The sequence below is a fragment of the Acomys minous genome (assembly GCF_964271855.1).
Source record: "Acomys minous genome assembly, chromosome: 1".
Taxonomy (NCBI): domain Eukaryota; kingdom Metazoa; phylum Chordata; class Mammalia; order Rodentia; family Muridae; genus Acomys; species Acomys minous.
The window spans coordinates 57,939,005-58,009,284 of record NC_140483.1 but is presented as its reverse complement, the minus strand read 5'-3'; the positions used below and the strand labels follow the sequence as shown (position 1 = coordinate 58,009,284).

Here is a 70,280-nt window from a genome sequence, read left to right as displayed (position 1 = left end):
AGAGTGACTGGGGAGAGAGTGAGCCAGCACCTTGTCCCCTTCCATCTCACTTCCTTTTCTAGCTTTGGAAGGATAAGCTTTCTGAAACACCCCCCCCCACACACACACACAACTGGAAGAAAGGCCCTTGAGAGGGAAAGGCCCTGACTCCTGAGCTGAGGGAACACAAGTGCCAGTCCAGTGGCTCTGCAGGCTCCCAAGAGGGATGGCTCACAGCTTTTAGACAGCAGTAAATCTAAGTCATATTCCTCCCACCCAAACTCTACCCAACCACCAAGCCACAGATTCACCTTGAGAGAGACCTGGCAGATGAACACCTACACACATGTCCCCGGCCCCAAACCACAGACGGAGCTCAATCTTTCTACTGAGATTTCACACTTCATTCCTACCTAGGTGGGAAAGAAGACAAAATATGTGTAAGCCAGCCTGGTCTACAGAGAGAGTTCCAGGACAGACACGGTTACACACACTTACACACACACACACACACACACACACACACACAAAAACCCCTGTTCAAAAAAACAAAACTAAAATAAAAACAAAAAAGAAAAAGAAAGAGAAGAAATATGCCTAAGCAAAGACAATGGGGAAGGTAAGTGAGTAAAATTAGGCTGCATTCCTTGATTGTGACTCTCGGTTGCTAAAAATATTAAGTATTCTTTTTGTTTTATTTTTGTTTGTTTTGTTTTGTTTGAGACAGGGTCTCACAATGCAGCCTTGGCTGTCCTGGGACTCAGTATGTAGACCAGGCTGGCCTCAAATGAGCAGAAAGCCTCCTGCCTCCTGAATGCTGGGATTAAAGGTGTACACCACCAGCTCTGGCTTAGTATTCTGTTCTTCCGATAAGAGCTGAACATTTCATCAAATGTTTTAGAAAACACAAATATTTTAATTGAAATAAAACAACTTAAAATTCTTGAGTTTGGGAGCTGGGCGCGTGGTGGCGCACGCCTTTAATCCCAGCACTCAGGAAGTGAGGCAAGCAGATGGCTGTGAGTTTGAGGCCAGCCTGGTCTACAAAGTGAGTCCAGGACATCCAAGGCTACACAGAGAAACCCTGTCTTTAAAAAAATGGGCAAGGAGCATTTATTTCATATATATATACACATACATGCACACATACATACACACATGCAAACATGTATATGTATATCTACACACACATACACACACAGTGAGGGAGGGAGAAAGGGAGAGAGAGAGAGAGAGAGAGAGAGAGAGTTTGTTATCGATATGGGGTTTCTCTGTGTAGCATTGGATGTCTTTAGAACTCACTCTGTAGATCAGGCTGGCTTTGAACTCACAGAGATACCGCCTGCCTCTGCCTCTCAAGTGCTGGGATTAAAGGAGTGCGCCACCACCACCCAGCATTCCTTGGCCACTCTGCAGTATTGTAAATACAATACTAGCCCATGAGTACACCAAACCAAGGATTGGAACTTCAAAGGCCATCAAGAAAAGGGACAATACTACTGACAAACAACATGTCATCCAAGGACCACTGTCCTCTTCCTGTCCGAGGGGCGGATATAACAGGCATCCTTCTGACTTGGCTAAGCATATTGACAACTCAGTTCTTCCCTGTACTGCAAAGCCATGCCTATCTCAAGTTCACAACGACACAACCCTCAAGCCTTTAGGACAGTCAGACATGTTCACTTTTTCTGAAGACAGGGCATACTTGCTTTGGCAAACACACACATCAAACTTGGAAGCAAGCAAAGATTTAGCATTGCCCCATCCACCCTGCATGGGAATTCGTAAGATGTTCCATATTTTTTTACATTAATTTTCCTTTATTTTTATTTTATGTGTATAGGTGTTTCATGTGTGTATATGTTTTATGTACCACATGTATGTAGTGCCTGCAGAGGCCGGAGGAGGATACCAGATCACCTGGGACTAGAGTTATAGATGGGTGTGAGCCATAATAATAGGTGCTGCGAATCAAACTCTAGCCAGCGCTCCTAACCACAGAGCCATCTCTCCATCCCCTCAGATTTTTAATGTATAACCTACTTCAAAACAATTTAAAGCTAGACCAAAATATATATACTATTTTAATTTATTAATTTAAATAAAGACGTAAGACAAGATAGAGGAGTGCTTCCCTATTCTCAGGAATGTCACTCAGGGATGCTAGTTGTCCCATCAACACTGAGTGTGTGTTAGACATATCCGTATCGTGGCTATAGCAGACGGCTCACTCTAAAGCACGAGGCCCAGGGCAGGGGACCCTGCTGCCGCAGCGTAAGAGACGGATCCTATTCTATGTGTGTTGCCGGGCCTCGTTCTGGAAATGGTACCTCCATAGTGAGGAGGTCACCAACCCAGCTGAGACTTCAGAGTTCAGTGAGAACTGGACAAAAAAACTGAGAGAGCCTGGTAAGATGACGAAGCAGATGGGCATGTAAGACCTTCAGAAAACTGACCGTTATCACGCTGGGCCTTGTAAGTCGGAGGAGGGAAGAAGAAGGACAGCAAAGACCGTTTCGTGGACCCTGTCTTTTGTTGTGTTCCTCCTCTCTAACCCTTGTACAGAATCCCCCTGTTTTCTAGGCACCGTGGTGTATAAAGGCAGTCAGTGCCGACATAATTAACCTGTGGAAGTACACACGATGTTGCAGTGTGACAGGTGGAAAACAGGGGCAGTGAAGTGGAAAAAGCTGTGTAAATGTATAAAACGTTGTTAGTCATTAGGGAAATGCAAATTAAAACTACAGTGAGAGACTACTTTATATTCACCAGGTTGGCTGTTTTTTTTGTTTTTTTTTTTAAGTGGAAAATAACAAATGTTGGCAAGGATGTAGATAAGTTGGAAGCCTTGTGCATTCGCTGCTGGGAACGTGAAGTGGTGCGGCAGCTGTGCAGTCAGCTGTGGAAACGGTTGGTGTTTCCTCTCAAGTTAAATGGAGAATTACCATACTTGCCTGAGATTCCACTTGAAAGTACTCGGTCAAGAGGAATGAAAACAGCAGGTGTTCAAGCACCTTTTTTGGTCCGCCCAAAAATGACGTCACAGAAAATTTTAAATATAAAAATTGTAATGTATACAAGTTAAAATATGTACATGTCCATGCTCAGAGACTTTGTAATGTACATTGAGGAACAAAACCAATGTAAGAGAACCAGATAGATGTTCATGGGCCAGAGATAGCTGAGTGGGTAAAAGGCACTTACTGCCAAGCTTTACCACCAGAGGTAGACCTATATGGTGGATGAGAGAATTAGACCACAGTCATCGTCCGGCCTTTATATACACTGTGCAGCACATGTGCGCCACCCTCGTACATACACAGGAAACAAACTTTTTTTTTTCAACTCATGGAGCTGGAGGTATAGCTCAGTGATAGATAGAGTGCTTGCCTGACATGCATGGAGCCCTGGGTTTCATCCCCAGCAACGGGAGCAAGGGCTGGGGGCGGAGGGGGAGGTAAAGGAGGAGGGAGGGAAGGAATGAAGAATTATGTACGAGAGAAACCTTGTGATGTGTAAGTGGCCGTTTCACTCTACGTCGACACTCCCCCACATCCGTCCAGTAACACACTTACTGCTGTCCTTTGCAAATGCCACATCCTGCCTTGCTTGCCTACCTGTCATTTCGATCTTTTCTGCTTAATCAGAATGATTTTTCTCCCCTGCTTTCCAATTCTTCTAGGCAATCCCTTAGGAGTGAAAAGTGCTTGGTGATATGGAAATTCTGTGCTTAACTTTGAGAAAACGCCACGTGTTCGATACAGCCGCCAGGACCGTTTTACCTCCCCACCAGCCGTGTACATTGACAGGTGGTGCTATTTTCTGGCTTTTGTTCCTGCAGCACCACCTTTCTGAAACAATGTAGCAGATGCAAGGTGTTATCTCGTGGTTTTGATTTGCATTTCCCTAATGACTAACCCCTACCTATCTTGTGTTTAATCCACTGACTCCATTTTTCTACTCCTTAAACTGCAGCAAACATCTTCATAATTACTAAGAGCAGATGAATTTCCATATGAACCCACACCGTCAGGTTTTGTAAGAGTTCCACTGGGGACTTTGTGAGCCTGGCTGAGCCTTTCAGGCAAAGGCCAGGGTCTCTTGCTGAAAGGTGTTTCTATGAAAGTTCCCTGGAGAATCTAATATCGAGTCAGGACTGAGAGCCTCCAGGTTAGGGCTATTCAAATTAGTCAGACCATGAGTGTTATCTGGGGCACCTTATTAAAATAGGTTTTTCTGGCCTACCTTCTCAAAGTCTCATAAAAAAAAAAATTCCAAGAGGTGAGAAATCTGTGTTTTAGAACAAGTGCCCATGGGTGAGTCCTATGACCAGGCCAGCTGGTAAGCTAGAGATGGTTTAACACAGCAGGAAAAACAGAGGATAGTTTGACATGAGATAATAGGGTTTGCAGGATACCTTCTCCTACACCAGCTCTTACAAGATGAAGTTTCTAGTCTCTGGCTTGTGACCCACTGCAGGAATGAAGTCCCATTCACTCCCTACCAGCACCCTTACTCTGAGGCTGCCCATCCTTAACTCTTTGAAGTCTGCCAGGCTTAGAATTCAATATGAAACTCAGAAAATTCAATGTGACCCTTCCTGATGTTCTCCTGCTTGGTTTTGGTTCTTTTTTTTTTTTTTTTTTTTTTTTTTTTTTTTTTTTTTTGGTGAAATCAGAACAGTCCTACTCTGTGAGGGGGTTTTCCAAACACAATGTTACCACTAATCCAGGATCTCTGAGAAAAGCACTCAGTAGATTTGTGGCTAAGAAATATACAGGTGCTAACTCAAGGCCACCTACCTAGCATGTGGCTAAGCATGATTCAACCCATGCAATTTCTGAGCTGTGTCGCATTCTACCCTACACCCGCTGTTTTAGTGCCAGCACGGCCTCACTGGACCATTTTGCCTGCTGCTATTTGCCCAGCTATGCTCAATAAAATGTAAAAAATACCTTGAATACTTCTTCTTGAAGAAATCCCAGCAAGGGTGTCAAGGAAGGTTTGGGGACTGAGAGTTCAGTTAGAGAGAAGCCAACGCAAGGTGACACCTAGTTACCTAGTTCAGGAACAGATGGCCATACTTCCCCATACCACCCGCATCCCTACATCCTCTTGGAGCTGAATGGAGCCGGAAGGGGATATCACCTCAGCTCCAAGCGGGCAGGAAAAAAGTTGACCTCTGGGAGGGTGACAGTAGGGAGGGGTTACAGCAAGGGGGGGGGGGAGGGGTGGAAATGGGAGGGGGTGCCCACTGTCAGAAAAACAAAAGTCAGGAAAATTTCCAGCCACGCTGGGCTAGTCCCGTGACTATGGCACGCTGGTGAGAGACCCTGAATCTAGGGGACTCTGGAATTTTATGATGCTTCAAGACAGTGTCTGAAATTGGTCTTGAAGGCGCCCTTAGGGGCCAGCAGCCCTGAAGGAAGGCCAGGGACACTGGAGAGCCACAGGAAAGAAGGCTGAATGAACCGTGGATTAGAACAAATGCCTAGCAAGACTGAAGAAGGCTACCCCCAAGAAGCTTTCCCGGTAACTCTAGCTCCAGGGCATCTGATGTCTTCTTACACGTACATAATTTTAAGTAAAAATAACATTTTAATTTTAAAAAATCAGGCTTTTAACTAATTTATTAGTAGTAGTGTGTGGGCAGGTACACATGTAGGGATCAGAGGACAACTCTGTGCAATCAGTTCTCTCCTTCCGCCTTTTCAGGGGCTCTAGGGATTGACCTATGTCACTAGGCTTGTGCAGCAGGTCCCTTTACTCATGGAGCCATTTCACGGACACATCCCATAAGGCCAGATGAGGAGCATGTGAACTCCCTGAGCACTCAGAGGCTCTTGTCTCAGAGACCCACACTATCGTCCTGACACTCAGGACTGAGTCTTGCCTGACGTATCTGGCTGGCTTGCTACCTGCTGCTAATTCCTGTCTTTTCATCTGTGACCTTTGCGTCCCACAGCTGTGTTTCTCCCTTCATAGACGGTAGCTATTTCTGCTCTCGGTACGGAAGAGTTGAGATGTCTTCCTCTTCCCAAGGTTCCAGCTGGCTGGGCTGGAAGGAAGTGTGCTTCCCCCCAGGCTCTTTTGCTGTTCAGCTCTGGGAATTAGCACAACACAGGCCACACTAAATGGCCTGGTCTCCTCCTCTAACTCACCCCTCAGCCCTTCCTCATATCTATTGAGTGCTTACTGTGAGCCAGGTGCCAGCGATACATGAGTGGCCAAAGCATAGAGGTCACAAGCTTATCCCAGTAGTCCTAACACTTCAGGACATCCCCAAATAGGGTCTTCTGTACTTAAAGAAGTATTTGTGATACCCAAAGCTAATGAAGGATTCATATCCAAAATGTATGAACTCCTGAAAAGCCCAGTGGAAATTTAATAATACTTAACAACTATCTAAATGGTAAAGAAATGTATGGAAAAGGGCTCAACCTTGTTGGCTATCAGGGAAATACAAATTTAAGCCACAGTGAAATACCACTATACCTCCACCAGAGTGGCTACATTTTTTTTGTTGTTCCATTCATTTGTTTGTTTGTTTGTTTGAGGCAGGATTTCATCATGGTAGCCTTGGCAGGCCTGGTAGTCAATATGTAGACCAAGATGGACTTAAACCCATAGAGATCAATCTGTCTCTGCTTGCCTCATGGGTGCTGGGATTGAATGGCTACACCTTTAATCTTTTCCCATTGACAGCACCAGTGTTAATAAGGTTATAAAGCAATAAAGCATTCCTAGCAAGAATACAAATTAGTAAAAAAAAAAAAAAAACACATTAGGAAATTATTTAGTAGCATTTACTAAAGCTAAACACTTGCCTGCTCTATGATCCGGTCCTGTTACATTGTATAAATGTAGGTGGGGCGTGGTGATAGCACATGCTTTTAATCCCAGCGTTTAAGAGGCAGAGGCAGGCAGCTCTCTGGGAGTGTGAGGTAGCCTGGTCTACAGAGTCAAGTTTAGGACAGTTAGGGCTACACAGAGGGACCCCATTTCCAAAACAAACAAACAAACAAACAAACAAGATGCCATAGCAGACTCATATAATAACGGCATCTGGAAACAAATATATCAACAGAAACAACTTGTGTTATGCCCGCTTAGTGACATTACACTGCAATGGAGGCAAATTAACTAATGCTATTATGTGTATGCATGAGTGAGAGAAACTAGGCACAGAATCATACCTCCTGAGTGTTTCTGTTATATAAAGTCCAAACTGAAAGACAAAAAATAACAGTGTTAACAGATGTTACCTTAGGAAAGAGAGGTGAGACGGTGACCAAGGGTATAAAAGTAACTTTTATTTGCATGTTTTAAATGGTGTCTCAGAGGCTTATTACCTCCATCTTCTAACCTAGGCCTAGTCTTGGAAGCTTCTAGCCTCTGTACAATTTAATCTAGGCCTAGAATGTTTTCAGCCTCTGAAACTTCCTGCTGAATAAGTTCACCCTTTCTAGTTCTTTCTGAACTCTCTCTGGCTGGTTCAACTCAGCTGTTCTGGTACAAACTCCTCTCCAAGCTGACTGATTCAAACTGGCGTGCTCCTGGCTTCTGACTGAACTGCTCTGCTTGGCCTCATACTAACTCTGGTAACATGTTCTAATCTTCTGGCTCGTTCACCTGTTTCTAGCTCATACTCTCTTCAACCTCTCTGTAACACCCTCCTAGTAAAACTGCCTCTGAATTCCACAAACTGAACTGCCACGAACTCAACCCCACTGCACTGCCTCTCAACTCACTGACTCAATGAAACTGCCTCAACAGCACTGACTAGAATTCAGAGGTCTGCATTGCCTCTGTCTCCTGAGTGCTTGACCACCACACCTGGACCTAAGCTTTTCTTTACCTGAAACTTGCTCTATACCAGGCTGACCTTGAATTTACGAGATCTGCTTGCCTCTCCTGGGATTAAAGGCAGGTCTGTATTCCAGCTAGATCACACAGACCTAGAAGGTCTTTGAACATGGTCTCTTGGCAGAGCAGCCATGTTCTAAATTAAAATTCTTCTATACAAGGGGGCTTCTGGGGTGGCAGTAATGACTTTTGGTAGTGGCTACATGGGGTCTGTTCACTATGTCATAATTTATTGGTCTATATGCTAGGTTTTATGCACTTCCCCATATATTTTGTTTACTTCAATTGAAAAGAAAAACTTTTCAAGTAGATAAAGGGGGGGAGGGGAGTAATAGAGAGAGAGAAACGATTTTGTTTGTAAGTTGATCTTTTCGAGACAGTCTCGACTGTACAGTCCTGACTATCCTGGCACTCTCTTTCTTTGTAGACTAAGATGGTCTCATTTTTTAAGAGATTCTCCTGCCTCTCTCTCCCAAGGGCTAAGATTACCAACACTCAGGCAGGCACATCAGTCAGTCTTAATTTCCCTCCCAGTCTATATTCACTGGATACAAAGCTGGTCTTTCTGGAGGACAGTCTAGGAATAACTTCTGCATCCAAGCAAACTGTGACATTTGGGGTTCTACTACAGAGACGGTTGCTTTGCTTGATCCTTAGAATATGTAGGTCTTTGATGTCCCAGCAGCTGAGCTGAACCAGGTGGTCCTGGATTGGCAGGTGGGGAGGGGCAGGTTTTTGTGGATATATTTGTCCTCACTGTCCACAAGAATGCTGCTGTGCATGTGTACCAAAAGCTCGGTAGCCAGCACGCGCTCTCTCTCCTCTCCTAGATACATCCTATCCTTAGGCAAAGGTCTGGAGATAGGCTCAATTGCCCCCAAGCGCCTTTCTAGGGAGGGAAGAGACAGGAAGGAACCACTCATTGGTCACAAGTTCCACAGACAAAAAAGGGAAAGCCTGGGTGGGAGGTCCTTTGTAGGGAGGTCATATCCCCTGCACAAAAACAACCCAAAGGGAACTTGTTCTGAGATTGGGTTGATGAGGTAGAGACATCCCACGGAGGAAGTGGCAAAAGTTGAGGATGAAAACACTCTCCTCTTTGATCCCACAAGGTACGTCAGGGAAAGTTGGACTTCATTTAGCCCGGGATGGAGACATCTCTCCCATGGGGCCACGAATGGGTCAAAGGAAACCCGCTCCCCTCCGCCCTCACCTCAGCAGCGGCCTGTGTAGCCCCAGCTGTCTAACAAATTTTCCTTCCAGCATGCCCATCCCCACCCCTTTCAAGGCTGGAACTTTATTAAAGCAGATTAGGGTTCGGCCAGTCGCCCAGAGGAACAAGGAACCTGGAGGGAGATGACGAGCCTGAGGGAAAGGAACTGTGCCCAAGAAGAAGGTAGGGACTGGGAGCGAGGAAGGAACAGGCGATGGCTGCCAGGGCCCTCACGATCGCCAGCTGGCTGGCTCACAGGGGTGGTTTCGGGTCTTGTGGAACGCTAGAGGCTCACGAGAGATAGCCAAGATGCAGGGGTACATGCGTACCCGGAGCGCTCCCCTTGGCGAGGTCAGGGGAACTCAAGCACGCCACTCGCCTGCGCGCTCGAGCACCTCGAGCCCACGCCACCCTCCGACTCTAAGTTCCTGTCACTCTGCGGCGTTTTTTCCCCCTACCCCGCCCCCAGCACACGAAGCGCCGGGGAAGTGGGTGGGGTCTGGGCGGGGCCTGCCCATCTCCCTGCCCTGATTGGCTGATGCAGTTGTCCGTCCTGAATCTACTTTTTTGATGAGGGGGGTGCAGTGCCACCCGCTCTGCCCCAGATCACGTTTGCCACCCACAGCCAACCACTCTTGTCCAAGTCCGCGGGCAAGAGGCGATTGGGGACGAGCGAGCTCGGCACCCCAGGCCCCGTCCGGTCCCCGCCGGCCCGAGGCGGAATATCCTGCCCAACAGGCCACCTCCCCATCGTGGAATCGGAGCGGCGGCCTCGCAGGAAGGCAGAAGCGAAATGTAGCGAGCCGGGTGTCGCGGTTGGACGCTCGCCTTGGCTGGGGGTGTAGCGGGGCACACGCGGGGGCTCGAGAAGGACGGCTGAGGGGGAAGAGTGATGAAAAGAGGGGGTAACCCTGCACCCCCGATACCGCGGGCCCCTGCTGCCACACTCCAGGCGTCCTTCCTCCCCAGAGAGGCGCAGGTCAGTTTTGTTGGGTCTGGGGGTAGGTGGGAGAGGACCGGAACTCCTGCACTCAGTGCTTTTGCGGAGTCTGGGTTGCATGGATTCGGAGGAAGCCTTCCAGTTACTCCTCCTCCCAGCTCCTCTAGTTGGGGATACCCAAACAGGTCTTTTCTGTCCATCCCCCGCCTGAAAAGGAGATGGGCGTTCTAGGGCCTGCGGCCCATCGGTAGTGGCCCTTCTGGAGATGTAGTTGAGAGACTGGCCTGCCCCCTTGCTAGCCCCCTTCCAGGTCAAAGTAGCCTGCCAGCAAGACGGGGTGGTGGTGGTAGGGGTGTCAGGTTTTAGCGAGCAAACTCAGAAACTTTGCTGGCATGGGGGCGGTGGACTCAGTGTTTCCTCTCGAGAGTGCTGGCTGGTGAGGATCCTTGAAAACAAGGGTGCTGTGTTAAGGTGGCTTGGCTGGCGACCTAGTTGACGGAGGACTCATACCTTGGGCCCTAGAGTTTGATTCAGCCTTAACCAAACTGGAGTTGACTAATTGTGAGTGTTTGGAATACTAACAGGCTCTTTCGTCATACCTGTAAAACCCCCTGGATTTTTTTTTTTAAACTATTGAAAGCCATGCTCGTGAAACGCAACAAGTTGGAATAGATTCTTGGCGGGGGGGGGGGGGGGGGGGGAGGGGGGGAGGGGGGAGGCTTTAAGCAAAGAAAAGTGGGGGACAGGGGAGACAGAGACATGGTTTTAGAGTAAATGCATATTTAGCTTGTGACACTTGGATTTGCCCGGCTTTGTTTGTCTTTCCTCCTTCTCCATCTTTTACCGATATTTTCGTTTTTAACGATTGCACTATGTCCAGCTGTCGGTAGGTATGCAGGAGAGAATCAGTAGTTTCACCCTCTGTCTCTTCAACGTAGTTACCTGCCATGTCCTATCTGACAAGCCCACAGGGTCAAGCAGAGACAGCGAGAAAGGAGCATAGGGTCAGTCTCTGTGGTTTCTGTAACACTGTTGACTTTCAAGGACAAGAGTAGGTAGTAGGCCTCTGTCTCATTCTTGGCCTTGATCTGGCTAGCTTGCCCTGCCCCACTGCCTGGGGAGTTCTGGCATTTTTCCTCAGGGGGGGGGGGCGGCTAGGGCAATTAGAGGTCTAAGGATGCTTCTCTCAGTCATCAGTCTCCCTGTTTGCTCTGCCTTGCTGTCTCGTGTAGAGAGTTTGTGTCTGAATGCGTAACTCACAGCTAAGGAAGTACGCTTAAGTAATACTGAGTTCTTACCAAGATTCAGGAAGACAGCTCCTGAGCCTGTCCCTGCCCAACCCAGGTTGCTTAGAAGGCAGTGCCGAGGTCTCCTACACCGCATCTTCCTGCAGAGTGGTGGTTTGCTGGCTTGGAGGATGCTGAGATTAGAGCCTACTGGGCCTCCACGTGAAGTGGGGCAAAGCAGTGTAATTTTAGTGGGAAAAGAACCTCTGTGACAGACTGCTGCATGCTCTGGAGATTGTCCCAGTAGCAACTGGTTTTGGCTATGTACCAACTGTCTCTTCTCTCTCTCTCTTTTTTCCCCCTTCCTCCCACACAAGGTGTTCCACACAGATTCTTGTGACTTTAAGGACCAGGCAACTGAGAAAGTACAGGATCTTCTCAAGAAGGGAAGAGATCTCTGGGAGAAAGGGGAGAGACAGCAGAGACTGTCCTGGGACCAACTGAACCCAAAGGGGCTGTGTGAGAAGCTGAAGGCACCCAGCAGCAGTGAGAAGAAGCCCCAGCCTCAGACTGAGGTTGCGTTCTCAACAGTCTGAACTCATTCAGCTTTTCGCAAGAGAGAGCTTGCAGCATCAGGCACTCCAGACTCAGGTTGAGCCCTTCTCTTCTGTGTGCCCCTGCTCGGAGGAGCTGGCCACTGAGAACCAAAGATTCTCCCCCAGCGGTGGCAGTGTAGCCGGTGCTGCTGCCAGGGGGGCAGGCACCCACACCCCTAGTGGCAGCTGCTGCATCTGGTGAGGACTTTGTTTCCTTCCAGCTCCTGGCTGCATTGCTTGATGGGGCTGCCTTTTGGTAGATCAATTTTTACACTGCCCGGTAGGAGTGGAGAGCCGTGGGAAGAGGTCCTGCGGCACTCAAGCCTGGGTTCACCCCAAGACTAAGTTCTTTCTCGAGTTGAAGTCGGAGAGAGAAAGAAAAATAAATAGATTCTCCCCTCCTCTCCTCCCTGCCTGTCATGTCCTCTAAGCCAGAGCCAAAGGACATCCACCAGCCAAACGGTACTGGCCTTACTCCCCAACCCTGCTCTTCGGATGGCCCTGGGCGAGAGCCCCTGGCTGGGACCTCAGAGTTCCTGGGGCCTGATGGGGCTGGGGTAGAGGTGGTAGTGATTGAGTCTCGAGCCAACGCCAAGGGAGTCCGGGAGGAGGACGCGCTGCTGGAGAACGGGAGCCAGAGCAACGAAAGCGACGACGTCAGCACAGACCGCGGCCCTGCACCACCCTCCCCGCTCAAGGAGACCTCCTTTTCCATTGGACTGCAAGTGCTGTTCCCCTTCCTCCTGGCAGGCTTCGGGACCGTGGCGGCTGGCATGGTGTTGGACATTGTGCAGGTAAGACCTGAGGAGGGTGGCTTCTGCCTGCAAGCCCTCGTTACCTTGGCCTTCTGGGGAACTGACTCGTGGAACTTCCTCTCCACCTCTGTCAGAAGCAGCAGCTGCTTCCTGGAATACCATTTACCTTTGGATCACGTCCTGGGGTTCATCCTTGTCTCTGTTACTTCCTGCAGAAGCCTCAGAGAAACCAAGTAGCCTCAGGGAGATGGTCAGGGCAGTATTGTCTAACAGTAACAGGTGGAACTCCAGAACTCAGGCCGAAAGGAGGAAGAGAGGGACAGGGCTGTTGCTCGCCATGCCTCCTCAGGGCTGTTCTTCAGTCCAGCTCAGTAGGAGACATCTAGATGGGTCTCCGCTTTTTGCCTATTTTTCTTTTACTGGAGGTTTCAAGCATGCCCATGATAGAAAGTTCCTTTTCAAGCCTCTCCTCCGTTCCCCTGCTGGGCAGGAATTTACTCAGCTGTCAGGAGGGTCTCAGATCCAGTGAGAAAGCTCTTAAGGCGTTTTGTATTGCTCATCTTTGTGCATCCTTGGCACAGTCTCCCTGGCGAGTGAGGATGGTGTAGGAAGGTGGTATAAGATCTGAGAAAGCTCCAAGTGCTGTAGATAAGAACAGAATGTAGCTGGATCTGGGCAGACCTGTCTCTCTTTGCTCCTTGTCTGTCATGAAGCTGGCTGCTTCATGAGGGTACTGGGTAGAAAGAACACTAAGAGTTGATACGACCTGGGAGCTAAGAGCCAGGGCACGGACGGATGCTGTGTTTAGCACATGCTGTGCATTGTGAGTCAGGACTTACCAAAAGCCTCCAGGTTGAAGAAAGAAAGTCTTGTTTTCAGGTAAACTTGGTGAGTTTAGTCAAGCTCAGTGAGGCACACAGAGCTTTCCACCAGTGCTGAGTTAATCAAGATATACCTGCTAAATGTGCCTGCTAAATGCTGGCTCTGTCCCAGGTACTCCAAAGTACAGGGGCAGAAGGAGATTGGCGCCCCGTCCTTGGGGATCACTTCTATCTGGCCCCAGGGTTCACTTACTGTGGCATCTCCCAAAAGAAGCTCAACAGCACCTCCCCTTGTGCCCAGCTGACTCGGCAAGCCATGCACACAGAGACTGCTGTAGGGGTCCCCAGGCCCGTCCCAGGTGACTGAAGGTGGTTGGTTGTAGGTGTTGCCTATAATGCCCTTGTAGACTCTTGAGTCTTATAGGAGAAGCCTGCAGCTTTGAAAGCTAATGAGAATGCTACTTACAGCTTGCAAAAGTGCCTGGTGCTGCCTGCCCTCTCCTCAAACCTGTTATTGTCAGCTCGCTTCCTACACGGAGGTCAGGAAGGCAATCCAGAGCTTGGGACTCCTCCCATGCTAGTTACCTCTCTTCCTGGGCCTGAGAGTGGGGAGGAGGGAAAAGGGGCGAAGACATGGGACCGGTTTTGTAGTCTGCCTCACTTCTCCTTTCTGAGGTTCTAGATTAGTGCCTCTAAAGAGCTGCAGAATATTGTTCAGTGGTACATGCTTGCATAGCATGCGCGAAGCCCCAGTTTCCATCTCTCGCACTACAAGATGAAAACAAGGGGGCTGCAGAACCAGCGTCCCGTGGTAAAGTGGGAGACAGTGAGCTTAGTTTCTGATAATGGCGATGATGGCGGCGGAGGCGGGGGCGACCTAATTGGAGGGCTCTCCTGTAAGCTGAGGAAGTAGGGAAAAGGCATTGATCTCTATTTTGTGTAGATGGGAAGATGTGGCATAGAAATGCCACTGGTCAGCCGGGTGCTGGTGGCGCACGCCTTTAATCCCAGCCGTCGGGAGGCAGAGGCAGGCGGATCACTGTGAGTTCGAGGCCAAGCTGGTTTACATAGTGAGCTCTAGGACAGCCAGGGCTGTTACACAGAGAAACCTTGTCTCAAAAAACGAGAGAGAGAGAGAGAGAGAGAGAGAGAGAGAGAGAGAGAGAGAGAGAGAGAGAAATGCCATTGGTAATCTCCCCCAGAGCTGTCTGTAACCCCTGTGACCTTCATTATGGCCAGGATTTGCAGACTGGCTTAAGACTGTGAGGAGCTTGCTGTTTTTGTCTTGTCTTGAAGAACAGGACAGACTGGGAACCAAAACAATTGGCATTGGCTTTTACAGTGACAAAGAGCCAAAGTGAGATGAGGATCCAGCCCCTGCCCTGGGACACATGTCAGGGCTCCGGAGGGCCTGAGGCCCATGGGCCTGAGGCCTTGAGAGATTTAGGTAGCAGGGGACCTGCAGCTGCCCAGCACCCAGCACCCAGCACCGAGGTCTGGCATCTCCCTCAGTGTGGCATCTTGGGCTCATAGCAGAGCTAGGGTTCAGTCGATGTAGATGACAATGACTGGCTTGTCCTTGTGCCCCTCCCCCCCACCCCCCACCTCCCCACCACAGCTGGGCTAAAGCAGGGCCCACAGATGGCTACGGCAAGATGACAGGACTGGCTGAGTATGGGAGGACAGGAGCAGGGAAGCGATGGGGACGATAGAGGCTCTTGGATGCAGGAGTCACACCTGTGTTCTCCCCCTCGCAGGATAAACAACAGCCTGCAGTGAGAGAGTCTAGAAGTGCCTAAGACAGGGCCATCTGCTGGTTGTTCAAGGCCCCTGTGGTTCAGAGCAGCAGGCGGCTATGCCTTCCCCAGGGTTCCCACTGCAGCTAAGACAGGGCTTCTCCGAGAAGACCCACTTCTGTCTCTCCTCTGACCTCTTGCTTCTCTTCCTGCGCACAGTAGCCGCCGCAGTGAAGTAAGGAGCAGAGGTGTTTTCCAGATTAGAAAGGGAGCAACCTGTAGTGTGTTCTAACTTGCCCAAGGCAGCCCATATTTGCGAGGGAAGTAGATAAGAGAGACTGGTGTTGGCTTCAGAAAGAGACTGCTTAGGGGCCTCAAACTGCCCAGGCTTTGTGGCCCCTCCCCAAGTTCTGAGCTCCTGCAGAGCATCGTATCCACTTTCTTCTGTCAGCCTTTGTGAGGAATAGAGGGGCGGGGGCAGCAGGTGGTATGTGACCTCCACAGGACCTCTCAACTAGATTAGAACAAGAGGGCTCTCCAGTCAGTGTTTTAATGCACCCCCCTTGCTTATTAAAGTATCCAAAGAAAGTAGACCCCCCCACCCCCCCACACCCCCCACCCACACACACCTTCAAAGATGAAAGTGCATGTTAGCATGGCCTTGGGGAAGTGGTACGAAAGGGAACACATCTCTTTCCCAGAGGCTGCTGGAGCCCCTGGGCAGGACACTCAGATCCTGTCTCCCTTGACCACCCATCTCTGCCTCGTATGTGTGTGTGTGTGTGTGTGTGTGTGTGTGTGTGTGTGTACGCGCACGCACGCACGCACGCATGCGCGCCGTTTCTTCTCCTCATGCTTCTTCGTACAGCCCAGTCCATGCAGGTATTGCCCTGAGGCCCCTCTGCTTGGAAACCTCCAGGATGCCTGTGGGACAAGCCTCTATCAGATGGAAAGTATAATCCAGCCCGCCACAAGGTTACCTGAAAAGTCCTTGGGCAGCTTGGTGCCTAGCGCTAGGATGGGAGGCGGGTAGAGGGGACCGAGTTAATATCTGGATTCCATCTCTTCCTCCCCCGACTTGACTTCTTGCTAATATGCTTCCGGAACAGGAGGCTCTGCCAGCTGAGGTGGCAGGTGGAAGAGCAGGTTGGATGGCCAAGAAAGGAAGTCACAGCAAGATCTCCGAGCTCTGAGGCTTAGGGTGGTTGCTCTGGGTCCCGGTCAGTTTTGAGTGTAGAGGCAGCTGTCTTGTCACATTCCTTACTTTCAGAATATTAGGAACCATGGAAAGAGAGCAAAGGGAAAGGGGGCTAAGATTCTGAGCTGGGCATGGTGGCGCATGCCTTTAATCCCAGCACTCAGGAGGCAGAGGCAGGCGGATCTCTGTGAGTTCGAGGCCAGCCTGGTCTACAGATCGAGTCCAGGACAGCCAAGGCTACACAGAAAGACCCTGTCTTGGAGAAGAAAAAAAAGAAGAAGAAGAAGAAGAAGAAGAAAAAGATTCTGAGAAGCAATAAAATCGTAGATGTTTCCTTCTATCCCCAAGCCAAGCCAAGTTTCCTAGACCCTGCTTCATCTCCCATGGTACAGGAAGGTGTGGGTGGTGGCTTTCCTGGTGGCTTAGCTGACTGGCTTGACTTCAGGGGCGGACATTCCAAGCCAGTCTCATCTATACTGCTCCATCCTCAGGACCACCCTGCTTTCTGGCTGTCTCTGCTTGCCAGAGTCTGATATACACACACAGGCCACAGGTTCCCTGCCTGAGCAGCATCTTTGAGAGGGGTTTGTGGGTAGGAAAAAATAGATGTGGGGATTGGCTCTTCTGTCCCAAGTACCTGCATAGGGCTCTGGTGGGCCAAAAGGTCAGGTAGTGGGAGGGAGTCCCAGGCTGTACATTCTGTGAGTGGGGAAGACTCCTTCTGCATAGGGCTGCTATTGGCTCTGGTCCTTTAACCTTGCCCACCTGTCCCATCTCATCCCTCCCAAACCCTACAACTCCTAGGTCCCCCTTTATTTAAAAGCAGAGGGCATGTATGTATTAGAAGGAGAAAATTAGGGGTGTTTATGGTGGCAGCTAGGGGAGCATAACTAACCTTTATACATTCTTTCCTCCAGGCTCTTCCTGCTGTGTAGCCCAGGCTAGACTCCAACTTACAACTTGCCACATCATCCCAGATGGTGGTATACTTACAAGCATGTCCCACCATGCCCAGCTGAGTTTTTTTTTTTTCCTTGACAATAAAGACGTGCTATACACTCCTTACAAACAGTTCAGAAAATACCCCTTGCATATACTTCGAGTGCTCCCTTTGGTCTTGTTTCTCTACTGGCATATGCCCATTGCCTTCAACTCCCTAGAGAGCTGAGCTTTCAGACAGCTAGCAGCTTAGGCAGAGTATGGGGCTGGCTGTTCTGCGAGAGCTCCAAAAGCCTGCAGTCAGCACACTTGCCAAGGGAGGGGACGGATTCTTCCCTCTGAAGCCCGAGAGGGGTAAGTCTGATTGGGCCTCAGCTAAAGGGAGCTGGATCCCCATGGGTGTATATCCCAGCCTTGTCCAAGAGTAACAGTCACAGGGCTCATGAGGTACCTCACGGGGGTGGGAGTCGGGGTGGGGGTGGGGGCGCTGCCTGGGACGGGAGAAGATACTCACCTTCCCCAGTGTTTGAAAGGGGATGGCTGAAAGGCCAGAGCTGCTGTGGAAGTGGGAGTGCCCCTTCCTCCACAGGAGTCTTCAGAGTGTCCAAGTCCTTTAGGAGACACTGAAAGGAATCCTAGGCGCAGGAGCTCACACAAGGGTTTGCTCAAGCCATGGGTCCTGCTCACTCCACACACACCCCAAGATCACAGACAAGAAAGCAAGGTCCCTATAGGGCCACCCAGTGCTCTAGCCTCGGCTGCCCGGCCCAGCCCCCTCTGATGGCCTTGCGCATCTTCTCCTCAGTTAGATAGATTCTCTCTTTGTACCTCTAACCATCCTCAGCCTCCCAATCCTCCTGCCTCAGCCTCTGAATGCTAGGATTACAGACACAGCACCTGGCTTGTTTGTAGGTTAGTTTGTCTTTAATGTTGCAGAAAAATCGTATAACACGAAACTACACTGTAAACCACCATGACGTGTGCAGCGTGTGTTCTCAGGTCCACTGTGCATCCATATGATGCTGATTGCTTTCTCTCTAGGCCCTGAGCCCTTAGTGACCACAACTCTCTCTCTCTCTCTCTCTCTCTCTCTCTCTCTCTCTCTCTCTCTCTCTCTCTCTTCCTGTGAGTGTGGTGACCACTTCAGAGCTCATACAAATGGCATCATACAATATTTGCCTTGTTGTGCCTGGCTTGGTTGGTATACGCCCTTGAGATTCTTCCATGTGGTAGCGTGGGTCGGGATTTCCTTTTCAAGGCAGAGACACGTTTCAGTATTGATGTACCATACTTTACTCGTCCACTCGGCTCTTGATGGACATTGGGTTGGTTCCACCTCTCGGCTGGCGTGAGTAAATGAAGCTATGAACTGGAATGAACAGATGTGTCTTTCAGTGTTGGATAAATACTTAGGATTCAGGGATAAGTGATCAGGAGAAGTACTAGGGTTGCTAAATCATACCATTTACTTAATCACTCATTCATTTCCTCTGTGTGTGTGTGTGTGTGTGTGTGTGTGTGATGGATTGTGTACATGTTATGTGGTTATATGCATATACATGGAGGCCAGCATTTTTCTGCTGCTCTCCGCCTTATTTTCTTCTTTCCTTTCTTTCTTTTAGTATTATTTTTTGTGTATGGCTGTTTGACCTGCATCACGTCTGTGTATCACATGCATGCCTGGTGCCCGGGAAGGCCAGAAAGGGTTTCAAATCTCTTGGGATTGTAGACAGTTGTGAGCCACCATGTGGGCATTGGGAATACAACCCAGGTCCTTTGCAAGAGTAGTTAATGTTCTTAACCACTGTGCCATCTCTCCAGACCTGTCTCTACCTTGATTGATTGATTGATTGATTGATTGATTGACTGATTGACTTTGAGATAGAGTCTGTCATTGAACCTGGAGTTCCCTGGTTGGCTAAGCTGATGGCTCATTGATCCGCAAGACCCAGCAAACCTTAACTCTAGGGTTACAGACATGTACCGCTGTGCCTGGTGTGTTATGTGTGTGCTAGGGAGCCAGACTCAGGCACTCAGTCTTATGCAACATGCGCTTTACTGACAGAGCCATCTCCCCAGCTTATTTGTGTGTTTGGTTGCTTTGCTTTGCTTTGCTTTGCTTTTTTTTTTTCAAGTCAGGGTTTCTCTGTATAGTCCCGGCTGCCCTAGAACGTGTTCTGTAGACCAGGCTGGCCTCAAAATCAGAGATCCCCTGCCTCTGTCTCTCAAGCACTAGGATTAAAGGCATGTGCCACCACCACCACCTGGTTTGTTTATTTATTTATTTTTAAGACAGAGTCTTACTACGCAGATAGCTGGCCTTGAGCTTTCAGCAATGCCTACACTTCCCAAGTGCTAGCGATACAAGCAGATCCACCACATGCAGTTTATTTTTAGTGTGAGGCACTGTCATACTGTTCTTCATAGTAGCTACATCTTATAGTCCCACCAGTAATACAAAAGTGTTCTGATCTCCAGGTCTCTTGCCAATACTTGGTGTTTTCTGTTTGTCCTCTTAGCCATCCTCACAGGCATGGGGTGACATCTCACTGTGGTTTTGATTTGCAGCCTTGTTCTTTAGCAGTAGAGTTAGAGGGGCTGGGGTTGCCTTATGAGCTAGCTAGCTCTCTGGTCTGGCCCCTGAGCAGAGCACTTGAGCAGGAGCCCAGCTGGCCATCGTGAGGAACATGAGGAACGTACTGGGGAAACAGCATGAGAGCCCTCCCTGGATCTCCTCTAGGGGACTCCCAGCTCTCAGCCCAGGGACTCACAGCTCACAGCCCAGGGACTCACAGCTCACAGCCTGCCCATTACAGCTCCTTGTCCCCATCTTAGCCAGCCTGTATACATCCTGCTGCTGCCTGCCCCTCCTCCCTTTACCAACCTGTAGGCTTCCCATGCCCTTTAGGGCCAGGAGGGGAGGCAGAATCCTGATCTCTGCAAGAAATCCTCCATTTTCCTTGCAACTAAGGGGACTTTCAGTGGCCAACCTGGATTCCTCAGTTTTCTCATGCGCAAGGTGACTAAATGAGAAAAATATGTTAGCATATGTCAGCCAAAAAAGGTTGGTGGGAGAGCCAGGAGGACTGGCTGACCCAGGACTAGAACCCATGTCTTCAGGCCCAGCCTCTCTCTCAACAGGGGTATATTTGCTTCTGTTAGCTAAGAGATGGGACTGGAGAGAGCAATCAAAAACTCCCTTGCAGACCAGCCTAGGAGAAGCTCCATCTAAATTCAGAGCCTGCTCAGGGAAGTCACTGTGGCCAAGACCCAAAGCCCTTGGAAATAGAAACCAAACAAACGCTCTAATCACCCGAGCCCCAGCCCTGTGGAGCCTAGCTCTCCACAGCTGAGACAACACCTCCCAAGGCTGAGGCCATGGAGAAACTGGAGGAAGGCAAGGGATCTGCAGAGTGCTCTGTGAGAGGACATTAGCAAGGAGTTCTGGGGCATAAACCAGCTTGGGGGTGGTTCCACTGTGGGGTCCCCACAAAAGCACGTAGAAAGGATAGTCAGGCCTGGACTGTTCTGGGATGAGGGCTCTTTGGAATTCTTGGGCTTGTTCTACTTCCGGGATTCTTGGGGGTTGGGGTGGGGGGACAAGGTGCCTCATGTGCTTGCTCCTGCTGGTCCTGTTTGCCCGTCCTGTCCCCTGACCCCCACATTCTATTCAGCTTCAATGCCAGTCCTTTGAGGTACTGAAATTCTTGGACTCCGTGTTCATCTTATAGCACTGGGAGGTCTTCCAGAAGGTGACAGAGGTCTTCATCCTGGTGCCTGCACTGCTGGGGCTCAAAGGGAACTTGGAAATGACCCTGGCGTCGAGGCTGTCCACTGCAGTGAGTGTCCTAGCTATGGGGAGTAGGGGAGGGGGCCGGGGAGAAGAGAATGGGCAATTACGGGCAACACAGAGACTAGTAGGTATCTACACAACTGCCTAGGCCTGGGGAGGAAAGGGAAGCCGTGGAGGGAGATCCCAGACCGGGTGTCCTGTCCCTGCGCAGAGGCTCCCTGCCCAGAACAGTTCCCAGGCTCGGACTCTGGATGTCCCAGCCGTCCCTGGATGCCTGCCCCACCTCCTGCTTTGCAACCTGCCTCGTGACTGTTTGTGCAGCTTTGACAGGCAGGCATCATGCTGGTCCCTCCAGCCACACAGGTGGGGGCCTCCTCTGATCTCTAGCCCTACTCTGCAGCTGGGCAGGAGCAGAGCCAGGCCATCCCCACACCCCCATCAAACCATCCCGTTTCCCCATGGCAGCTCGTTCTTCAAGAGAATAGGCATTTCCACCTCCCACAACCCTTCATATCGGACACAGCCATCCATGGACTGAGCCCAATAGAAGGCCGTGGCTGCAAGGCAAGAGGTGGTAAAACTCAGGGCCAGGCATGTTCCTCTATGGCCAAGTCTGGAGAAGATGCTGTAGAGGGCAGCCAGCCTAACCCACCCCAACTTGCTCTTCCTTTCTCCTGGCTGGTGCCACCCACTCCTTTCCAAGTACTGGCAGCCTCAGCCCTGGCCAGCAGCTGACCTTGCCTTCCCTAAGAGAACAAGCTGCCTCAGAGCCAGGACAGAGTCATGCAGATCCATGCAGGAATGTGCTGCCTGCCAGGACACAAGACAGAATGGAGCCTGCCTCAGCTGCCCTCACATCCTGGGATGCACCTGCCTTGGCTGCTTTCACGCCCTAATCCCAGAGTTTTTTCTTTTAAGTTTTTCTAGACAGGGTTTCTCTGTGTAGCCTTGGCTGTCCTGGACTCGCTTTGTAGACCAGGCTGGCCTCGAGCTCACAGCGGTCCACCTGCGTCTGCCTCCCGAGTGCTGGGATTAAAGGTGTGCGCCACCACGCCTGGCTTAGTCCCAGAGTCTTAAGCTACATGCATTGCTTTTTGACCCAGTGTAACAGACAGAGCCCCATGCTCTGTGCAGCCTCCTCCAGCCCCTCACCCTCCCTCTTCCAGGCCAACATTGGACAAATGGACACACCTAAGGAGCTCTGGAGGATGATCACAGGGAATATGGCCCTTATCCAGGTAAGAAAACATGGACCAGAGACCATAGGCTAAGCATCTCCTTAGTCAGGAATCCCTGAAAGGCTTAGGTCAGCCCAGCTGGCTCCTAAGTGACTCTCCAGTGTCCTGCAAAGTAGGCTAGGAGGTGACTAGTTACTCAGGAAAATGGCCAAGATAGGGAGAGCCCCAGCAGCTTCCATGTCACATGTCTAAGCTCTAGGTGGTTCTGGGGGTTCTGAGCCTCCACTGATCTTCCTTTGCAGTGGACTCACATTGGCGAGTATTAGAGTATCCTCTGCCACTGTTGTCCCATCTCCCCAGGAGGCCACACAGATCGAATGTCTTCACCATTGAGTCCCAGGTCTTGACTCTGACTGATCTCTGTGCTGTTGACTCTCACCCCATCTCCAGAGAAACATCCAGCCAGCCAATAACATGTCCTACATCTTTGCAGAGTTCACTACCCTGTACTTGGGTCAGGACTAAAACTAAATAAAGGCATCCATCTAGCCTGCAAGGACTGTAGAGTGTGCTCCTGCCTGCTTGCTAAGGGCTAGGGTGTTTCGGCAACCTCAGCTAACTAGGCTGTCCACAATACCACACCACTCCCCAGGTCCAGGCCACGGTGGTGGGCTTCCTGGCATCCATCGCAGCTGTCGTCTTTGGCTGGATCCCTGACGGCCACTTCAGTATCCCACATGCCTTCCTGCTGTGCGCCAGCAGTGTGGCCACGGCCTTCATTGCTTCCTTGGTGCTGGGTAAGGAAGGGGTGAGGACGCTTCTACCAGGGTGTTAACTCTGCCCTCCACCTCCATGTTCTTTTATTTATTGATGGCCCCCGCTTTTTTCTTCCCTCTCACCCTACCCGGCCCGCCTCCCCTTCCTCACCAGGTATGATCATGATTGGAGTCATCATTGGGTCTCGAAAAATTGGCATCAATCCAGACAATGTGGCCACGCCCATCGCTGCTAGCCTGGGCGACCTCATCACCTTGGCACTCCTCTCAGGCATCAGCTGGGGACTCTACCTGGAATTGAGTAAGGCTAAGGCCACCGAGAGTGGCTTGGGTGGACTCTGAGGTGGGGCTGGGAGAGTATTTTGCAAGCTTGTGAAGAGTTTTCCTCTATTGTTAACTGTACGGACAGTTTGTCCCAGCTCCCGATCTTCGGCAGGCCAGGCTAGGTAGACGCCGATCTCAGCTCCTGCAGGCAGGCAGCAGAAAGGAGAGTGTCCCGACTCACACCTGCTTGATCCTAGCAGTTTCAATTCTCTTGGAGGGATGAGATGTGGAAAGGGGAAAGGGAAAAATGGAAGACTAGAATCTGCTTGCAAACTGGAGGAAGAGAATGGGGGGGCGGGGCGTTTCTGGGATCAGACCAAGAGACACAGTTAGCGTTTCTGCCTCAGCTGGGCATGGTGGAGCACACGCAGGAGGTGACAGCGGGAAGATAGTGAGTATAAGGGCAACTTGGGCTCCATAACAAAACCTTGCCTCAAAATGAGAACAGTGTAGGAGCTGAGTAGCCTTCTGCTTCATTCTCCCTCTACAAAATGGACAAAGGTGGCCTCACTACCTCCCGAGTGCAGTGACGATGCCACGCTTCCCGGAACTCAGGGTAGAAGTGCTGTGGCTGAGTTGGTCCCTTGGGACTTCTGTGGGCTGAACTGGGGGAACCCAGGGACTAGAGCCGTGGTGTTTATCTCCCTCTGGTCTCCTCCCTCTCAGAGCACTGGCGGTACATCTACCCGCTGGTGTGCGCCTTCTTCGTGGCCCTGCTGCCTGTCTGGGTGGTGCTGGCCCGAAGAAGCCCAGCCACAAAGGAGGTGTTGTATTCCGGCTGGGAGCCTGTCATCATCGCCATGGCCATTAGCAGGTAGGCTGGGAGCCTGAGGAACTGCCCCTGTCCCACCCCCTCCTCCCCATAGACCCCCATCCGAAACCCTAGAGGGGGAAGCAGTGGAACACATGCTGGAAATACCTCAGTAGTGTCAGTCATGTGTCCTACTGCCAGGGACAGGAGCCGTCTGTGTTAGGTTTCATTCCAAAGCAGAATACATTGACCTTGGGAACTAAAAAGCCACTGTATTCAGGGACACAGGCGGTATCATCCGGACCCTGGGACTCTCTGTTGTTCTGCAGTCTCTGTGGGGGTCAGCAGTCCAGGTTTTCACTCTTCTGACACCTCCCAATTCCAGAAAGAGGAGAGAGAGAGGGGGGCGGGAGGCTACCCCAACCCCCAACAGTTGCACAAAGACCCAGTATGGAGTGTCATTGCTTCCTGTTCGATTGGTCACAGTTCTGCCCTTTGAATCGGTCACTTGGTCTTAGGAGTGATGCTGTCTGGTTGGATGGTCTGGGCCTAGCCACAATGGAAGCAGTGTTCCCTGGACCACAGTGACTGGGTTTGAGAGAGCTGGTTCCCTCAGCGACGAACCAATTAACACAGAGAAAACTCAGTGCTGAGCAGCCAGGTGACCAGGGTCCTCACAGGAAGGTGGCTCTGCTCATACTTTGTGTACCAGAGTCGCTCTTGCCAAGTCAGGAGATGATAAGCAACAACTGCTGCATGCAAGGGACTGAAAGGAGAGACTCCTGGAAGCCACTCTGGTGTCCTTGTTCCCAAGGTTGGATAGGCCTATGCCTCTCATTCCAGAGACTAGAGCAGAAGCCTTCAGTGGTCATAATGTTGTTTGTCTTCATGTCTCCATAGTGTGGGAGGCCTCATCTTGGACAAGACTGTCTCGGACCCCAACTTTGCAGGAATGGCTGTCTTCACACCTGTGATTAATGGTGAGGCCTTAACATCAGCTGCCAGGGGGAGGGGACAGAAGGGGACATGGGGCTTGGCTTCTGTGTCAGTCAGGGTTCCAGCAGGCTAGGGAGTCTAGCTTAGAGAAGACAAGACTTAATAAAGATAGAGGTGGGGTAAAAGAACCAACAGGGTATCACGAGGCACCGGGAAATAGCAACAGGAAAGCCTCTAGCCCTGAAGGGCCAAGGGAACCCGGAAGTCGTCTTGTGAGAGGCCCATTAGAATTCCACCCTGGCCCCTACAAGAGTGGGTTCCTGCCAACAAGCAGAAAAGGATCCAGAAAAAAAAAAAAAAAACACTAGACTCCTTTCCCACTACCTGCTGGTGCCTCTCAGTGCACAAGCCCAGATAGAAGCATCCAGCAAGGGAGGCTGGTGTGAGGCCTACAGTTCACCTCTCAGGGCTTGGGACAAAGCCATACAGGGACGAGGTTCTGCGCTTGAAGGAAAGGCAAGCAGTATCCAGCAGTTAACTAGAGTAGAAGTCAAACTTACTACTGGAAACAGGTTGTTGCGTGAGTACGTGAGCACTGAGTCCCTGGGTCAGCGCCAGGAGAGGCTAAGGCAAGGAAGACCCTGGACCCTGCTGTGTAGTAGGCAGGTGGCCGTTGTTGCCCAGGTGCAGCAGGTAGGCTGTATCCCCTGCCAACGCTCTGAGAGCTGCGTCAAGGGCACCTGTAACTGTCATATCTACACGTCAGGGAAGCTGAAAGCCCACAAGGTTCCTCAGAAGCAGTGAAGCATTTGTCTTCCTCCACCGTGTTTTGTTCTCTTGGCACCAGAGGGCAGGGCGATGTCTTCGCAGACTCCAGTGAAGGTGGAAGACAGGACCCCTACAGAGGCAGGACAGAGAACAAGGTGTTTGCCTCCCAGTCCCTGCTACTCCGAGTCTGAGTCCTGTGTGTGCCTCTGCAGGTGTTGGGGGCAATCTGGTGGCTGTGCAGGCCAGCCGCATCTCCACCTTCCTCCACATGAACGGCATGCCAGGGGAGAACTCTGAGCCAGCCCCTCGCCGCTGCCCCAGTCCATGCACCACCTTCTTCAGCCCTGGTAACCACAGCATCTCAACCTCCCAGGTCTATTCCTGCCTTGGAGGGAGGGGCAGGGCAGCCAGGAACCCTACTAGGGAGGCAGCAGGGGGTGGGGGTGGGGCGCCAGGCTCAAGGTTCTTTTCTGCTGGGCCCCTGCCTGCTATTCTGAAGCGTGAGTCCCAGATGAGCCCTTCCTCCCCACCCCCACCCCAAAACACCCTGGAGAGAGAACTGTTTGCTGACTTAGAATATGGCACTGACCGTCCAGTGACCTCCCGGGGCCAATGCTTCCCTTCCCGTCTTTCCTCTCTCCTCTTCCAGACGTGAATTCACGCTCAGCCCGGGTCCTCTTCCTCCTTGTGGTCCCAGGACACCTGGTGTTCCTCTACACCATCAGCTGTATGCAGGGCGGGCACACCACGCTCACTCTCATCTTCATCATCTTCTACATGACAGCTGCACTGCTCCAGGTAGGGCCTAGCAAAAGCAGGGGAGAGCCCAGGGCCCCAGATGGAATAAGAGGCCCAGGTTTGAACCCATGGTCTCTTGCCACTTCTCTCTCTGGCCAGGAGCAGGGAGAATGTTGCTACCATGCTGTGTGACTTTAGCCTAGCATCCCTTCTCATCCTCGGTGGTACACTCTCAAAGCAAGAGCAATCGACCACCGGCAGGGATTTTTGTTTTTGTTTTTGCTTTGTTTTTCAAGATGGGGGTGGGGGGTAGGGGGACCGTTCTCTGTGTAGCCTTGGCTGTCCTGGAGTCGCTTTGTAGACCAGGCTGGTCTCACAGAACTCACAGAGATCCACCCGCCTCTGCCTCCCAAGTGTTGGGATTACAGGCGTGTGTCACCATGCCCACCTACACTGGCGGGGTTTTCGGGTAGGCGCTTACAGGATGGACTTAACCCACCTATTCCCTGCCCTCTGCTGGCCGTGCCACTTGACTCTGTTTTGCATTCTTGGCTTCACTTAAATAAAGGGCTCCACAGGCAGAGCAAGCATCGAAACCCCTGTCCAAGACAAATCCATCTTTAAGAGTCATCCAGGCTTGCCATGATGCTGTGGCGCGTTCTCGCTGTGGCATTACTAGATTTGATTTAGCCGTTCTCCCATTGATCGAGGCTATCCCTGGAAACCTCCAACTCAGTCTCTAGGAAAGCAGTGTGTTAAGGAATCTTGGATAGAGCGGGGTTGAGAGCCAGCCATATGCTGTTTCCCAGCACTAGCTCCCCAGTTCACCGCTCTCCCTTGCAAATGTGGTTGTGTGCGACCCCTGATGGCGAAGGACACAGACGTGCCAAGTGTCTACTGTGGACCTTTCCGCTCATCCCTTGGCCTGGGTTGGAAGGCCAAACCTTCACGCCATCGCCAACCACATGGGTCATGACCCTGTGGCCAGCTGTAGCTCCTGTGGCCGCTTTTAGCTGTGCTTCCTTCTCTAAGTCTGTAGAGAAGCAAAGTGTTACCAGTTGCTCCCTGTAAAGTTCTGCCAGGTCCCTTTGCCACCTGTCCCAGTATGTGTCATTGTGCTGCTCAGGAGGCTAAGACGTGAAGACAGCTGCTTCCATTTCCATCCTAGAGTGTATCCCAAAGCCCCCTCTCCCCACCACCACACTCTCTTCCAGCCATCAGAAAGGCTGTGAAGTTACAGGGAGGCTGGACCACACCCAGGGCCAGGGCTACAGGAGTACAAGGTAGCTGTACTCAGAGCAGGGGGAATGTGAAAAGTTCTAGAAGAGTAATCCCTGGCTTCCGTACAGACAGGCCACTTTGCCCCGAGTCCCTTAAGGCAGAATTTTCATACCACAGTCTATATGAAGTACAGTCAAGGATGACTGCCGCCAGATGCCTGTGTCAGAGCCTAACCATTAAAAAGCATCTCCTTCTCATGTAGACATGGTCATCTGGGGACCCCTAAATCAGCTGCCGGTGCTCCAGATGAAGTGCAGCCCCAGTTGCAGAGTGCATGTAATTCTTACTAAAATGCAAATTCCTGTTTAGAAGGCCCAGTGTTCGGACTGGGGGTGTACATTTGTGACACGCTCCCCACTGTAGCCGATACTACTGGTCCTGGGTCCATAACCAGATTCTGACCTTAGTTGTTCTCAGCCATCTATAGTAATAGAAGGTAAGCAAGGGTGCAGATAAATCAAAGTACAGCATAACCCAAAATGTGTTCGAAACTGCTGCGCATTATAACCGACTTTATATTTAGCTGATTTGTCCACAGACCTATTTTACAGGTGAATGTTAGAATAGACTTACATTCTTTGAGCCCACAATCCCATGATGGAAAGGATGAAGAGAAAGCAGTTTGGATGGCCAGCTGCTACCCAGATGAGAGAGGAGAAAGAGCCTTGCAAGAGAAACCGGCTCTCACTGTTAGCCCCTACCAGGCTCCTGGATAGGCCAACGTGGCAGGAATGGTCTGACCCAGTTAGAGGCAAGGGCAGAATTCCTGTAAGGGGAGAGTTTAGTTTAGAAAACCCCTGGCTAAGGGCAAGCTGTTGTGACAAAAAAAAAAAAAAAAAAAAAAGTTGTGACTGGCCAAGCCTCAGGAGGCACTGAACGGGTCCAATCGTGGCCTCTGGCTCCCCCTGCAGAAAGAGGAAGGCCACAGGCAGAACCTGTCTGTCTCTCCAGGTGCTGATTCTCCTGTACATCGCAGACTGGATGGTGCACTGGATGTGGGGTCGGGGCCTGGACCCAGACAACTTCTCCATCCCATACTTGACTGCTCTGGGGGACCTGCTTGGCACTGGGCTCCTGGCACTCAGCTTCCATGTCCTCTGGCTCATTGGGGACAGAGACACAGATGTTGGGGACTAGCATAGCCACTCAGCCTTTTCCCCACCCCTCTGCACTTTCTATTTGGATATTTTTCTCCTTTTGTTTTCTTATGCGACCCAACACTACACTCCCACATCTTTCTGAGATTTCACTTTGATACCAAATTCTCATTATTTTCAATGGGAATTTTTATACATTGAACCAAGTTTGGGTAGCAAGAATTCGGGAAGGACAGACAGGCTGAAATTAGCAGTAAAAGTAATCACCAAGTGCAATTCCATGGGGAGGGGGGTGCCTCCAGGGGAGGTAGATTGGGACCATGGCATTCTGTCTGGCATCTGGGGGCCTTTGCATTAGCTTTAGCAGCCTTAGCCTTGGTCCTAATGAGACACTGTATAAGTGGGCTCTGAGTTGTTTCTGGTTTGGTTAAACAGAGGGAGGAGGGATAACTAACACTCCCACACACGCACATACTTTTCTAGAAATGGACCAACGTCAAGGCACTGGGCAGGAGAAAGTTGCTTCAGCCTCTGGTAATCACAGCCCCGCTCTAGGCCGGTAATTCCATCTGTGCACACGTGCCTTGCCCAACCGCCTGGTTGCCTTCCAGCCGAGCGAGTAGTGGCCTGGGGCTCTAAACAGATCCATGTCATCCATAGGTCTCCAAATGTCCACATCCCCGCCCCCGCCCCCCAAGTCTAGGGAACCTAGTGTCTGTTCCAGCCTCCTCACTAATTGTCTCCAAGCATCCCCTTTCCTCACAGTGTGCCAGATAGGCTTCCAAGATTGGGGACAGGACAAGGAAATGTGGCAAGTGACCTAGCGATTGATGCAACCTGGCGGTGTTCTCACTGCCATTTCTCATGAGAACATAACCACGTGGTCTGCCTTGGCCTCTGTCACTTCCTAAAAGCGCCCACTCTATCATACCAGAGGTCAGTTGGCCTTTCTCTTGCCTCCTGCTCACGGACATTCGCCATCCATTCACTCATTCAGCAAATCTCAGCCTTGCCCAGATGAGCCTTTTCCACGGCGTGGCCTGCAATAATTCTTCATTGAGCAATAGTTCTGGGGTGCCTCCTGTGTTAGGTACAGTGCCAGGCATTGACTCCAGTGCTAAGGAAGTCACAGCTCTAACCTCACCTCATCCCCTAGGTAACAGAGGCCATGTGTCCCTTTCCATCTGCCAGCAAACGTCCCTCATTGTAGGTATCTGTGCCTACTTCAAGGCCATAAGTCTGCAGTGATTGTCAGCCCCTGCTCCAGCAGGTTTGTGTCCTAAAATGTTCTCCCCCACCTCGTCTCCACACATCCCGTTATACACTCAGAAGGGGGTTAGAGTTAGCAAGGTGGGTACCAATTGCCTGCTTCAGCATCGGCCTTGTACATCATTAGAAGAGGGAAAATGGAGCCCCTTCCCCACACATAGCCCAACACAGCTCAACAACTGGCATGCAGGGCTTTTTCTAGTCTGTTTGTCAAGAGCCCATAAACTCCTCCCCTGTGTACCCCTAAAGGACCGGCCTCCAAGGAGAGGACTAGCAGTGCCCTGTGTCTACCGATACTGTGCCTAGCCCTTACAGGGTCTGTTTTCTCACCCTCGTTTCTTCCCACATCACCTGAAATCATAGAACCTTAGAATTGGAAGGATCCATAGAGGTTTATCTAGCTGGAGTTGTGTCAAGCAGATTAATAACCAATCTGGGCTTGTTTCTGCTCTTCCCTCTGGCCTAACTCCACCTCAAAACACAGACTCTTGTACCGGCACCATCCCATGGGACTGTGGCCCCAGGTCCCCAGCCTCTTACCCTATCCTGATCTCTGGAGTTGGACCAGGTTGTCTGGAGACTGGAGCATCCCTCTTCCGTTGCCTAGAAAATGGAAAGGTAGGCACAGCCAGCCTCAGCGTGTGTGAGCAGAGGCGGACTGGAGTGAGAGGGAGGCTGACTTCACTAGAAGATTTCATTTCTTCCCTCCTGGTTGTACCTATCGCATGTACTCTTTGGCCTGACTGGAAGAAACAAAATTGGTTTACTTTCATATCCTTCAAAAGTTACAGAACTGTGTCTTAAGAGAATTATTTATAGTTGCTATAACTGAATTGACAAAATGTCGACTTAACTGATAAATTATATTTGGTAAAATAAAATGGAAGTTTATTTCAGCTGTTGGTATTCCTGTTGTGGTACATCGAAAAGCAACCTCAACCATTTTTCTGGACTCCCGCCTCAGAAGTGGGAAGGCGCCAACCTGTGACAAGCAAGGAACCACCTTAGAGAGAATGTGTGATAGAAAACACACAGCTACTGAGAAATGAGCAGGGACATCCTGTAGAGCCCTGTGGTCAGGGGCATTAGATTAGACTGTGCTCGCTCCCTCTCCCAATGCATTAACTCGCCCCCTTTTGTGCCAACAGCACCAGCATCTATGGGTTAGAATTCCTTCCTTGTAGATGCTTATACTTGAGTTGAATCAAAGTAGAAATGTTTTTTACCTTGAGTGTGTACCATGTACCATTTACTGTGCTCGGCCCTGTAAACCCCTGCAAAGGAATCAAACTTGGATTTCTGTGACCTTCCACACTGATCCTCTCTCAGCTTCCATTTCCTAACCCGAGTTCCACCTCGTTTATAGGACAGATGTGAGATGAGACTTTGGTGATGAAATACACACAGAGAAAGCACTGCCTTCTCTTCCTGGTACATGCTAAACCCAAAAGCACTATGAGATATTTATTCTAAGCGGATGTGTTAATCAACCTTCCATTGCTGTAGCAAAACACCTGAAATAATCGGCCCAGGGGAAGGAGACATGGCTCAGAGATAAACGCTGCTTTGCTGCTCTTATGGAGGACCGCAGACAGTTTGGTTCCCAGCACCCAGCTCCCAACCCGATACCCTCTTCTAGTCTCCACAGCCACCTGCACACACAAGGCAGGTGTACATGTATACAAGCGCGCGCACACACACACACACACACAGAGAGAGAGAGAGAGAGAGAGAGAGAGAGAGAGAGAGAGAGATAATTTTGGTTTTAAGGGGTGATTTCAGTACCTGGTTAATAGGCTCCATTGTTGTAGCCTGCGGTATAGATGTTGGCAAGGAACTTGTGATAGAGCCGACTGCACCTCATAACAGCCAATAAACAGACAAGGGAATTGGGGTTCCACAGCCTCCTCCAAGTCATACCCTCAATTTAGATAAACCGACTCCTATAGGCTTAGATTTTTCAAAACCTGCTTCATTTAAGGTTCTTAAATGTTTCCACCTTCCTTCTAACCCACCAACCAGACGTAGGGGAGAAAGAAGGTTAATGGGAGAAGGGGGTCGTGGGCCCCTTTGAGAAGTTTGGAAGTAGTTCCTTGGGGTGATTCCTCTCTGCACTGTCAGGATACCAACAGTCCAGTCCAATAGCAAACAGCAACACGAATCAGTAGCAGTGGCGCAATCCCACCAAGACAGCGAGGCTCTGCCAATCATCACCGAGTCAGCAGAAATGGTCAGAATCAGCCAGAATACCACAAGAAATTTTCTGGCATGCTTCTCTCTGCAAAGTGAAGCCCAGCAAAGCGTTGCCTGGCGTAGCAATGCAAAAGTGTTGTCTCACTCTCTGTGGGGTTCTATTTATATTTTTCCTAAATATCACACACCTTCTCACAAGACAGCTTCCAGAAAAGCATCACATGACACAACTGAGTTTTTAAAGAAACCAGAAACTTCTGGTTACTTCTGACTGTTAAGTTTCCAGTACTCTCTGGTAGTGCCCAGCTGCGGACCAAGTCCCTGACATATAGGCCTTTAAGGGAGATTCCCTATCTCAACTATAGCAGTGCGAGCAGTGCAGAAGGGTGATGAGCCGTGTCCAGACCCACACAGTTAGCTGAGAAAGGCCTCGTCAAGCCATGGGGTTAGGGGAAGCCAGCCTTTGGCGGAGGAAGGGATGTCGAGGTAGGTCATAGTCTACAGGGAGAAGGGGAAAGGGAAAGCCATTCTACAGAGGGATAAGGAGTTAAAAAAAAAAAAATCAGTCTGATAACTTGGGTAACCAAAAACAATTCCAAAAGGCCTAGAAGCTGACCTCGCAACCTGGGAGACACATACTGTACTGATCTCAGGAACCAACCTCCAACTGCCCTGGATTCAAAGACTAACTCTGCAAAGTACCCATGTTAGTAACGCTGGTAAGAGTTAACAAGAAGATGGTAATTGCTTGTGAATGATTTGTGTAGTGTTTTACCATACAGCATGTTGTGCCATCCAGTATAGTGTTAAATTAGTAACGATATTTACAATGTTAATATCTCTAGTTGCTATGAGTAGATATTATTACTGTTTTATAAGTGAGAAACAGAATCAGAGAGGTTAAATGTCTGGCCCAACTACATGTTCTCAAGCCAAGTCTGTCGCAGTCCAGTGCTTCCTACTATGCCTGGAGATAGAAGAAGCGGCTGGCCAAGGCCCCCCCTTTATAAGGAACATAAGACATTGCTGAAATGATTAAGATGTGCATGTGGGTGTGGGGGGGTTACAAGCTAGCTCAATTTTTCTCACAACACATTAAGTGCAAAATATTAGTTAACTATTAATTTACTAACCCCAAATAGCTTTTTTTTTTTTTTTTTGAGACAGGGTTTCTCTGTGTAGCCTTGGCTGTCCTGGACTCGCTTTATAGACCAGGCTGGCCTGGAACTCACAGTGATCGACTGCCTATGCTTCCCTGAGTGCTGGGATTAAAGGGATGTGCCACCGTGCCCAGCTCCGAATAATCTTCTTAACACAGTGTCTTTCAGGCCAGGAGTGATGACACATCCCTGTAATCCCAACCCTCATGAAGCAGAGGCTAGAGTTTTACCTCAAGTTGAAAGCCAGCCTGGTCTACATAGTGAGTTCCATCCATGGCCACATAGTGAGAAATCATCAAAGCCAGCCAAATGAAATACATACACACACACACACACACACACACACACACACACACACACACACACATACACATTGGGGTGTGGAGGGGCTTGGGAGGGAGGGAGAGAGATTCGAACATACACAGCTATTTTTAATAGTTGGCCCTGGTCCAGGCGTGTTAGAAGCTAATTTCTGAGACTGGGAAGTACTGAGTAACAATTCTTACCACACAATGCTGTGTGCTGTGGGGTCAGGCCTGGTGTAGTTGTTCCCCACAGATTCGTGGAAGAGACAGAATTTCCCAATGGATACTTTAAAAACACACCAGCCAGGCACAGCCCATCTCTGATGGTATTTTTGTAACATAATTGCAGATAGCACTTCCAATCCTGGGTGCAGTCCAGCTGTCATAGGCTGTCAGGTGACCGCTGGCCTTCTAAAGTCAGTCCTGATGTTGGTCATCTCCTTCAGCTAAAACTCGGTGCTTTGGGTGCACTGTGCTACATTTTGTGTGATCTAAACATAAAACGTTTTCATTTCACTCCTCAGGAAATGTCTGACTTAGCAGATAAAAGGAAAAAAAAAGGGACTATAAAGATAGCAAAAATCGCAGAAGAGTAAGGACAGTTTGACCAACAAGAACAAAACTTTAAACACAATTTGAAAGAATTATATTCATGTGTAGTGACATGAGTATAATTCTCACAGTCCAGCCATTGGCGTCATTCTTTAAAAGTTGTAAGTCCAGGGCAGGGATGTGCTCAGTTGTTCGAGTGCTTATCTAACGTGCACAGAACCCGTAGTGTGTCCATTTGTGCCTCTGTGTTCTGTACTTCTCCTGGGCTTAGCATCTGGGTAATGGCAGCCAGAATTCTCTGGATGAATTGGGCTTACCCAAAGCTCTACTCCAAACTAGACCATGACTACCAGGCTGCCTTCTCCTGTCAGGCCAGATTATTCTTTATTTTTTGGAAGGTGGGGGGTGGTTGAGACAGGGTTTCTCTGTGTAGCCTTGGCTATCCTGGACTCACTTTGTAGACCAGGCTGGCCTCAAACTCAGAGATCCACCTGCCTCTGCCTCCCAAGTGCTGGAATTAAAGACGTGCGCCACAACACCCGGCTTCGGATTATTCTTTTAACTTCAGTAAGTCAGGGCCCTCTTGCCCACTTTCAGAATGAGGAAACTCTTAGAGCCCGTGGAAGATACTTTTCCCTGGGAAGTCTCCCTAACCCACATGCACAACTTAATGGGTGTTTAGATCTACATGCCTCTGCCTCCCAAGTGCTGGGATTAAAGTGTGTGAGCCACCACGCCAGATCACAACTTAATGTTTTAAAATAAAATAATTAGAGGTAGATAGATAAAGACTTGGGCCCCAAGTTTTTAATCATAATTAGTTTACTAGCCCCCAAATTAGAAAGCAGTGCCTCTTCGTGGGCCTTTTGGGCAGATGGAAAATTCCGTAAACAGAAGCTGTCACTATTATGATGGCATAACATGCGTTGAATTGATTGAATTTTTAGAAGCAAAGTGAAAAGAAGAAATACCCAGAACAGAGAAGAGGGCAGAACTAGACAGGAGGGCAGCCAAAGTGGAGGCCCATGCCCTACATACAGAGAGGAGGCCCAGCCAGCTACACAGAGACTCTTACTGGTTAAATGCATCATGGCCTTGAGCCCAGCCTCATCTCCCATTGCAGAAGTCATTTCATACAGGGAGTTTGACTCAGTCCCGCAAAGCCACAGAGGGATGTACCTCTACCCTTATAGTTGTCAGTGGGCAATGACCAGGACAGGCATATTAGCCTAATAGGCACAATCATTGCCTAGAAACAAGCTTCCTGGGCAAGCAGCTGATCAGGAGGGACCTGGGAAACCTAACAGAGAAGTGGGTTTTATTTAGTACTGCAGAGTTCAAGGGTGGCAGTCAGTGTTGCTTAGTTGCACAAGCCGGCAATAGAGATACCTAAGAGAAGGCTAGATGTTCCTGGAAGACTGATCCTTCTTCCACATGGAGCCCTAACTTGTGTGCCCAGGATTCCCACAGAGGGTCTTTTCTTGGCACCCATGCTGAACAACTTCCCATTAGAGCAACACATTAGATATGTTTATAACCCATATAGCCCCTGGGTATTTCCAAACTCTTGGGAAGAGTGATCTCAGTGCACAACTGTGGATGGCCCACAGGACCAATAATCTCTTCCTCCTCTCTTCTCAGCAAAGGAGGTCAAGGAAAGGACATCAGAAACTAGAACAGATCCCTTTAACAGATGCCACCTTCCCAAAGCCTTGCTGTCAGCCACTCGGTTTGGTTTTTTTGTTTTTGTTGTTTTTTTTTTTTTTTCCACACTCGGTTTTTAACCCTCAATTATTTTGCAGCTTCTGCTCCCTTCTTTCTCTGTTTTTCCCCCTCGAGTCCTTATTTGAAATAAGAGGGAGGATATTTAAGGAATGAGGCAATCTGGCAACAAGTGTGGTGTAAACAAACAAACAAACAAAAAGCAGGGCTGGAGAGATGGCTCAGTGGTTAAGAGCGCTGGCTGCACTTCCAGAGGTCCTGAGTTCAATCCCCAGCAACCACATGGTGGCTCATAACCATCTATAATGAGATCTGATGCCCTCTTCTGGTATGCAGGCAGAGCACTGTATACATACATACATAATAAATAAATAAATAAATACATCTTTAAAAAAAAAACATTTTCAATGATTGCCTCATCTACACCGAGGCTCAAAACTTGCCTTAGATTTGGGCACAAATTGGCAGAGGAGTAGTCGAGGTTAGCCCTTAAGCTCCCCAGCCCCTCTCTCAGGGGGATACCTAGGTAGTTTTGTTGTGGAAGCTCAGGCTGGTGGCTTAGCTGGGCCACAGGCATTTCACCAAGCTGCCCTCTCACCCCAAAACAATTGCTGAAACACCAGGATTGGGACTGGGGGTGTTGTTCAGTCACCAGAATGCTTGGGAAACCCTGGGTTTGATCTTCAGTACTATAAATAACAACGAAAACATGATCAGGAGAGCCTAGGCTTTATGCCTGCAGAAGGCCCACAGCCTTCTCGGGGTCTGCTGGGCCATTTGTTGGGTCGCTTTATAAGTTCCAAAGCATTTTTCCACTCTGTTTCTAGGACAGTGGTGGATCTCCAAAGTCTGGATATTTGAAATCAAACTCCTCAGCTCTTAGGCAATTGCCTGGCACAAGGTCATTTCTTTGGCAAGTGTTGGTTGAGTGCATACTGTAGGCATCACCAATAGTTGCCTGGCAGTAACAACATACCAGAATGCTTACCACATCCTCTGAGGAAGGCATTTGCCAAAAATGTTTTTCTGGTTTTATTAATCTTGAGGAAACAATCAATCTAGAGTGTGAGACTTTTCTATTAAGACAACTGGACTAGACTGGTTTGGTTTTGGAGACAGAATTTGGCCTTGTAGCCTGGGCTTCTGGCTTACTCTCTGGAAAGAAACACAATGTTTTTTAAAAAAAGAAGGAAAGCTGGGCATGGTGGTGCTTGCTTTTGCATCCAGCAGAAGGCAGAGGCAGACAAGTTTGAGGTCAGCCTATGTTGTGATCTCCAGGCCAGCCAAAGCTACCGCAGTGAGACCTTGTCTCAAGCTAGGGGAGTTGGGGAGGTTGTTACAATCTGTGAAGAGACAGAAACAGTGTATGTCTCTACTAGTCGGGTTCCTGTGCTGTGATAAAATTTGTGACATAAGCAATTTAAAAGAGGAGAGACTTCATTTGGCTCACTGCAGGTGGAGGTACAGAGCAGCTTCCTGGAGGCCAGGAAGCCGAGGAAGAATGCGTATGAGCAGACATTCTTACCCCTTTGTTCTACCCAGGCCCCCACCTGGGGGATGATAATGTGCATCACACGCATCATGCCTCACGTGCATCGTGGCTCTCTTCTCTTAGTTCTCTCTGAAAATGCCCTCAAAGACACACTGGGCTTTATAAATTGTCTAGGTATGTCCTAGGCATGTGATAGGCATGCCCAACAGAATTCCAATACCAGAGCTTAGGAAGTAGAGAAACCAGTTTATTTTGTTTTATTGATTATAATTTTTTATTTATTTCTTATGCAGGAAACCTTGAATTTAATCCCTAGTACTGCAAATAAACAAAACAACATGACCAGGAGAACTATATGACTACAGAAGACCCATAGCCTCTCCCTTCTCTGGGTCTGTCCTTTTCCTCTAGGTTGTTGGACCAATTGTTGGGTTGCCTTATATGTTAATATATATATATATATATATATATATATATATATATAATTATATATGTATAATTATTTATTTTATATAAATAGTTTCAGCCAGCCTGGGCTGTTACATGAGAACTCGCCTCAAAAATACAAACACAACACCTTAGTTATCTGTACAGCAAATAATTACAAATTGTCATATAATTAAGTGACCAAAAGTCAAGCAGAATGGCAAGAACAGAGAAGGCAATTAACTGGGCCAGTGAGATGGCTCAGTGAGTAAAGATGTTCACAACTCAAGCCTGTTGACCTGAATTTGATCCCCCACACTCACGTGGGAGGAGAAGACAACTGACTCCCCAGGGTTGACCTCTGACCACCATACGTCATGACAACACACTTACCTACATACACATGCATGTACACGTACATTAAATAATTCATTTATTAACTAAAACATAAACTAACCATCAAAATACCTTTGCTGTCCCATGCAGTAGTTGCTACCCAAAGGTATTTAAAAGGTGGGGGGGGGGGGACTAGAGAGATGGCTTAGAGATTAAGAGCACTGTCTGCTCTTCCAGAGATCCCAAGTTCAATTCCCAGCAGCCACATGGTGGTTCACAACCATCTATAATGTGATCTGGTGAGTAGTCACACATGCAGGCAGAACATTGTATATGTAATAAATAAATAAACCTTTAAAATAAACAAAAAGTAGGTGGGGGCTGGAGTGACAGCTCAGTAGTTAAGAGCACTGGCTGCTTTTTCAGTGGACCCAAGTTCAACTCCCAGTACCCACGTGGCAGCTCATGGTTGGCTGTGGCCCCAGTTCCGGGGAAACCATCCCTCTCCTGATCTCTATAGGCACTGCACTAATACAAATAAAATGAAAATAAACCTTTAAAAAAAGTGGCTAAGTAATTGATGGACTGTGTTTTTTTTTCTATTTCAATTAATTTAAGTGTAAATAGCAACACATAGCTACTCAGTCCTGTATTGAGCTCAACATAATCTTAGATTATAAGAAATTTAATGGCGCATGCCTATAATCCCAGCACTCGGGAGGCAGAAGCAGGCAGATCTCTGTGAGTTTGAGGCCAGCATGGTCTACAAATCGAGTCCAGGACAGCCAAGGCTAACACAGAGAAACCCTGTCTCAAAAAACAAAACAAAACAAAAAAGAAAGAAACCTAAAAGAGTTAAGATGTGGTTCACAGAATGCTTGCCTAAAGTGTATGAGGTTCTGGATTCTATTTCTGGAAAAAAAAATAAGAAACAGAGGCAGAGACACAGGGGGGACAAACACTGACCACAGAAAATAACCAAGTGCCATGCCTGAACCTGCACCGAAATTTGAATGTTAGAAGTGAGGAGAGTGAGAAAAAGCATTTGGAGACCTAGAAAGATGGAGAAATCCATACTATAAAGTGACACTATCAAATTGCAACTAATTTTCTTCAGTGTGGTGGTCTTGATTCTGTAGGAAGTTTCAGGGTACAGTCTATTTTAGCAGAGAAGGTATAGTGCCAGAAGCTAGTAACTGTGTCCACAGTCAGGAAACAGGGAGCAATAAGGCAGGTGGGCAACTTGTTCCCTCCTTTTTATTTAGCCTGGAACCCCAGCCCATAGAATGTTGTCACCCACATGTAATGTGGGTCTTCCTACTTAGTTTAATCTAATCTGGAAACTCCTTCAAGACAGGCCTATACGTCTGTTCCTGCCATGGGGCGTGGGGTGTCGTGGCAGGCAGGGACACGAACTTGGAGAGGCCAGAAGGAAAATTCAGTTCAGCCCAATTTAATTGGTGCTGGGTCAAACTTCTGGAGAGTCTGACATCAGACGGCCGCATATTGCCAGCATCTTTAAGCACGGTGCAACTTAAAAAGGCCTCCAGGCCGTAATCATTACAATTCCTGGTACACAGCGGTGCCTACGGTGTGACTACACAGGAACTCCCTTACGAAGTACATGTGACTGTGAAGATGGGTTCTGTAGCTTAAAAGCCTAGGGTCTGGTATGGTCTCTGACTGAGATAGCAGAGAGGTCGGCAGGCTATAAAGTACATGTGACACCTCCCGTAAGGATGGGTTCTGACTGAGAGCTAAAGATGAAGGTCTCTGGAGGGAGCATCTGGGATAAACTTTCTCGGGGAATTCCGTGAGGTCTAGTTAGCTCTACACATAGCAAAGGTTACCAGCTCATTAAGAGTAGCCACTCCCAGCTTTCTGGGTGGAAAACGGGGTATTCATTTCCTCCATTGAGGAGACACTCCTTGCTATTAACATTCCTGGCTTCTCTAGTGTTTATCCGTGAGCGTGAGGACCTCTTGCGCTCTCCACGTTCCCATGGTGATTCTAAATTCCATAAGCTGACAATCAAGGTTAGCCATCATCCCTGGGAAACCCAATGAAAGAGCAAAGTGGTGCAAATTGTATTCTTCTGCAGGCTCAAAAATATTCTCAGTATAAACAATGAAAATCAAAAAGGGAGGAATGCACACATCCATCAAAAGAGTGACAGTGGCTGGGTAGCCCTTGTCTTTAATTCCAGAGGCAGGCGGATCTCTGTGAGTTCGAGGCCAGCCTGCTCTACAAAGAGAGTTCCAGAACCAGGACAGCCAGGGCTATTACACAGAGAAACTCTGTCTTTAAAAAAAAAAAAAAAAAAAAAGAATAACAGTGGCCATGCAAAGGTGACCACTGTCCCTGGCTTCCAAACTCTCTTCGAAAACTGTACGAGTAATGTGGATTTCCAGAATCTAAATGCATTCCCCTGTCTCATATTTATAACTCTACCAGAGAAACTATAATGCCAAAGCCTCAAAACCCCCAAAGACCACCAGGAATCATCTGGATGCAAATCACACAGGGTGGGTTTTTTTTTAAAGATTTATTTATTTATTATTATGTATACAATGCTCTGCACAAGAGGGCATCAGATCACATCATAGATGGTTGCGAGCCACCATGTGGTTGCTGGGAACTGAACTCAGGACCTCTGGAAGAGCAGTCAGTGCTCTTAACCGCTGAGCCATCTCTCCAGTCCCAGGGTGTTGTTTATTTCAAGCTCAGAGCCTTGACAGTCAGCCCCATCCTGAGGAGGGAAGATGGCGGCCTCTAGTGCTAGAGGAACAGGGCTTTTAAAGGAAAAAAAACTGCAGGGGCGTGGGGGTTCCAAGCCTTGGTGTCACACGATAGGTTATAGAGGGGTATGGAAAAGTTGCCCTTTACGCTGATTGGCTGGGGGACCAGGGCTAAGCGAGGGGACCAAGGCCAGACAGCAGGGGGGAGTTTTTTCATTTGTTCTGGTCACTGTGACCTATAGGTTTGATTGGTTGGCCCTGAGTGCAAGCTCCTCGGAACAGTTACTAGCTGTATGTTTATGGCTCTGCCTGGACCAGGGAGTCCTGTTGGGGGGGTGGGGGGTTGAGGGGTGAGTTCTCAGGCCCTGAACAGAAAATGGCATTGGTTTGGTCTCTACAAAACTACAATAAAATGGCAATTTAGTAAAAAAAAAAAAAAAAAAAAAGGGAAGACACCTATCTCCATCAATGGAGTAAGATCATGTCTCCTCCTCCCTTTGCATTACAGGCTTTGGTTTTCTTGAGACACAGTGCCTCAAACTCACTATCTAGCTCAAGTTGACCTTGACTTTGAATTTCTCACCTTTTCTAAAAAGACTTTTTTTTTTTAATGTTCATGAGTGCTTTGTCTGCACGTGTGCCGCTGATGTGTGTCTAGTGCCAGTGGGGGGGTCAGAAGAGGGTGTCAGTGTGTAGAGCCTTACCACCCTGAAAACACCGATCTGATTAGAAGAGGCCATCGGGATCCCCAGAACCAGAGTTACAGATGGTTGGGAGCTTCTGAGTTGCCATGTGGGTGCCGGGAACTGAACCCGAGCCCCTCTGCAAATACAAAAGGGGCTTACGCTCTTAACCACTGAGCCATTTCTCCAGCCCTGAATTTTTTGACTTCTGGTTCTCCTGCCATTGCTTCCTAGAGGGCCGAGTGCTGAGATTACAGGCCTGGGCTGGCAAGCCTGGCCCTTGATTTTTCCTCTGGCAGAAATTCTGTGACTTTCTGGGTGGGGGGGACAGCAAACGTGTACATCTTCCTCTTAAGTCTTGACTCCTCCCCCGACCTCTCTGACTTAAGAATCTACAGCTAGTTCTTCTCCCAGATGCCCTGGGGCCAAACACAAACTTTTGAAGCCCTCCTTTACTTTGCCGCACGCTGGTTACTTGTAAGTCAAACAATTATAAACTGTCACATAATTTCAAAAGTATATTCTAGAACACTTTATTATTTTTAGGCGTACGGTGTTTGACCTACATGCGTGTGCACCAGTGATATTTTAGAGAAGTTTTGCAGGATGAATTAAAGAGAAGATAAACAAACTACGGCACAACAGGCCCTCAGATCATGGAGAGCAGGGAACAGGTCACTGGAGTGCTCCAGTGTGGGTGAGACAGTCTGCTCTCCCACCCTCGGCTCTGTGTAAATTCTGCTAGCCAGCTGTGTCACTGGAGTTTCCCTGTCTGGGAGCTCAGTTTATAGAAAGGCTGATCAACAAAAATTAAAGCATAGAAATTTACATAGACAAGAGAGTAAAGGCTGAGAAAAAAAAGAAAAAAGAAAGAAAGAAAGCACGATGCTGCATTTATTTTAGACAGAGGGCAGTGCACATTTGGGAAGGGACAATAACATGAATGAGTACCTAGGCAAATGTTTTATATTCTCTAGAGGTGTTTTATGAAGGAGGGGACAGGAGCTAGGAGAAAGGAAATTATTTCAAAGAGTGTTTATTGAGGCTCACTACCTCCCTAGTAACCAGTCTCCGGTGACCAAGGCTATTCTCCAGCATTGGCTTATGAAGGGCAGTCCTCCAAGATGGCTATTTTGACATGTGCATACAGAAAAGGCTGGGCCACATGGTGCTTCCAGCAGTCACAGCCTCTTCAAGTCACTCCAGCTTGAAAGGATCACCGTATCAATTTTGTCATGCCTTGAGATGGTTGCTTGACTTTTTTTCTGTCGCTGTGGTAGAACACTCTGCCCAAAAGCAACTCAGGGGAGGGAAGGGCTTATTTCATTTCACACTCGGGGCAGGGACCTGAGAGCAGGGACATGTACTGTTCCACTCACCATTACCAGGGAAGCAAGTACCACAGAAGGTATGGAGGAGCACAGCTCTATGGCTCACCCAAGCTGATGCTTAGCTCACCTTACATCCAGAACCGAACACCCAGGAGCTGCGTGCTTCCCGCGCTGGATCCTTCTATACCAGTTAGCAAGACAATCCTCTACGGATAAGGACAAGACCACAGACCAATCTGATCTAGATACATTCTCACTGCTTTCTTCTCAGATGACTGTAGGCTGTGCCAAGTTGACAAAGCTATCTAGAAGGGTGGTACGTTTTTTTTTATCCCCTTTAACCTGACTTACCCCCACCCCCACCCCTGGCCTTAAACTCCCTAAAGATGACCTTAAACTTTTTTGTTTATTTGCTTTTTGAGTCATGATTTCTCTATGTAGCCTTGGCTATCCTGGGCTTGCTTTGTAGACCAGGGTGGCCTCAAACTCACAGTGATCCACCTGCCTCTGCCTCCCAAGCACTGGGATCACAAGCGTGTGCCACCGTGCCAGGCCCAGTGACCTTAAACTTTTAATCCTCCTGTCTCTACCTCCTAAATGCTGGTATAAAAGGCATGTACCGCCACAGCTAGTTTATGGTGGCAGGGCATTAAACCCATGGCCTAATGACTGCTAGGCAAGCTATTTACCAAGTGAGCCACATGCCCAGATATTATTATAATATTTTCATATATAGATGTATATTATGATTATAGACCTGACCCTTTCCTGATAGAACCTGTTGAGCAAGCACCTGGGGATTCCCGGCAATATCCCATCCTATGCTAAGGAGATCCTAGCCTTCAGCAAATGGCCTTTAACCATACCTGGAAGTTCTTCCCCCACCCATAGGATAATTAAGTACTGTGCTCTCCTTTTGATAGGACACACACACACACACACACACCACCACCACCACCACCACCACCACCACCACCACCACCACCATCACCACCACCTCCTCCTCCCATCCCCGGACATGGAAGCCAGGCTGCCCTCTGGACCACTGAACAACACTCTCCCTGGCACCATTAACTGCCAACTCCTCGGGGAGTGGAAGGGCTCCCTGCTCCATGATGGATGCTGATGAGCCCAGTCTTAGCAGGCCCTGCGCTGAGGCTCACGGCTGCTGTTCGCGAGTTCGTGAGTATGACAGCTGGAAGACAGAATTGCACAACACCCCACCTACGTCTTCCTTTGGTTTTCACATTCCTTCTACCACCTCTTCCACAGTGTTCCCTGAGCTTCAGATAGGATACTATGGCTAGCCCATTTAGGGATGAGTCATTTATTATTCTCAGCACTCTGACCGGTTGGGGATCTCTGCAATGAACCATCACCCACTACAAGAAACTTCTCATACTGAAGCTGACAGCGCTAATCTATGAAAACAAATATAAATACTTAGAAGGCTGTTTGACATGCACAACATATCCATTAGGGAAGCAACAAGAGTAGCTTCCCTACTAGGTCTTAGGTCTCCCCAGCCACAGGGTTTTGACTAGGTTTACAGTAAGAAATCTGAATGCCCTGTTAGGAAGCTGGCCTCAAATCCAATTAATAATACTTTCGCTTGGGAGGCAGAGGCAGGAGGATCGCTGTGAGTTCGAGGCCAGCCTGGTCTACAAATCAAGTCCAGGACAGTCAAGGCTACGCAGAGAAACCCTGTCTTTAAAAAAAAAGCCAAAACCTTTTGCAGGGAGACCAGGGGACTGGAGAAGTGAATCAGCATGTAAGATTTTTTTTTCCCTTCCAGAGTATTGGGTTCAATTCCCAGCATCCACATGAATCGTATAACCATCGATACCTACAGTTGTTTACAATAAATACTGGGGATACAATGCCTTCTTCTGACTTCTCCATGGAAGTGCATTCATGTGGTGCACAGGCATATATGCAGGCAAAACACTCATACACATAAAATAAATAATAATAATGATAATAATAATAATAATAATAATAATAATAATAATAATAATAATTGGTTACCCCCACAATAGTCATACCATTACTGCAGCACTGGACACATCTTACTTGGCAAGAGTATAGCACACATACAGGGTCCACCATGAAGGACACCCCTTCCCCACCAGCCTACACATCCCCTCCTAGCAGAGAGGAAGCTTCCAGTTCAGTTCCAACTTCGTTTCTCTATAAACTGCAACCAAAGTTTGTGGTGACTTCAACAGTAGAGTCCAACCATCTAGTTTTGCTAACCAACCAACAGTGGTGGTGATTGCCTGTGTTGGTTTGGATCCCCCAGAGGCATCCCGGAGAAGCATTGTCTAAGAATAAGGATGTAAGGGGTTGGAGAGATGGCTCAGCAGTTAAGAGCTCTTAATTCTTCCAAAGGACCCAGGTTCAAATCCCAGCACCCACATGGCAGCTCACAACTGTCTGTAACTCCAGTTCCAGGGGATCTGACATCCTCGCACAGACATGCACAGAGGCAGAACACCAATGTAAATAAAATAAAATAAAATAATAAATTTAAAAATGCTTAAAAGAATAAAGATATAGGGCTGGAGAGATGGCTCAGCAGTTAAGAGTCTTGTCCTCCTTTTCCTGAGTTCAATTCCCAGCAACCACATGGTGGCTCACAACCATCTATACTGGGATCTGGTGCCCTCTTCTGGCATGCAGGTGTACATGCAGATAGAGCACTCATATACATAAAGTAAATAAATCCTTAAAATTTTTAAAAAAAGAATAAGGACGTAGTTATTGACTTTATAAAAGGAAGGATTGAGGTAAATGAAACTATATAAAAAGAATTAATTCAGAATTTTAGACTCACCAAGACAGGAAAGATGTTTTCTCCAAAACTGCCAAATACAAATAGCCAAAACACTATGAATATAACATTTATATAATTCCTGGTTGTTTCATGGTTCTTCTTGCTATATGCAGTTTATTGTACGTATGTATAATAATCTAAATGTCTATGTAAAAAAAAGAAAAATTTTACAAAATTAATAATGATCAAAATATGATATCTATATGGAGGGCAGAAATGATGGGGCTAATGGCAATGGTGAGAAACTTGAGAAAGGAGCTATTTTTGCAGTGATGTGTAAAAGGAAGGCTGTGGTGGATTTGCCCAAGTGGAGGTACCTTTCCCAGTAGTGAACATAATTTTTTGGAGATAAAGAACAAATAAAGTAAAGGCATATATTTGAAGCCAAGAGAAATACTCTAAAGAGTATAGAATGACCAACCCATAACCTAAGAGTTAATTAATCCTTAGGAAATACTTAAAGGGATAAAATGGAAAGATCCCTGAGAAGAAATTTTTTAAAGTGGCCATCAAATAGCCGGGGGCAAAAAAAGAGGAAACAGTATCACAGAAGCCACAAGGCAATAAATGCCAAAGAATGTTGAACTATGTCAAATCAATAGGAACTGAGAAAACGCAATCCTTAAAGGTGAGTGGGGGAATCCTGGTGCTGTGGCACATGTCTATAATCCCAACACTTGGGGGTGGGGGGGCGGGGGCGCAGAGGCAAGCTGATCTCTCTGAGTTCGAGGCTAGCCTGATCTACAAAGTGAGTCCAGGACAGGCAAGACTACACAGAGAAACCCTGTCTTGGGGTGGGAGAGTGAGTGGGGGAGAGAGAACTGGTAAGTTCCATACATATGTCGTACATATGTATGGAAATGTAGCAAGGAAGGTATTACTTTGTAATACTGTAAACTTAGCTGTTTTAAACAAAATTTCAATTGTTCGATTTTACAATGAATTCTCAGGAGGCAGATGTGGGGATGAAAGCCTGCTCGCTCAGAAAGGCACAGGAAGTACCCAGCTGACCTAGCTCTTCTTCTTTTTTTTTTTTAAAGAAGCTTCTTTTTTGTAAGTTTTATTTATTAATTATTATGTATACAGTGTTTCACCTGCGTGTCCGAAGAGAGAACAAGATCTCATTGTAGATGGTTGTGAGCCACCATGTGGTTGCTGGGAATTGAACTCAGGACCTTTGGAAGAGCAGCCAGTGCTCTTAACCTCTGAGCCATCTCTCCAGCCCGACCTAGTTCTTCTTTACCACCCAGTCTCAAAAACCCTACAACTCAGAGTTTCTCCCTTCTGTTGCCTGTGAGTCTCTCTATCCATCCTCCTGACACCCTCTTACTCTTACATGCTTTTTTTCCTGTGTTCGCTCCCTGTCAACTGGTCTCTTGCTCAGCCTCTTGACCTTTGGATGACTTTGTTTAATCCTGTTTACAATACTCAAGCAGAAAGCTCTTGGATTAAAAGTGCGTGCTAGGGCTGAGCCACACCACAACCAGAAATGGGTTTTTCCAGGACACAATCTCAGGGTTCACAGTGTGATCATGTATCCTGCAACATAAAATTTTAGTTGTAAAAAAAAATAGGGGAAGAGAGAGACTGGCCCAGAAACCAGAGGCAAATGGATCAGGAACTCAAAGCCAGCCATGGCTACAGAGATTTTATCAAAAGAAAAAAGAAAAGAGGAGGAGGAGGAGAGCTGGGGATGTAGCTCAGTTGGTAGAGGGCTTGCGGAGCATGCCTGGATGTAATCCCCAAAACTACAAAACTGGATGCTGTTAGAATCATAAGTTCAAGGCTGTATGTAGGTGGCTGAGACCAGTATAGGCTACAGAAAGCCCTCTCTCAAACAAACAAAAACAAACAAAAAGAAAGGGAAAAAGTGAAGCTTGTTCTATAAGACACAATTCCTCTCTAAAGCACAGGCAGGGCAGAAGAACTGCAGGTAGGAAAATTAAAACTATTTGCCAATCATTTTATGATTACTTGGGAACAGCAGCAGCAGCAGCAAAAGGAAATGTCTTGGTGTTCAAATGCTATGTGTGGCTGGTGTAAGAAATGTGGAAGTATAAATGAGGAACTGTCTCTTGCCTATTCTGTATTGCTGTCGCTGTAGCCAGTTATTAAGTTTTGAGGCTTTTGATTTGAAACGTCCCTGAATTTGCCTGTCGTTGGTCATATGGAAAACATGAGATCACATTTACAAAGTTCAGAGATTTGACTGTGTAGTTGAGACAACAGGAAATCAACTTCACATGGAACATGAGCGGTGGTTCTTGGGCTTTTGTTGTTGTTGTTGTTGTTGTTTGCTTTTTTTTTTTTTCGTTTTTTGAGACAGGGTCTCTCTGTGTAGCCTTGGCTGTCCTAGACTCCCTTTGTAGACCAGGCTGGCCTCGAACTCACAGCGATCCGCCTGCCTCTGCCTCCCAAGTGCTGGGATTAAAGGCGTGCGCCACCACCACCCAGCTGTTCTTGGGCTTTTATTAAATGGAGTAGTTTATCTTAGAGTCATAAAACTTTTAAAATATGATTTTAAAAAAACATCTGGAAATCTTTAAAATGTGATTTTAAGAAATCATCTGGAGAACAGATTTAGACAGTAGAGATCATGGCCTATGTAGTTCAGGTTGACCTGAAGTCGCTTCAAACCTAATGGAGGGTGGGGGTGGAGGCCGGGAGGGAGCGGGGGGGGGGGGGGGGTCCTTGACCACACTATGTTGCAGAAGATGATGACCTTGGATTTTCTGATCCTCCTGCCTCCATCATCCCAAGGCTTGTATTACAAGCCTGTGACACCACACCGAATTTTAGAATTGTTTTAAAATAAATTTATGAATGCTTAAAAGTTGGAAAACCTTGAAACTTTGGTCAAGGTAGTTAGGAAACTACATATCCCAAGAGCTCACGCGGCAAGCTGCCACACTGGCCTGGTCGCTTCACCAAGAGGCACACTGGGAAATGTAGTGCTCTGAGCAGCGGGCACACTACCCTGGTGAAGGAAGACGGAAAATGCGCCGCCAGTGGTAGGGCAGGGACCCGACAAGGACTTTGCACAACCCAATTTAGTGCGGTCGGTCGGAGAAGGGCCTAGGTCACCTGTACCTGGCCGGTGCAAAGTGCCGGCCGGCGTTCAGCGTTGGCGAGCCGCTCGGAAGGTGCCAACCGCGGTGGGGGTCGATCTCGTACCCGCCCCACCCAGGCTGCGGCCGCGCGGGGAGGAAGCGCGCAAAGGCCGAGTGCAAAAGTTTCCTTTTCTGCTTTCTCTTCAGAGCAGCTTCAACCAGCAGAGGGTGGGGATGCCTGCCTTCAGTTGGAAGACAACCCGGGAACTAAAGGGGTTAAAATAAGCGACTTCTCGGAAAAAAACAAACAACATTTAAAACAACAGCGACAACTCTCTATACCGCTAGCCATGGGCAGCCGAGATCACCTGTTCAAAGTGCTGGTGGTGGGGGACGCCGCCGTAGGCAAGACGTCACTGGTCCAGCGCTACTCCCAGGACAGCTTCAGCAAGCACTACAAGTCCACCGTGGGAGGTGAGCAGCTGTGGGTGGCTGGGGGCCGGCGTCGGGGCTTGGACCCGGTAGCTTCTGGGATGGGTACTGTGGTCGCCTTTGGGGGCTTCCCAGCTGCGCCGACTATCTAGAAAGATAGGGCCTGAAGTATACAGGTGAGAGAGATGGACAAGGTGGAGGGTTCTGAGCTGGAGTAGTTCAAAGCAGAGAACAGCCAAGCGCAGCCCCCGGCAACCTCTCCAACCATCAGAGGCAGCTGAGCCCCAGTTCAAATGCTGGCAGGGGCAATTGCCCTGTCTCCCATCAGCCTGGGGCAGTGTTGAGGGAAGAGCCTACTTGACCTAAGGAGGAGAGAGATCCCAAGAGCTAAATAGTCAGGAGGACCGGATGTGAAGAAGACCGAGGGACAGATTCTGGTCAGGAGTCAATGAGCCCTGTGGTGTGCTTCAATAAAGGTTAAGTCGTGGACTTCGTGGGGAATGTGAGAAATGCACGAAAGAATGTGAAATATACCTCAAGTAGCCTGTCTGCTTTCACACCGGGGAAGGAAGAGAGGGAGAGAGAAAGAAACACTAAAGGTTAATTCGTTTCTTTCCTAGTGTGGCCTTTGAACTCAACTGAACTATACACATACACACACACACACACACACACACACACACACACACACACACACATCACCACCACCACCATCACCACCACCACCACCACCACCACCAGGTAGTTAACGAGGTTGTGATGTGAAGGAATAACCTAAAATTATACTTGTACCAACATACATTATGGAAGAGTGTGCTGGTGTTCTTAAGAAAGTTTTTTTAATTAATTATTTACTTTGAAATGAAAATGTTAAAGACTATTTGGCAAAGGACATGGAGAGGCGAGATGGCTCAGTGGGTATCGCTGTTTTATGTCAAGTCTGACCACCTGAGTTGGATTCCCAAGCCCCACAAGATGGAGAGAGAGGCTGGGTGAGGTGGCTTATGCCTTTAATCCCAGCACTCGGGAGGCAGAGGCAGGTGGATCGCTGTGAGTTCAAGGCCAGGCTGGTTTACAAAGTGAGTCCAGGACAGCCAATATAGCATAGAGAAACCCTGTCTCAAACCCCCCCCCCAAAAAAATGGAAAGAGAAAAGAGACTCCCAAAAGTTGTCCTCTGACCTCCATGGGAACACTGTGGTACGAGCACACACTATATAAAACATTTTAATTAAATTTTCACAAGTATTTGGCAAAATTAGTGGCTTAACATTTCAAAGACCATTTCCTGACTGCTTTACCCACCACTCTTAAATATGAGTCTTTATTTCGTGGGTTTGGGTTAAAAGTGTTCCGTGGATGAATTTTTACCCAGTGGCTTAGTTTTCCTACAGTTTGAATATAATCGATTTGTTTGGTTTTTCCCAGCGTTGACTATAAATTCTCCCTAGTTTCTACTTCTGCCGTAGAAGAATATTCCAACCTGAAATTCTTTTTGCTTCTCTCCTTAACACATAGCTTTTCCTGCACTATATGCTTTAATTCTAACATTCAAGAAGCTGATGCAGGGAGCTCTCAAGTTGGGGCTAGCCTGCACTACACATCTTTGGGAGGTTCCCCTGGAATGGTTGTTCAACTCAATTTTGTAGAGTTTCAGCATCTACAGAGCTGATGGTGGATTCCAGCATTGCTCTTAAGTGTCATCCACGTAGAGCCCTCTGGCACCTTTTTCCTTTATCCCATTCCTGCCTGACGTAATCGCCACGCCCTTACGGAAGGGGATAGAGTTTTCCATCGTGTTTTCTCATGATACTGTTTGGTTAGATGCTACCAGTGAAGTTGAATGTGGAAGATACCAAAGTGATCGCACTCACCTTCATTTCCCCGTCCCCCGCTCCTCCTTCCCTTGAGAAAACCCCCTGCAAACCCCCCGAAACCATTCAACCCGAGAACAGGGTTATTTCCACTATCATTCCCACTTTCCTGTTCCCAGCCATGGAGATAATTAGTATGAAATCATTTGATCTGATAGAGGGGAAATCCGTGAAGACCCTTCAGAGGGTACAGGTTGTATCCCACACTTTACATGAGTCACCTCCATCTATTGAGGGCTTAAGTTTCATGACCCTGGGGTTATCACTGGATGTTTGATCTGAGCTTATCCCTGAATTTTAAAAAAATGTGTCTATGAATATGTGGACATGTGCGCCGTGACATACATGTGGAAGTCAGAGGACAGTGTGTAGGTTTGGGTTATAGCGATTTAACATGGGTGTTAAAGTAACTTTTATTCTCCTGGTGCTTACTGCCTCCATCTGCTAACCTAGGCCTAGTCCTGGAAGCTTCTAGCCTGGGATGTTTTCAGCCTCTGAGACTGAATAAGCTCACCCTTTCTTGACCTTTCTGGATTCTTCCTAGTTGGTTCAACTCAGTTGTACTGGCTCAGACTTCTCTTCAAGCTGACTGATTCAATCTGGCTTCCTTCTCAGCCTCTGACTGAATTGCTTTTCTGGGTCTCAAACTAACTCCAGCAATCTGTTCTAATCTTCTGGCTCCTTCTCATTCTTTGGCTCGTCCTGTCTTCACCTGTGTCTAGTTTGTTTTCTCTTCAACCTATGTCTGTAAAACTCTCCTGGTAAAAACTGCCTCTGAATTCCACAAACTGAGCTGCCACAAACTCAACCCCACTGCACTGCCTCTCAACTCTCTGACTCAACTGAACTGCCTGGAACAACACTGACTAGAACTCAGAGGTCTGCATGCCTCTGTCTCCTGGGTTAAAGGCATGTACCACCATGCCTAGACCTAAGCTTTTCTTTACCTGAAACTTGTTCTATCCAGGCTGGCCTTGAACTCAGAGAGCTGCTTGCCTCTGTCTCCAATGATTAAAGGCATTGTCTGTATTCCAGCCAGATCACACAGACCTAGAAGGTCTTTGGATGTGATCTCTTTGTTTGTGTGTGTGTTTGTTTGTTGAGACAGGGTTTCTCTGTGTAACGGAGCTCTGGCAGTTCTGGAACTCTCTTTGTAGACCAGGCTGACCTTGAACTTACAGACAAAAGCCTGCCTCTACCTCCCAAGTGCTGCAATCAAAGGTGTGCACACCTGGCTGGCTGTGATCTCTTGCCATGTTTTGAATTAAAATCTCTCTACACTTGGGTTGTCAGGCTTGGCAACAAATGCCTTCACCCTTGCCCACAGAACCACCTCACTGGCCCATCCCTGGGTTATATCTTAAAGGCATGTTTTTATTAAAGTGGAATATACGTATATTTTCAGTGGATTTTGCTCTGAAGGTTCTCCAGTGGTCGGACTCAGAGATGGTGCGGCTTCAGCTGTGGGATATTGCAGGTAAAACGGGAGAAGAAGACAGAAACAAAGGAGGAAATTATATAACCAGGCAAGCTGTCTGGGGTGTAGGGGTGGAGTAGTTATGGGATGGCAAGATGGACGTTCCCCTCCCCCCCCCCCAAGCTACAAGTTGGAGCTGCTCTGAGCTTTTGAGATGATTTTGGAGATTGCTCCAAAGACAACAAAGAAACATCGAGCCAACTCTGGGTGGGTGGAAAATCTTCTCGGTGACAGGTTGTCCATAGGTAGATAGATGTTCCACGGGTAGGAGAGAGATCCTCGGCTGACGTGAGTGAGAAAATAGAGACAATGATAATGGTGAACCTTTATCGTGTGGTGTTCTTCAAAGTATATCAGATTTACTGACTCACTAGCCCTGTTGTGAGAGCTTTTTCTGTACTCTACACATGCGCAAATATGAAGGGCTCGGCTTTTCTTTTTCTTTTTTTTTTTTAAACAGCATTCTTCTGTGTAGCCTTTGGACTCACTCTGGAGACCAAGCTGGCTTTGAACTCACAGAGATCTGCCTGCCTCTGCCTCCCAAGTGCTAGGGATCATAGATGTGCACCACCGTGCCCGGCTTTAAAATCACCTTCCCTAGGGTTCTCTCTCTCTCTCTTCACTCCAGGGCAGGAGCGCTTCACCTCTATGACGCGACTATACTATCGAGATGCTTCTGCCTGCGTTATTATGTTTGATGTCACCAATGCCACTACTTTCAGCAACAGCCAAAGATGGAAACAGGATCTAGACAGCAAGCTCACACTGCCCAATGGGGAGCCGGTGCCCTGCCTGCTCTTGGCCAACAAGGTCAGTGGCCAGTTTAAGTAAATGGTCCCTGGCATCTGTCAGAGGCCAGAGGAAAGGCATCTAAAGGGTTCTGAGCATGCACACACACCATGTTTTATTTTAGTTTTTTTAAGATAGAGTCCAAGTAACCAAGGCTGGCCTACAACTCACAATCCTGCTTCTGTTGCCCAAGTACTATGGTTAGAACCACTATTCCTGGCCACCAGCATACCAGCATGCCTGTTTACCCCTTTCAAGTTGGCAGGGTGTGTGTGTCTGGTACCCAAGGAGGCCAAAAGAGGGTATCAGATTCATAGGCCAGAGTTACAGAGAGTTGTGAGCTGACATCTAGGTGCTGGGAATCAAACCTGCGTCCTCTGAAAAAGCAGCCAGTGCTTTTAACTGCTGAGCCAACTCTATATCCCTGAAAGTGATTTATTTATTTATTTATTTATTTATTTATTTATTTATTTATTGAGATGGGCTTCTTTATGTAACTTTGGCTGTCCTGGAACTCGCTCTGTAGACTAGGCTGGCCTCAAACTCACAGCGATCCTCCTGCCTCTGCCTCCCTGCATGCTGGGATTAAAGGAGTGCTTTTACTGTGTGTGTGTGTGTGTGTGTGTGTGTGTGTGTGTGTGTGTGTGTGTGTATGTGTGTGTGTGTATACACATTTTTTTTTTAAGAGTGACTTTTTTAAAGGAAGAATGTTGACTGAAGATTTTAGATGTTGGTGATCTCAGCCATTGGTGGAACATTGTTTTAAATGCACAGCTCCATATGAAGCCACTTATGGTGTTGCCACTTACATATTTTCTTTGTCAGAGTGATCTATCCCCTTGGGCAGTGAGCCGGGACCAGATTGACCGGTTCAGTAAAGAGAATGGGTTCACGGGTTGGACAGAAACATCAGTGAAGGAGAACAAAAACGTTAATGAGGCCATGAGGTAAGTAGCTCTTCGTGGTCTGGGGACAGGCATGCAGAGCTCCCCCCCCCCCACCCCCCTGACCCCCGTGGACCTTCTTTTCTGATTTCTGAACAAAGAAGTACAAATTCAGCCACCGGGATGCCAGCTTCCCTAAGTTAATTGAAGACAAAGGCGTGTTTAAACCCTGTGTCCTTACGGAGTGCTGCCTGGTGATAAAACAGTGCCCGCTGCATCTCCTTTTTCTCCATCTACCTTCTTGGGTTTATTTTTCTTATTTTCTGTTTTGTTTATTATTATTTTTTTAAGAGTCCTCGTTGAAAAGATGATGAACAATTCCAGAGAAGATATATTGTCTTTGTCCACCCAAGGGAACTACATCGACCTCCAAACCAAGCCCTCCTCTGGCTGGACTTGCTGCTAGTTCTGTTCGGCTCCTTTGTAGCAGGTCTCTGAGTCTCCTATCTCTTCCTGTCAGCTGCCCACCCGGCATAAACACTCAGAAGTTCAGAATATTTGAGTTGTCTCTTGCCAACTGCCCAGAAAGGAGGCCCCACTGTGACTTGGGACTGGCCACCAGGGACCCATGGGCGTTTCTGTTGTTCCTGGATGTAGTCTGTAACTGACTGGTGGCCCACGTATAGTGCGGTCAGTGCCTCCTGTGCGACAGTGATCGTCTCGTTCCTTCAACTGTGGCATGCGTTTCTGGGGAGGATTAAAAATTAGCACCTGTGTGTTTGTTGGTGTTTTGTGCACATGCTGGGTGAGCACAGTGCTACTGATGTACATCCTGGCCCTAGCGTCCGGGTTTTTAAATCATTCTCAAGGCCAGCAAGACGGCTCTGTGAGTAAAGGCTCTTGCCACCAAACCAGAAAATCTGAGTCCAGTCCCCGGGGCCCACGCGTTAGAAGAACTGACTCACACAAGTTTGTCCTCTGACTTACACGAACACACATATGCACTATGGCACACTCTTGCTCTCACACATACAAAGTACACCTGCACACCAGAAGAGGGCGTTAGATCACACTACAGATAGATTGTGAGACTCCATGTGGTTGCTAGGAATTGAACTCAGGACCTCTGAAAGATCAGTGCTCTTAACTGCTGAACCATCTCCCCAGCCCTCACCTATACAAAGTAAATAAATAAATAAATGTAAAACTGTAAAAGTAAATGTCTACAATCCCAGCACCTGGGAGGCTGAGGCAGGAGAATTAAAGGTAGAAGGACAGCTTGGGCTACATTGTATAAGAGCCCATCTTTAAACATAATAATAATAATAACAATAATTCTCACCAATTTTTGAGATTTTTTTTCTAGTTGATGTTGAAAAAAAAAAACACCATGAGTTCAGCAGATTGAGGGAATAAGATCAACTGTCCTTTCAACTAAATTCCATTTTCTTTCAGATTCTTCCTGTATTGGATTTAACATTTCAACGTCAGATTCTGGGGTATAGAGGGAAGACATTGGACATCTACTAGTTTGGGGTAACTGGTGGTTTTTGAAAGTTTTAGTCAGAATTAGCTTTACTTTGTCTTGGCTTCAAGAATAGGCAAGCTTTGGGATGGAGAGAGGGTCCAGCAGTTAAGAGCACTGCTGCTTTTAGAAAAAAAAAAAAGCCAAGCTGGAGTCTTAGCACCCACGTGGGAGGCTGACAGTCCTCGGGGGAACTTGTCATCTCAGGTCTCAGAAAGCACCTGTGTTCACATGCATATACAGACATACACACACATACACATACAAACTAAATAGATAAATCTAAAAGAAAAACAAGTTCAAGGTCATCTTCAGCCACATTAAAAAAAAAAAAAAAAGAACAACAACAAAAAGTCAAGCTTTTAGCTAGGAGTAACGGTACTCACCTATAATCCTGGCACTTGGAAGGCTAAGACAGGAGAATTTGAGACCAGTCTGAGCTACATAATTAGACTATGTTTTAAAACAATAGGAAGAGTCTGGAGAGATAGCTTAGTGGTTAAGAGCACTGGCTGCTATTCCAGAGGACCCAGGTTCAAGTCCCAGTACCCACATGGCGGTGTACAAAGACTATAGCACCTGTACCCAGGGGGATCTGATACTGTCTTCCAGCATCCTCAGGCATTGCATTGCATGTAGTGCAGAGATACACATGCAGGCTAAACAGCCATAAAATCATAAAATAAAGGTAAAGAAACACCCCCCAGAATCCCACAGGCTTTACAACTATCTGTTGGTATCATGATAGCATTTCTTTTTTTCTTTTTTCTTTTTTTTTTTTCTTTTTTTTTTTTTTTGTCTTTTTCTTTTCTTTTTTTGGCTTTTTGAGACAAGGTCTCTCTGTGTTAGCCTTGGCTGTTCTGGACTCACTTTGTAGACCAGGCTGGCCTCGAACTCACTCTGTCTCCTAGACTGCTGGGATTACAGTTGTGTGCCACCACAGCTGGCCATAATAACATTTCTTAACACACACACACACACACACACACACACACACACACACACACACACACACATTTGCTCAGGTTTATCTAGAGTTTTTTGACCTATAGAGGCAGGGATTTTAGTGGGTCTCCTGGGCTGATGTCTTTGGTCATTTCTTTTGTTTCAGAACAAGGTCTCACTCTGTTGTAGCCCCATCCAGCTTGGGCTGATGTCTCAGTGCATAGTGCTGTACACAAAGCCCAATGGCCTAGTGTTCTGCAGTAGATCTGTCCTTCATGGCTGTGTGCATCTGAGAGGGAGAAGGAAAGGGAGAGGTTAACCAAACAATTTGGTCATGAACGTGGTGAGTAGCTGGTGCCTAAACAGCCACAGGAAACACACATGCATGAGCCTGGGCCTAAGCATGGACACTGAACGTCATTAGATAATTTAAGTACTATAAATTAGGCAGAGATTTGTTGCTTAGCGACCTACCTGAGGCTAATCTCAGTGAATCTGAGATTATAGTAAGGCCTGAAATTATTGGCTAGGTCCCGTATCTGCCTCTTCAGAACCATCAAAAGTGTGTATGTTTGTGTATACACACACACCGTCTCCTGTACATGTGTATATGCATGTGTATGGTATGTGTGCGTGTGTGCATGCATTTGGGTATGTGTTTCATACTTTAAGCTTTTTAGAGAGTCAATCTTTTTTTAAAAATTTATTTAATTTTACTTTATGTGCATTGGTGTGGGGGTGTCAGATCCCTTGGAACTGGAGTTACAGACAGTTGTGAGCTGCCATGTGGGTGCTAGGAATTGAACCCGGGTCCTTCGGAAGAGCAGACAGTGCTCTTAACCACTGAGCCATCTCTCCAGCCCCCCTAAAGAGTCAATCTGAAGTCTATTCAATGAGAATTCCCACTGAAGCACAGGGATGTGTGTTCAAAGGCTCCCAGGTTCCTCCAGGTTTGGGCACTAGTGCTAGAGAGTGCGGTGACAACAGGGACCCTCGTCTTCTCTCTGTGAAGCTTCTGGGACATCTGGATGGTCTGTCAACTCCCCAGTGATTCTGCTGTACACACGAGACTCTGAAAAAAAACCACCCTCCAGGGGCTGGAGAGATTGCTCAGGGGTGAAGAACACAGCTGCTCTTCTGGAAAGCCTGAGTTCCTAGCACCCACGTCAGGCGGCTCATGGCCACCTGTAACTTCAGCTACAAAGAATGCGATGCCCACTTCCGGCCTCTGCGGGCATGCACACACCGACGTAAATAAAAAATATTTTAAAAAATAGTTTTTAAAGGAAAAGAAAAAGAGGTTACTAGTGTGGTTATACAGGCCTGCCATGTATGTACACAGGGGCTGAGAAACATCATGAGCTCCAGACCAGACTGTGTGAGCCCCTGCTTAAAAATAAATAAATAAATAAATAAATAGTAAACAAACCATAAGGCTGGTGAGATGGCTCAACAGGTGGAGCCCCCAGACCCACAAGATGAAATAAGAGAGCCAATTCCCACTGTGCTCTGATCTCTACACCCAGGCATGACACATAAGTAAATAAATGTGATTAAAAAAAAAAAAATCCAAAAAGCCAAACAGGAGATTCCAGAAGCCAAACAGGGGAAGACAGAGGACTCCGCGTGGCTTTTGAGATGAACCCCCGCTGTGTTGTCCAGGCTGCTTCACCCTCCCGAGCGCTCAGATGAGAAGCAAGCCCCACTGATGCCCAGCCTTTTATGACGTTGGGATTCTCTTATATTGCCATTTCAGGTAGTGTTCTGACATTAGTTAGTGTCCTCCCTCCCCTCCCCCCCACCTCTCTTTCTTTGGTTTTTATAGAAAACATCTTATCATTCACTCTGGAAAGACCTTTAAACCACAATCATCTTCACTCATTCTCCTATGTGCTTGGATTAGAGTTGTACCTCATCACTCCCGACTGCCGTAGTTTAGAGACAGAAGTTGTAGCTGGTCTTTCTTACTTTGTGGGTTCTTCTTTTCCCCACCCTTTATCGCCCTCCCCGGTTTTGCCCCAACACTAAATAGGAGAGAAACAAGGATAGAGGGGAGAAGAGAGTTTTAGGTTTTGTTTTGGTTGGTTGGTTGGTTTGGTTTTTCGAGACAGGGTTTCTCTGTGTAGCCTGGACTCCCTGTGTAGACCAGGCTGGCCTCGAACTCACAGCGATCTGCCTGCCTCTGCCTCTGCCTCGAGTGCTGGGATTAAAGGCGTGCACCACCACGCCTGGCTCTATTTTTGTGTTTTTTTAAAGTAACTAAAATTCCAGAATTCTTATTACATTTTCATCCTTCTGTGTTAAGCCATTAATTGTGCCGTGTATGGTGGGAAACTATAAACAAAGACATTTTCAACGAAATAAGCACTTTTTGGATCAGTGACCAAGGTTTTCCTGCTCAGTCCTAATCTTTATCTGTTTTAATAGTGTCCACGGCTTTTCGTTTCCTGTGGATATATAAGTACATCTATATCCCCAATGCAAAACTGTTCCTGACTTCCATTCTGATATTTAAACAACCTCATAGTATATAGGTTAATTAAATTCCACAGTTTTTCCTCCCTATAACCCAGTGTTTCTTAGCTGCACTTGTTCCTTTCTCATTAACATTCAGAAATTTAAAGTTAGCAAAGCACCATTTAATCTATCCCTGAGGGTCTTTATACTTCTTTTTTTGTTTTATAAGCATTTTCTTTAAGGTGCGATTAAGTCTTTCTACAACTGCTTGTCCTGTAGGATTATGTGGTATGCCTGTGATGTGCTTTATAATACACAAAGAACTGCTCTGTCTCACTGGAGACATACACTGAGGCATTGTTGGTCTTAATTTGTACAGGCATCAACATAATAGCTGTTACTTCCAGTAAATGTGTAATTATGTAATCAGCCCTATCAGAACTTAAAGCAGTTGCCCATTGAAACCCTGAATATGTATCAGTTGTATGTGCACAAACTTTAGTTTTCCAAATTCTTCAAAATGAAGCACATCCATCAGCCACATTTAATTTCTGTTGCTACCCCTAGGGTTACTTCCAGCAGATAAAGGAGTTTGGTTATACAAAGAACAAGTAGAACATTTTCTTATAATTTCCTTAGTTCGTTGCCAGATGATAAAAAAAAGGTTTTGTTTGAGTTTTCTTTGTTTGTTTGTTTTTTTGGGGGGTGTTTTGTTTGTTTGTTTTTAAGAGAGGGTTTTTTGTGTGTGTAGCCTTGGCTGTCTTAGTCACTTTGTAGACCAGGCTGGCCTAAAACTCACAGCGATCTGCCTGCCTCTGCCTCCCTGAGTGTTGGGATAACAGGCATGCACTACCATGCCTGGCTAAAGTTTTTGTTTTGTTTTGTTTGCTTTTAACTTTTACTGTTAACGTGGTGGTTTTCATGAAAATTTGATGCTTCTAACATTTCTTCATTTTTTTTTTTGTGCTAGTAGACCTGGCAAGCCTGTATGAGACTGGATATGTGTAATATATAATTGATAGCTTCTATTTCTGATTGCCTGTTGCAGCTGTATGTATAACAAAGTTAAGTATGAATTATCTAAAATAAATTCAGCAGTTTCTATATGCAGAACAATTCTTTCTGCATATTGAGAGCCAGTAATTATATTAAAAGACTTAGGAAAATTTAATAATACTATAAGAGTTGCATACAGTTCTGGTTGTTTGTTGTTGCTGCTGCTGTTGTTGTTTTTGTATTTTGGAGACAGAGTTTCTCTGTGTAGCTCTGGTTGTCCTGGACTCACTTTGTAGACCAGGCTGGCTCAAACTCATAGAGTTCCACCTGCCTCTATCTCCCCGAGTGCTGCAATTAAAGGTGTGCACTACCACTGTCCAGCAAGTCTTTAATTTTTTACTTTGTTGTGTGCTAAGAAAATCCATTCCATAATACTACCTTGCTTTTTAAGGTTGAAGTCTGACATTTCCCGATAGCCTCTGAGCTCGGACTATAATGGTGGACTCCATTTCTCAGCGGGCTTCTCTCTTCACCTGATCTGAGGACCCCCAGAGCCCCTAAAGAGTGTCACATAGCCCTCACGGAAGATTACGGGCAGAACACTAAGCACCTGGGGATTCCTGGAAATACCCTACCCTATGCTAAGGAGATCTTTAATCATATCTGGAAATTCTTCCCCCCACCCATAGGATAATTAAGTACTGTGTTCTCCTTGTGATAGGACCCTGTGCTACTGCATATAAATGAGGTAATGTACCACTATATATAAATCAAGTATCCTACAGCCTCTAGCCCTAGCGAATCAGACACGTTCACCTACAAACCTCTGCACACTGCCCAAGGTTTATAAATCCTTGGTTCACAAATAAAGGTTGTCTGTCTGTCTGTCTGTCTGTCTGTCTGTCTGTCTCTCTCTCTCTCTCTCTCTGCTTCAGCTGTTAACCATCTTGGACAGTTTAAGTCCAAGTCTCCTTGTAACATTTGAAACAAATTATTTAACTTTTGAGTAGTTAATCCAAAGGTAGGCCATGACCAATTAATATCTCCCATTAATTTTTTTTTTTTTTTGGTTTTTCGAGACAGGGTTTCTCTGTGTAGCCTTGGCTGTCCTAGACTCGCTTTTGTAGTCCAGACTGGTCTCATACTCACAGAGATCCTCCTGCCTCTGCCTCCGGAGTGCTGGGATTAAAGGCATGCGCCACCACACCCGGCTCTCCCATTAATTTTTTAAAATTTTGGTCCGTACCTTTTGTGGTTGAATTTTTGTTGACTTATGTTATAACCCAAAATAGTTAATAGAATCTCCTCTTATTTTTATTTTCAGGAGCAATCTGTAACCCCCAGCATGACAGAATTCTCTGTTTAGTTAAGCATTTTCTCTAAAGTATCTGTGTCAGAATCAACCAACAAAATACCATCCATGTAATTATAAACAATAGATTGGGGAAATTGCCTACTAATTATTACTAGCTGGTGTTGCACAAAACATTGACATAAAGTTGAACTGTTTAACATTTTCTATGGAAGAACTACACACTCAACACAACCACATCCAAGTCTTACTTGAACACTGCAAATATGTTAATTGAATGTATATAGCTGATAACAAAAATAAGCCAAGCAAAGAAAAACACTAGATGTGTAAATCTAAAGAAAAACCAACCTGAAATTCTATAAATAAAAAACGTATTTTAAAAACACACAGTAAGTGAATTAAAAAAAAACTGTATAAAGTCTCAGCAATAGAGTGGATGAAGGCGAGGATAAAATGTCTGCACTTGAGGACAAAATGGGAAACTGGAACAGTCCAACAAGGGCAAAAGATTAAAATAAGAAGGTACTAGTGAGAATTTTAAGAGATATGAGTCACTCTGAAAACACCAAATTCATGGGATATAGGCATAGAAAAACATCTCATCTTAAACACATAAGAAATATCTTCAGGGAGCCGGGCGTGGTGGCACATGCCTGTAATCCCAGCACTCGGGAGGCAGAGGCAGGCAGATCGCTGTGAGTTCGAGGCCAGCCTGGTGTACAAAGTAAGTCCAGGACAGCCAAGGCTAACACAGAGAGACCTTGTCCCTAAACACCAAAAAACAAAACAAAACAAAACAAAACAAAACAAAGAAATATCTTCAGGGGCTGGAGAGGTGGCTCAGAGGTTAAAAACACTAGCTGTTCTTCCAAAGGTCCTGAGTTCAATTCCTAGCACCTACATTGTGGCTCATAACCATCTATAATGAGATCTGGTGCCCTCTTCTGACCTGCTGGCTCATATGCAGTACAGAATATTGTATAAATAATATATAAATTTAGGCTAGGTGTGGTGGCGCATGCCTTTAATCCCAGCACTAAGGAGGCAGAGGCAAGCAGATTACTGTGAGTTGGAGGCTAGCCTGGTCTACAAAGTGAGTCCAGGACAGCCAAGGCTACACAGAGAAACCCTGTCTCAGAAATATATATATATATATATATCTTTAAAAGAATCATAACACAAACTTTCCCAGGGTTAGAAAAAGAGATGCCAATCCAGATTCATGAGGCAACACAGACAAGACCAGAAAAGACCATCCTCCTGTTAGATTATAATTAAAACACTAAATACAGAATAAAAAGAACATGTTGAAAGCAACAAGAAACACCAAGTCACATAGAAAGGCAGTCCCATCAGAATAACATTATTTATCTGAAACTTTAAAAGCAAGAAGAGCTTGGAGAAATGCATTTCAAGTTCTGAAAGATAACAACTACCAGCCCAGAGTGCTGTGCTAGCTGTCAGGATTAAAGGGAAATCGAAACTTTCCACTATAAAAATAGACTAAAGGAATTTATGAATACGAAGGCAGCTCTGCAGAAGATAGTTGAAGGAATCCTTCATACTAAAGGGAAAAAATAAATATATCATGATGAGGCCACAGGAAAGAATAAATCATGCTAAAATAACAATAAGCGTTAAAGGAAGAGACAGGAACAAACACTACAAAATCAACAGTGTGGCAGGAGTCAGCACATAACTTTCAGTAATAATTATGAATATTGATGGTCTCAATTCATCCAAAGATGTAGACCAGCAGATTGGATCAAAAAGCAGGAGCGTCCAAGAAACTAAAGAGGTATTACTGTAAGGTGGAAAAAGATATTCCAAGCAAATGATCCCAGGAAACAAGCCAAAGTGGCTTTTCTAATATTTGACAAAATAGCAGCCATAAAGAAAAATGAAATTTGAAAGATAATGTATGGAACTGAAAAATACTGTATTAAAGTATTTTATACTTTATATTTTATATGAGACAACCCAGGCCCAGAGAGACAAACAATATATGTTCATCTCATGTGGATACTAGCTTTTAGATTTGTGTGCTTAATTTGTTGAGCTCAGGAAGCTGGAAGGGGCCCGTGAGAGAGTGGATAGTAGATCACTATGCACATAGAAGGAGGAAATACTAGGGATTAAAGGCTTAAATAAGGATGGTGGTGTGGAGACAGGTGAGGAAGGGGTAAGGTAGCAAGGCTAACAGTATATGGAAATGTTCTACTTTGTGAGAAATTTTAAAAATATGAATTTTAAGGCTTTATTTATTTTATTTTTATTTTATTGATATTTAGAGACAGGGTTTCTCTATGTAGCCCTGGCTGTCCTGGACTTGCTTCGTAGACCAGGTTGGCCTCGAACTCACAGAGATCCACTTGTCTCTGCCTCCCAAGTGCTGGGATTAAAGGTGTGAGCCACCATGCCCGACTTAGACTTTATTTTTTTTTAATTTATTTATTTTATTTATTGCATATGAGTGCTTTATCTGCAGAAGAGGGTATCAGATTACATTATAGATGGTTGTGAGCCACCATGTGCTTGCTGGGAATTGAACTCAGGACCTCTGGAAGAGCAGGCGGTGCTCTTAACCACTGAGCCATCTCTCCAGCCCCTAGACTGTATTTTTTATGTGTGTGAGTGTTTTGCCTGCCTGTATGTGTGTGCACCAAGTGCATGTCTGGTCCCTTAGAGTTCATGAGAGGGCATCAGTCCTCTGAACCTAGAGTTAAAAATGCTTGTAAGCCACCCTGTGAGTGCTGAGAACTCAACTAAACCCTGTGAGAGATTAGCAAGTGCTTCTAACTACCGAGCGTAGGGGCTGGAGAGGTGGCTCAGTGGTTAAGAGCATTTGTGGCTCTTGCAGAAGACCCAGGTTCGGTTTCCAGAATCCACACGGTGGCTCACACATATTTGTTACTCCAGTCCAAGAAGATCTGATGCCCTCTCTTGGTCGCTGCAGGTACTACATAGGTGAGATGCCCAGACAGGCATGCAGGCATAAAAAATGAAGTAGATTAAAAAGAGTATATAAAAATGGGGGGAACATGTGCACGGGGGAGCATAAGAAATGGAGAGGGAGCCAGGAGCAGTGGCACATGCCTGCAATCCCAGCACTCAGGGAGGCAGAGGTAGGTGAATCTCTGAGTTCAAATTCAGCCTGGTCTACAAAGTGAGTCCAGGGCAGCCAAGGCTACACAGAGAAAGCCTGGAGAGGAGAGAAAAAGAGAGGAGGGAAGAAAGGGGAGGGGAGGGGAGGGGAGGGGAGAAATGAAGAGGGGAAAGTGATGTGTTGAGGATGCATGGGAGGATTGGGGTGGATATAGATACAAGATAGATTATTTAAAATAAAAAAAATGCTATCTATAAAGATACATTATTTAGAATAAAGCCCTTCCAACCACTCAGGTAAAACATAAGAATAGTCTACAGTGTGTTCTGAAAAACCCAATGAATGGCTGGGATCAGGGATGCCTTGGCTTTGGCTTCTGAAGAGAGAGTAGCAGATGACTAAGCAGGGACACACTAGTCATAGGACGGCCAAGGTCATCAGCATTTAGCTGAAGATTTGTCCTTTATGTTTTATGTTTGCTAATGAGCCAGCTTGTCACCCAAGGCTTCCATAAGTGACTGTTAGTACAATTAGATTCCTCCTTTGTAACTCCCTGACTCCCGGTGTTCATTTCGGTTGTTGTTTTGAGTCAAGAGTCTCAAACTGTAGCACAGGTTGGCCTGGAACTCACTGTAAGCCAAAAGTGGCCTCAAACTCCAAGAAACCCTCCTGCTTCAGCACCCCGAGTGCTAACATTATCTCCGGGTGAACGTCATTCTTTACAGGATCTGTCCTGTATCTTTGGGACCCTGCCCTATCCCATCTGAGGCTTTTCTTTTCTTTGTCTTTATAGCTATACCTGGCCTGGAACTCACCATGTAAACCAGCCTAGACTCAAATTCAGAGAGACCTGACTGGCCCTGCCTCTGCCCTTGCCTCTGCCTCCTGAGTGCTAGACTTTAGTCAGGTACCACCATGTCCAGCCCATGAGGCTTCTCTTACCTGTTACCCTTTTGTATTGCAGCGGCCTACATTTGACATGATTTAAGGACATGATCAGAGGATGAAATTCTATAAAAATCCAGTGACTCCATTGCCCAAGGAAACAAAACTCAAAGTCTTTTCCAACCCCACCCTTCTAGAGTTAGTAGCCACCAGAAGATTCCTCATCTGTGTAAATTACTCATTGCTAAATAGAGCTGAGCATGAAGTCACAAGCCTATAACAACACTTAGGAAGCCGAGGTAGCACTGCAAGAGCCAGGCCAGTACTCCAGGCGTGATGATGCATGCCAGTAATCCCAGCACTCAGAGGCAGAGGCAGGCAGATCTCTGTGAGTTCCAGGCCAGCCTGGTCTACAAAGTGAGTCCAGGACAGCCAACGCTACAACAGAGAAACCCTGTCTCGGAAACAACAACAACAACAACAACAACAAAAAGTAATAGTAGCCATCATCATTATCATCATCATCCCAAAATACCTCTCAAGGTTGCAGGTGGGAATAGGTAAGTTGCCAGGAAACCATACATTAGAACTCTCCACGTATTTTCAGTTCAGACATAAATACTAGTGCAGAGTATGTCTAGATACATCTGTTTGGAAAGCTCTGCTGTGGTTTCAAGAGCCATCTGGAGCGTTTTAGTGTAATAACGGTGTGCATCCCTGTTATAAGGAACTGTTGCACATGACTGTGAGTGCTGTCGAGCCCCAGTGTGGGCATGAAGGCCAGAAACTAGGAAGGCTGTTATTCTAGTCTCATTGAAGGCTGTCAGGCAGAGCTCCCTCATCCTTCAGAGAAAGCAGCCTTTTGTTCTACTGGGGCCTTCAGCTGATTGGCTGAGGTCTCCCCACATTAGGGAGGGCTGCCTGCTTTACACAGTCTACCAATTAAAATGGCCAACTCATTGAAACACTCACAGACAAGCCAGAATAGCATTTGGCCAGATACCTGAACCCTGACCCAGCCAAGTTGACCTGAAATTAATTATCTACCCAGTCTTTATAAAACCTAGTGTGCAACATGTACCTTGACACACAAATTCAGTTTGGTTCACACTCAAGTCAAAAGCTAATTACACTGAATGGAGAGAAAGAGGAGGAGAATGGGAAGAGGGGAAAAGCCATAGAAGCTTGTGATTTATCATGATGTGGACCAGAAGAACTGCGTGCCAATACCTAGTTTTGTCACTCAGATCTGCAAGGTGTGCGCGCCTCTTAAACTGTCTTTAAATAAGAAAACCAACCGTTCTCTCTGTTTTGTGTTTGAGGGAACAAATGTCTCCAAAATTTGACTGACTGCAAGGCAGCTGGTTGCATTTGTAACTGAGCCAAGACATAACTGCACGTCTCCTCATTCCCCAGCTCAATTCTGTCACTTAGGTTTCTGGGAAACATTTGGCCTGAAAAAAAAAAAAGAAAAAAAAACAACAAAAAAAAAAAACAACCTTTCTGGAAATTAAGCTCAGACATTTAGAGAAACAGAACTGAGTCCTTTGAGGTTTGAAGCCCTTGGTTTGTGTTTAGATATATTGCTTTTAAGGACACGTCCGTGTGTGGGATTATTAAATTCGGGGCAAACGAGCTGCAGCTTGAATAGTAAGCAGCACAGGCATTTTGTAAGATGTTTTAGAGAAGCATAATTTAATTCCGTTGATGTCCTGAGGGATATCATCAAGTGTAGTAAACATTGAAGTTTTGTTTGTCAGTTCAGGGATCATGGGCCGGGCAGTGGTGGCGCACACCTTTAATCTCAGCACTTGGGAGGCAGAGGCAGGCGGATCACTGTGTGAGTTCGAGGCCAGCCTGGTCTACAAAGCAAGTCTAGAATAGCCAAGGCTACCCAGAGAAACCCTGTCTCAAAAAAACCAAAAATGAAAAAAGTTTAGGGATCGTTAACAGCTGTCCTGATGTCCAACAGTCGCTGGTGGGAGGTAATGGTAGCTTGGGTGTAGCTATAAACCATGCGTTCTCCTAAGCACCCCACGTAGACCGTTTTTATTTTCACAGTGACTGTAAGAAGAAAACACCTGAGAAACATGTGAGGCTCGTCGGTCCGTTTTTGGGGTGCTGACGATCAAAGCCAGGGCCTCTTGTGCAAGTGCTCCTGCCTGAGGTGCGCTCGGCTCTACTCATCTCAAGAATGAGATTCTTTCCCCGCAACAGGTGATTGTCCCAACTGTCTTCATCTAATACTCAATTATTTCCTCTCTGATTTGAAAGCTCAACAAAAACAAGATTTAACCTAAGGGTGTCCCTGGAGCGTGCGCGCTATTATTCTGAACCTCATACACTGTCAGGAATGTGTTGCCTGACTGCCGATGTCTTCAACTACACGTTGGCATCTTCAGGCAAAGCTTTTCTAAATTGTTCTTCGTACATCTTGTTTAACTCTTAGCATCTGCTCTTCTGAATGAGCCTGAAAGTATTAATAAGTTCATAATAAATTCTATGTGGATTTTTGAATGGGTTGCATCAAACACAGAGGTTAATTTTAGAGAATCATAATTTAATTCTGTTGATTCATGCCTGATGACCCAGGTTCGCTGGCATATAACAAACAAGCCTCCTATGATGGTGTGTAGCTGCAACCCCAGCACTGTGAGTGAGAAGTGAGGCGGAGACAAGAGGACACTGGAAGTTCCTAGGCCTCTTAGACTAGTCTATGCAGGAACCAGAGACCCTGTCTCAACAAGGTGGGAACAGAGAAGTAATTCTTATGTGTCCTCCGTATATGTGTCATGGTGCATAACTCACACTCAGACACACACATACACAGAAAGAAATAAATATTAAGAATACACATATAGGGCTAGAGAGATGGCTCAGTGGTTAATAGCGCCCACCTGCTCTTCTGAAGGTCCTGAGTTCAATTCCCACCAACGATATGGTGGCTCACAATCATCTACAATGTGATCTGATGCCCTCTTCTGGCCTGTGGGTATACATGCAGATAGAGCACTGTGTGTATATATATATATATATATATGTAAATATGTCTTTTTTTCTAAAAAAAGAATACATATACAGATACATATGGCTATGCATATACATATGAACTTTTCGTGTAATGTTAGTTGAGTTCTCTGGCTATACTTGGCTGACTTCTTTTGGGGAAGAAATCACATATATGTCTTATGTATACATTGTTTTTATTTTTAAAAACTATTTGTGTGTGTGTGTGTGTGTGTGTGTGTGTGTGTGTGTGTGTGTGTACCTATGAGTATGTGGAAATCAGAGGATAACATATGGGACCCCGTTCTTGCCGTCCACCATGTGAGTGCCAGGGATTTAGTCGGGTCATCAGGCTTGGTAGCAGGTGTCTTTACCCACTGAACTATCTGTCTCTCTGGCCTCTTTTTCTAAGACAGAGCCTTGCTATGGAGTCCAGGCTAACCTAGAACTCACTATGTGGCTCAGGCTGGTCTAGAACTTGTGATCTTGAGTGCTGGGATCACAGGCATGTGTCAGCACACTGAGCAGGAAGGGAGCATATTTTAATGACTTTGCATATAACACCTACAAATCGTGTGGCACACATTAAACCTTGGTTATGTGAACAAATGAATGGGATAAATGATCTAAATAAAATAAAAAAGAGCCTAACAATGTCTTTTCCAAATTTTTTGTATGACATTGGAGGGGGGTGTCATGTAGCCCAGGCTTACCTAAAATTCCCTATGTAAGGAGGATAGCCTCTGCCTCCCAAGTGCTGGGATCACACGCACGCACAACTAAATCCAGTTTATGCAGCTTCAGGGTCAATCCCTGGCCTTCATGCAAGCTAGGCAAGCACTCTACTTGGATATTTTTATAGTGAAAAAACTTAAAGCTACTCACTAAGAAAAGTGGAGATGGGACTGGAACTGCACCTCAGTGGTAGAGCACTTACCAATCATGTAAAAGACTCAGGCTTTTAATCCCAGCACTCGGGAGGCAGAGGCAGGCGGATCGATGTGAGTTCGAGGCCAGCCTGGTCTACAAAGCAAGTCCAGGACAACCAAGGCTACACAGAGAAACCCTGTCTCAAAAAAAAAAACCACACACACACACACACACACACACACACACACACACAAGACTCAGGCTTTGATCTTCAGCACGGAACAAGAAGGAAAGGAAGAAAAACTCTACTACTTAATAGTTCCACAATGCAGCCGAAACCACAGTTTACAATGAACTGGCAACAATGTGCTTGCTTCGCCTTCCCCAGGAGCTGAGGTTACAGGTGAACGTCACCACGCCCAGCAAGACAGTCTTGAGAGCAGGAGTTGGGGTGAGTAAAATTCAGAAAGAACTGGGTTAGGATTTCAGGTTGGGAGGAAAGGGAGTTTAGAATTCTTACTCAGTAGTCCAAGGCTTATGTGTAGGGCAGTGTTAATTAGGTTAACAGGACGACGGTTGCTACATTCACTTAACCAATAATGGTATGTCTACCATGTCCCAGGTGCCAGGTACTTGTGACTTTGTGACTTTGTAACTCTATGTGTGTGTGTGTGTGTGTGTGTGTGTGTGTGTGTGTGTGTGTGTGTGTGTGT

At 47.0% G+C, this 70,280-nt stretch overlaps 2 protein-coding genes across 5 annotated transcripts; both read left to right on the top strand.

Moving 5' to 3' along the window:
• Positions 1-9,178: 9,178 nt before the first annotated feature.
• SLC41A1 (solute carrier family 41 member 1) lies at positions 9,179-31,079 on the top strand. 2 transcript variants are annotated; one of them, XM_084784848.1, is made up of 11 exons: positions 9,179-9,244; positions 11,605-12,617; positions 21,004-21,111; positions 22,232-22,303; positions 22,896-23,040; positions 23,174-23,320; positions 24,010-24,157; positions 24,995-25,074; positions 26,011-26,145; positions 26,448-26,596; positions 28,769-31,079. In XM_084784848.1, the coding sequence occupies exons 2-11, from the start codon at positions 12,243-12,245 to the stop codon at positions 28,952-28,954; spliced, it is 1,545 nt and encodes a 514-aa protein (XP_084640974.1). In that variant the 5' UTR covers positions 9,179-9,244; positions 11,605-12,242; the 3' UTR covers positions 28,955-31,079. The 2 variants fall into 2 exon arrangements, with proteins under 2 accessions (XP_084640974.1, XP_084640973.1); XM_084784847.1 differs by lacking the exon at positions 9,179-9,244 and adding an exon at positions 9,634-10,040.
• A 17,839-nt stretch (positions 31,080-48,918) lies between these two features.
• RAB29 (RAB29, member RAS oncogene family) lies at positions 48,919-55,238 on the top strand. Of its 3 annotated transcripts, none has more exons than XM_084793085.1 (6): positions 48,919-49,100; positions 49,215-49,481; positions 52,718-52,789; positions 53,418-53,599; positions 54,404-54,525; positions 54,814-55,238. In XM_084793085.1, the coding sequence occupies exons 2-6, from the start codon at positions 49,358-49,360 to the stop codon at positions 54,926-54,928; spliced, it is 615 nt and encodes a 204-aa protein (XP_084649211.1). In that variant the 5' UTR covers positions 48,919-49,100; positions 49,215-49,357; the 3' UTR covers positions 54,929-55,238. The 3 variants fall into 3 exon arrangements, with proteins under 3 accessions (XP_084649211.1, XP_084649213.1, XP_084649212.1); XM_084793086.1 differs by having other exon boundaries at positions 48,954-48,968; XM_084793087.1 differs by lacking the exon at positions 52,718-52,789 and having other exon boundaries at positions 48,919-49,481.
• Positions 55,239-70,280: the final 15,042 nt, after the last annotated feature.

Bases quoted from the DNA above. Each gene is read 5' to 3' on its own strand.
- SLC41A1 (XM_084784848.1), top strand. From the start codon at position 12,243: ATGTCCTCTAAGCCAGAGCCAAAGGACATCCACCAGCCAAACGGTACT. The intron at 21,112-22,231 runs GTGAGTGTCCTA...TCCCTCTTCCAG, and splicing joins CGTCGAGGCTGTCCACTGCA to GCCAACATTGGACAAATGGA. The intron at 25,075-26,010 runs GTGAGGCCTTAA...GTGCCTCTGCAG, and splicing joins CTTCACACCTGTGATTAATG to GTGTTGGGGGCAATCTGGTG.
- RAB29 (XM_084793085.1), top strand. From the start codon at position 49,358: ATGGGCAGCCGAGATCACCTGTTCAAAGTGCTGGTGGTGGGGGACGCC. The intron at 49,482-52,717 runs GTGAGCAGCTGT...GTATATTTTCAG, and splicing joins CTACAAGTCCACCGTGGGAG to TGGATTTTGCTCTGAAGGTT. The intron at 54,526-54,813 runs GTAAGTAGCTCT...TATTTTTTTAAG, and splicing joins AACGTTAATGAGGCCATGAG to AGTCCTCGTTGAAAAGATGA.